A 60,948-nucleotide genomic window follows, 5' to 3' on the forward strand; every position below is an offset into this window, starting at 1 on the left:
CTTTTACAGATAAAAACAGTTGTTAAATTATAGGTATGAAATATATTCAAAAGGAGCCCAGAGACTCTCTTCATTTTCAGCCTGATACTGCAGTAATCTAGACTTGCATGTGCTGTATTGTATATATTTGTTTCAGGGTCTGTATGACAGACTACCTGTGAACATAAGATGGTACATAACAGAGAGGGTGAGCAAACAATGTAGGAAATGCTGTGAATGAATTAATGATACAATTTATTTAATCACAGATCTTAGTGTAAATAATATATATCATGGCAACAAAACCTTTTTTTCCATATTCATAAAAAAATATAAATTTAATACGTCAACGCATCAGAAGAACCAGTATCCATTAACCACGGAAATGGCGAAATTGCGAGGAAAAGTGTATGACAGGATCTCTGATGATACCGGTAGCATCCGACAGTCACACGATTTGTAAAAAGTGTTTGTCGCCCGACGCCGCACAGCAGTACCCTTGCCATGTAAAAAATAGTAATGCTGTAAGTTTATTCGACAGCCACAGAATCTTTATATCATCAGTCAACAACCGAATGTATACAATCAATTATAAGACAAAGATGTGTTTTTTAAACGACCTTCTGTTCCTTGGTTGGTTTGTTGTTAAACGCTACACTCCAGCGACATGACGGCGGTTTGTAAATAATCGAGTCTGGACCAGACAATCCAGTGAAATCATGAGCATCGATCTACGCAATCGGGTTGGTGGGTTGGTTGGTTTGTTGTTTTAGGCAACACTCAGGAATATTCCAGCTATACGACGGCGGTCTGTAAATTATCGAGTCTGGACCAGAACATCCAGTGATTGATATCATGAGCATCGATCCCCGCAATTGTAATCAATGACGTGCATCAACCAAGTCAGCGAGCCTGACCACCCGATCCCGTTACTCTACTCTTACGACAAGCATAGTCGCCATTTACGGCAAGCATGGGTTGCTGAAGACCTATTCTACTCCGGATCTTCACGTGTGTAACGACCTTATGCACCAGGAAGACAAATAATTTACTTATGAAGAATTTACCACCAAATATTCTTCAGTAACAAATTTCGTAACGAACGTGTTAAAAGAGCCGTAAAGGAATATGCGCTTCAATTAGATATACTGAACCGCAAAAGAAACGTCACCATGGATAGATATATTGTCCAAACACTGTAAACATACTTTGAGACATATTCAAAAGATGAAACTTGGCAAAAGTTATCATGAAGGTTGAACTAAAAGTGTCAAATGTTCTTAAAGTGAAAGACAACACTAGTCTCTAAGAAAATGGCATCACAAGTCAGTATCTCGTGTGTCCGCCATGTGAATTGATGACTGCCGTGCAACGTCGATACATGGAATGGATTAGGCGGTTGATGGAGGTCATAGGCACTTGAGCCCACACTCTGAGGAACGCTTGATGCACTTCAGCTGCAATTGGTCTGCAGCCTTGGTCAGACGTCATACAACCGTCTTTTTTAATCTCGTCCCACAGGTACTCAATGGGATTTAGATCGGGACTGAGGACAGGCCACTGCATGGTTCTGATGCCATTCTGCTGGAGGAAGTCTCTTGTTCCTCTCACAGTGTGGGCACGGGTGTTATCATGCTGAAACTCGTGGTTGCGACGACGTGCCAAATGAGGTATGGCGTGTGGTCTCAAGACTTGATCAATGTACCGAGCTGCTGTGACACGATTGCCTCTCCCTTGACTGATGTTCTGGAAGACCACAGGGGCGACCCTCTGCGCAAGACCAATTGCACCCCACACCATGATGCTCGGACCACCCAACGGGTCTCTCTCAACAATACAAGGATACGAATAACGTTCCCCACGGAGTCGTCAGTCTCTCTCTCTGCCATCTGCTGTTGAGATACAGTAACGGCTCTCGTCTGAGAAGAGGCCTCTTCTCCACTGCTGGTGGCGCCAATGCTGGTGCCGTGTTGCCCACTGAAGACGGTCCTGGCGATGACGTGGGGTCAGAATGGGTCCTCGGTTTGGCCTGTGACAGTGGAGGTGTCTGCTCGCCAATCGTCGACGCACGGTGTCCGCACTAATGTGTCGCTGGTGTGTCTCGATAGTCTGTCGAGCAGTTTCCGCAGAGGTAAAAAAGCGATCTTGAAGATGATGTCGCACAATCCGACGATCCTGATGTCGGGTGGTTACCTTTGGTCTTCCACTACGTGGTTGGTCATCGGTAGTGTTGGTGGTCTGGTTCCGTTGCTGGAGCCTGTATATGGTCCTTACGTGGACTTGAAATGCACTGGCTACTTGCCGGGCTGTTTGTCAAGCTTGCATTCGTCCAAGGGCATGGTGTCGCTAATTTCTTATCTATCTTGGCATGTGGTAGCAAATCAATAACGAGTGAATATTTTTCGATCTGGTTTGATTTTTATAGGGCAAGAAATGAAGGAACGCATGTGCATTTCAATTTGCAGGGAACTCACGTGCATCTGGTTACCATGGCCGTTGTCGTGATGCGCTCGGGCGCTCGGTTTTATTATCATCTGCTTTGTTTTGTTATAATCAAATTTCATTTTTCCGGACAAGGTAATGTTAATTTTAGAAACTTTGACAAAAATTACCCAGATATTTAAATGACTTTTCTTGCAATGTTACTTGGGGTGACGTTTCTTTTGTGGTTCAGTATATAATAAACTTTAAGTTTGTTTAATGCAACCATGTATATCCTTTCAATCTTAGACACATTAACACTATCATTTGGAAGCAAATATTTGTACAATCACCTTCTTAATTCCAATTTTGTAAAATTACCTTGCTATAATAAATGGGAACGAATACTTGGTTGTCACTATACTGAAAGCGATTGGAATATTTTTAATATCATTTCAAATAAGTGTACCCAAAGTATCGATCTGAAATGGCTACAGTATAGAATCATACATACTATATTCACAGTTAGAAATTATTTATTAGAAATAGGATATATTGATTCATCTTTATACGAATATATTATATGCGTCCTGTAACAATTATGTAACATACATTTTGTATTTTGCTTGCCGAGTCCAAAACATTCACAGAAGATCCTTTACAGTTGCTACAACTCAGTTTCTAGGATCATAACAAATGCTGGGCAAGGTGGAAAAAATGAAGCAGAAGGCACAGCAATTGTGAAGACGATTTTCTATCTGTGATACTCCCAGTATGTCAACACTTTCACACACAGTAACAGATCTATAACACAGGATTTACAGAATGTGGCCCACACGTATTGATCATCAGGCGTATTAGACAAACGCGTCAAATCTGGAGAATATCCATCTGAGAGTGTAGGGAAAAACAGGTGGAGAAACATTCTTCAACGTCAAGATATGCCTAGGTTTAGTGTTACCCACACCCGCCTTGCTCCACATCGTCTCTGGAATCTGTGTGTATGGTATGATATTGCTTCTCCCCCTGTATATGCCTTGACAGAGTTCAGCATATTACTTGTAACACCAGGACTGGGGCTGCTCTATAACTGTGAATGTGATAACAGCACGAATTGCTTCACTGTCACGGTCTCATGGACCAGAGATGTGCTTTGTGAGTATCCATTTGACAATGTTAGCCTTGCCACATCGTTCAGACACGAGGACACTTCTAGTGGCGACGTCAATGTTCTGACATGAAACTTGCCACTGACGAATAATGTAGTGTAATGGTATGTAAATGTATGTACTCCTCTCCAAATCATTTTGGGAAATTCATTCATTCGTCCATTCAATTCCAAGGTAAGCAGCGTAATACAACGTTTTGCAAATGATTTAATACCGATTGAACATAGAATACCCGACACACTGTAACTAATGCATTATCCGAGTTTGCATTCACACAAGATACATACTAGTTCAGCCATGATACATATAACAACGCGTGTGGTCTGACGTTGATGAATGAATAATTTGCATACTCGTATATGCAAGGGGCCGACGTATGGTTCTCAGTAGGAAGTGACAACTTGGAGACAATGGCTTGCGGTATATACAGTTTACTTTATACATGTAGATATGTACATACAAAAGGACCCGTGAAGATCCGGGGTAGAATAGGTCTTCAGCAACCCATGCTTGCCGTAAAAAGCGACTATGCTTGTCGTAAAAGGCGACTAACGGGATCGGGTGATCAGGCTCGCTGACTTTGTTGATGCATGTCATCGATCCCAATTGCATAGATCGATGCTCATGATATTAATCACTGGATGTTCTGGTCCAGACTCGAATATTTACAGACCGCCGTCATATAGCTGGAATATTGCTGAGTGCGGCGTAAAACAACAAACCAACCAACCAACATACAAAAGACACTATGTGCCAGGTAGTGGTAGTGGTCTCGTTCAGGATGGCAGACGGTCGATGTGCACAAAAATGGGAATTAACAATTAGGATACGTATCTTATCAATAACAGCAATTAAGTGTTTCAAGGCATATAGATGTCATGGCTTCAGGTTAATGAGCCTTTGCAATTAAATGTTCTGCTGACAATGCGTGTGGTATATCAGTCGCTATGACACATATTCCAAAGGTAAATAACGTTATAAACTACGTAACATAATTGGGATAATCTATTCACAACAGTATTACAATGGGAATGTTTTAGATATACAAACAAGTATGACATTTTCAATTCCCAAATAAACTAGCAGGTATTGCCAAAGGTAACAGCATATATATAAGAATTCACATCAACAAGATAGTAACGTTACTGACCTGGGTGAATAGACAGTCAGTTTGTTAGACAGCCACAGGGTGCTGCTTTTGTTGTGCTGTTTAACAAATATATACGTTGTTGCAACATAAGAAATATCTGGCAAACCCATTTTAATTATAATGTTAAAAATACAAAGGTTTACCTGAAACATTGACAATGACTGAAGTACAGTTTTGTATTTGTGATATGGTTTGTGCATGAACCGGTTTCATGGATGGTTGGCGGCTACAAATTAGCATGAATATTTCTCAATTATGATCAGTAGATGATACATGGTTCGCCTTTCACTGGTTTCTCTCAAGTTGCGTTGACAATTTGTTTGTACTTCATCTGGTCTGAATTTTCAAAATGTCATTATATTTCACTGGATGTATTTTTATATATATGCTGTTATTCATACTATTGAGCAGTCTCTTTCAGTATAATTAAAATTTCTTCTCAGAAGAAAAAAACGAAACAAACATTCACAACATATAGATCTATCTGCATGAAATGCTTTTGGTGATGAATGTTCATGTATGTCCTGATAAAAATATAAAAGAAACAGTTTCAGGTCTAGATCTATGCATAACGATATGACATGACTGATGACTTTAACTGTCCCTTAATGTTGAGCAATATTCAAGCAGCTCAACATGTGGTGTCAACATTTTAATTGATTACTATTTCGTCTGGTGAGTGAGTGAGTTGGGTTTTACATCGCTTTTAGCAATATCCCAGCAATATCACGGCGGGGGACACAAGAAATAGGCCCATGTGGGGAATCGAACCCGGGTCTTTGGTGTGATGAGCATACGCTTTAACCACAAGGCAACCCCACAAACCAGGCACCCCCACAAACAAAAAATATTATGTTATTTTAATTATTAAGTTTTAATATTTATTTATTTATTTCATTGACTATTGGTTTACGAAGTGAAAGTTCCAGCACGAGGACTTGGTGTATAATCGTTAAAATGGTAAGTTAAAACGCTAACCATATCAACGAATAGACACAAAAGTCCGAGTGTTCTAACCTATTTTAAGTACGGCGATGACAAATAAATAGTCAGTATTACGATATGATAATATATGTATGTGTAAATTCAACAAGGCAATCGGAACTATATTGTTTTACTTCATGTGGATTTTGATTGGTGAGCAAGCTTATTCATATGGCAACACAAATGGACTAGCTGTGTCATTGTATAAACGTGTTCGGTTGCATATAGAACACTGAACGAGGACTATCAAAACGTAAAACAAGGAATGTCCGTGCCGTTGCATGCATTCGATGTGAACATTTGGTGAGGTTCAGAAAACGGTCCTTGGTGAACACAGTGTCAGTCAAGTATGTTGGATACAGAGTCAAACGAACTAATACCTTCGTCATAAGGTGTTTTAGTTGCAAGAAAGACTTCAATTCGAGTGAAGATGAAGTTATCTGCAGCAGCCCTGATGTTATGGAACAGTAGCTAAACGTGTTCGGGGTAAATCAACATCCATATTACAGAGACATTAGTGACGAAGACGTTTCTTTGGCTTTGCTAGCTGTTTTGTACAAGCGACGATTACAGTGTTTCTGCAGTTCCTAGCAAGAAGCATGTTTCACAGTCTGGGCAGGTTTTCGGAACCGAAAACTCGTAGACGATTGTCTGAGACGGCTATACCTGAAAGGACAATCACATACAATACGTTGGGCATGTAATATTTTTTAAACGTGGCGGGTTACCAGAAACCAAAACATTCAACAAGGTAATACATTTGGACAGAAGTTAAGTCTTACTAACATTAAATTGGATGAGCTCAATGATGATGAACACAACTACTACTTTGCCGATTGGTGTCAGTGAATACTGGTTTTACTTTTACAGATGCAACTGTGTTATTCAGCCCTGTTAAGCTATCGTCAGATACGATTTTCATGGACCACACTTGACAGTATGATGAAAATGGGACCCCGGCAAGGCAAAGACTTTCGTACAAAACCAATGTGATTACTTTTTGACAAGAACACATCTTGTGGAAAAAGGGTATTTTAGTATTTACAGACCCCGCGAGATTGGTAAATACAATGCTCTATCATACCGGTGCAAGTTTTGCCCTCGGATGTGGGGATAAACATCCTAATTTAAGCGTTGACCGGCTTCAGATTGGGAGAATTGGGCAAGGGTAATGCCTGAGATATATTGAAAGAAACAGCAGATGTCTTCAGAGGGGATTCAAGGACTTCAACGAAGAGGCCAAGTCCGTTATTGCTTGTGCCAATATCAGTGATCCAAAAAAGTGCATTGTGGCATTGTTTTGAAAGTACATGTATTGTTGACCCTGAAAACGCTCGAGATGATATATATTTACTTGCGTCCCCTTGCAGAACAAAGAGATGGTCAATGGTACAGCGTACAAGCGATAGGAAAGTGCACGCTATAGAACGGATGTGCAAAAGTGCGGAGTTTGAAGGTTAGGATACTGGTCCCGGATTTTAGAAGCGATCGTAACACTACGATGTCCTAATTATATGTACTAGGGAACAGGATTGGATTGTCGTGGTTTAGGAATAAGTTTGGAAATAGCATCATGCTGTCACGTTTACTAAAACACAGCCTCGCACTATGACAGTCGTAAGACAAGTAAAACATAACGGCTCTCTTTGCCACTTAAGAAAATCGGCATCGTAACTTAACATAGCTTCTACCTTCGGACAAACAGTCTTTAATTTGTATGAGTTTAATATGATAATAATTGAGAGTACATTTGTACCTAGCCAAATTCTATTCCTATGGGTATGGTTATGCGCAACGAACTATTTATCGTCAGAATTCGGATAATATTTCCCCGAAAGGAAAGGTCACCTTTGTATTGGTTTAGAGATGGAGCTGTCCTTAACTGTTCAGAGAAGGGAGATGCTTTTGAACACTTGATAAAATAACTGGTCCGTTTGCATCTTTTCAGGGACGGAGGGGTAGCCAAACTGGTCCGGGTTACCCCTAAAATGAGCTGTAATAGATGATAATAGCTGTCATTGATGAAATGAGCTACTACAACAACATAAATCGTTCGGTCTAATGCAAGGGTGAATCGAGCAAAACAATGGAGTCTGCCTTTAATGCATATTTTCATAAAGCGGTTGTCAGGTTTGACTGGATTCAAACAAGTAAAGATTGCTGCAGAGCATCAAATGTTCCCGCAATATAAAGTTATGTGCAGAGGAAGGAAGTGTAAGCTATGGGAGGAGAGAATTGGTGTAAAGTACAAATTGGTTGTTAATAATGTAGTTATCTTTGGAAAGCACTATAAAGGAACAGTGTCTTTAAGTGGTCAGCATAAGGGAAACCTTGTAACACAACAAATGTCATTCTTAAACATGCTTTTGCAGGAAATATCAATATTTCTCGTCAAAAGGTTGGTTGGGTTAAATAAAACTTTTTAACTTTTTAAATAGTAACACAAAAAATGTAATGAATCCACTGTAAATAAACTTCAGTTCAAATGTCAAAATTTACTCAATTATTAAGGGATTCCTATTTATCTAACAGCAAGCTAAGAGTGAGTGAGTGAGTGAGTATGGTTTTACGCCGCTGTTAGCAATATTCCAGCAATATCACGGCGGGGGACACCAGAATGGGTTTCACACATTGTACCCAAGTCGGGAATCGAACCCGGGTCTTCGGCGTGACGAGCGAACGCTTTAACCACTAGGCTACCCGACCGCCCAGCAAGTTCAGAACACACAGTTTGGTCAAGTCATCTATAAATATTGAGAATTATCGTACATATTGTAAAAACAAAGGTCATGGGTCACTTTTCTCAAAACGTCGTTTAAGTAATCACAAACTGAAAATCGCACTTCAGGAAGCAAGAAGAAAATCGCTGTTCTCTGTTTGGGATTTAGAGTAATGGCCCGGTGGACGAGGACAAAGGTCCCTGGGCCGTCTGTGATGGTACCCAGTGCATTTATTGGGTGCATTACAGCTTACTGGACATTATATCAAGACAAGTTCCTAAAACAATTGAAATCAATTCCATGTTGTTTCATATTCCATTACGATTAAGTTTTAAGTACCTGGACGTCAGTTTTTGATCCTGTGTCATGATGAGACTATAGTAGAGGTCACTCATGCGGGTCTCATTCTCCCTAGCAAGTTCATGGTTTCCGCACCTGATTTCAGCTCGGCAGAGGTACACATACAGTGTGTATATGTCAAAATTGAATGAACCATGACAGTGAAATGATTATTTTTCACAGTGAGTAGCCATTTGTAGAATCCGTCTGCTGTTGGATTTTGTTGTTTGCATCTCTTGCATATAGTAACAACAGTTCTCTCATTCTCCCAATGAGCATGATCTCAAATGGTCTGTCACGCCTTGTGGTGGTCTGAGACGTTCTCACGTGTAGACAATGCCTTGGGTGATATATACCCTCGCATACGAGCAATACCTTAAATAACCATGGGCCACAATAACTTGAATATTCCACGAACCATGTTTATTTCTGTATGGCCGCGACCGGGGACAAGTAACAGGCGACCAAAAGCCAGATGCTCACTGATGTCACAATCGTGCATGTTCTGTGATGTCACCATGTGTTGTCAAAAGACATCTGACCCTCCTGACATATATGGCGCACTGATAGGTTGTGGAAATGATTCTAGATGCAAGGTTAAAGAGGAGCCCATCACATCCACCGTCGACATATAGCTGGAATATTGCTGAGTGTGGCATTAAACGACACACCAACCAACCATCACACCCAATTACTATCTACAACTCCCTACATTGATTTTTATCGTGCTGTAAGACCGGTGTGCGTGAAGTTCAGAGATTTACACGAACAGGATTGCCAATTACTGATTTTGCTTTGGGCATGCTCATTGCTTCTGTAACTGCATATTTGTTACAACATGTGTTTTTTAGTGATTTGTACGTCATCATCTACATTTTGGTCTGTGTAGTCTTACTTCACAAGTAGTTGATGTGTGAGGGGCATATAGGACGTCTGATACAATACTATCAAGTATTGTTGTTCAGACAGGACAATTATTATTTACTTATGTAGACAACGCGTCATATTTTCTCTGAATACACCATAAACATCCCTTGAAGGTACCATTGGGGATTTGCTTTCTGCAATAGCAGATGGTGTGTACAGGAACCAACTGTAAGGACAGTACTGGGTTTATTAATTTCGGGGGTCCATAGACCCGTGAAGATTCCGGGGTAGAACAGGTCTTCAGCAACCATGCTTCCCGTAAAAGGTGACTATGCTTGTCGTAAAAGGCGACTAACGGGATCGGGTGGTCAGGCTCGCTGACTTTGTTGATGAATGTCATCGATCCCGATTGCGTGGATCGATGCTCTTGATATTAATCACTGGATTGTTTGGTCAAGACTCGATTATTTACAGACCGCCGTCATATAGCTGAAATATTGCTGAGTGCGGCGTTAAACAACAGACCAACCAACCAACCAACGAGGGTCCATATATAAAAAGATGGTGCTGACACTGATGGGGACCTTACAATCGTACCAGAAGAGCTAATTCCTTGCAAGTCCCTGGTTATTGTACAAAAAATGTGACCATATTTCAAGATTTGGGACATTTAACGGTTTCATTGCCAAAAGTGTTTAGCCATTTTTGGATCGTACTGTAACGGCCACAAGGGCTTGAGGCTGCGTTAACGCCACACCTACCCTAACTACCATTAAAGATACAGAATGAGATTTTGCTCAAACCTCAGTGGGGCCACACGTCCATTTTTACATGTGAAAGAAAGGCTTCTCAACGCACTAGCCTGCCTACTTTTTGTTTTCCCGATGTATCTGTAATCCTATCGTTTCAGAAATAACAAGGATGATTAAATATTCGAACAAATTCGGACTTGCTCTAATATATTTGTATTGTGAATTTGGTATACACATATTGAATGGTCGTTTTGAATAGTGGTCGTAGTGCATTGACATGAATAAACCATACGGGGGCCAGAATTACAGATTCTATAATTGCTTCAACCAGTTTCTTTGAGTATTTAAATACCTTCTCTGTTGAGACGAGAAATGAATCTGACCACATGCCAATAATTTGTTAAAGGCTGATGATTACCCATTTGAACCATCAGTGAAATGTAAGTGGAATCCGAAAGAGCATAGAACATTTGTAAGCAGGTTATGAAAGATTTTGGGTACACTATAAAGAACTTTATGTTATATTAGAAAAAGATTTTAGTTTAGTAATATAAATGTTAAGTGATAGTGTGGTATCAGTTGCTGCGTAATCTGTCAGAGATGAATATAAGGAATACGTCAATACCAATGGACAAGTAGACTGGAAGTGGGAGATGACTTAATCCTCAGAATTGAAAAACAAAAGTACTTTCAGAAAATAGTAGAAAAATGTTTTGTTTAAATTTGAAATATTGACATCCGGTAGGTACACCCATTTTTCAAGAGTTTCTTATAGGATTAATCAAATGCAATTTCTATACTTACCAATGTTATATTTGATTGGCTTCGTGTGGGCCCAACAACATCCGAAATGAACTTTATCCGTTCATACCATGACCATCTTCTTGTGTACAGGGCATCTAAACCAGCACCACTTTTCCGCGATTTTTCTTTCTTAGCCCTCTCCTGGGACAACTGGGCCCTGAGAGTGTTCCATTTTGACTTGATTTCATCTTCTGGAAAAACTGTTGTATACATATGTAAACAATTATCTCAAATACAATTTATGGCAAATGTATTCCCATTATTGTAATCGCACTATGAAGGTGATTGTCTCTCAAATAAAATGTTTGTTGCATTGGTCCCCATCTCAGTTTTGTTTTCTGCATGCAGTTCCCTTACAGGATGCTGATAACTGTTTCCTAAAAATGAATCAGAGTTATGCCCCTTGCCTCTACCTGACTTCAGCTGTATCGTTGTTTTCAATACGATACTATTCGAACACAATTACGGGTACACAGTTGTGTTCTTATTATGAGTATTTGAAGGGAAGGAACATTCTTACTTCAAGGTATCAATTGGTGTCTAGCTATCATCATGACTTTGTCATATTCCTTATTTAGCAATATGTACAGGGGCGGTCGGATAGCCCAGTGGTTAAAGCGTGGTTAAGTTTTTGTCTAAGTTTTTGACGGCATGTTACACTCGTAAAAACTTGGTCAAAGTGGACTTTGGCCAAGTTTTTTATCAAAGTGTGTGATAGTGTAACGGGGGCTTTAGAAAACAACTATTGTCGAATGACATCAACAATCTTTAGATATGACGTGGGTTCTAGTGTGACGTCATTCCGACCTTATGGCAAATTTACGAATTGACCTTCAGTCTGGCCCTCACTCTATGAAGATTCATACCAAAATGAAGTCACAAACAGTGAACGTCAATTCTTATAAACACCATTTTTTACCTCAGATGATGTAGAGCTAGATCTATACAAATTATATTTTGTACTTGTGATTTCATGTCTACACTGAAAACCATACAACAACCAGCTGTATCGCGGAATGAAATAGTTCCTCAAAACGAGAGGTGACATGAGCGTATGTCGTTTCTGTAATCAAATGTATTCTAATAATATCCTCAGTAAGTGAGAAAGGTGAGTTAAGAACTACCCCAGTAAGTCAGTCACAAAGATAGCGCGTCGTAATACATTAAAATCAAGCACAAGACGAAAAAATGGCCGAAAATATTTCCGAAGTTGTTAGTGAACCTGTGGGTATTAAGAGTGTTAATCATACTGATCAATTGGTCTATCATTGAAAGGTGATAGTAAAGATGTCTCCAATAGATACTAAGGTAAATTCGTAGAATGCTGTGGGCAGCCACTGTTGACTAGACACGGATCGAGTCGATACTGCGGTAGTTTGGATGTTGGTGTTTTAAGTTTTGTTTTCTAGGATGCCTTGTAGCGAAAAAAATCCCTGCAAGGACATCCAATCCAACTCACTGACTTACCCTAATGTATGATAAAACGTGAAGTTCAAGACTAAAGGGCCGACATGATGGATGAGAAACAACGCTTCTGTATTAATTCGTGCTTTGGAATTCCAAGGAATGTTGAAGTAGTCCGTCAGTGTTTACAACATTTCAAGAATACAGTGTCATGCAAAACGAATGAACGTCAAAATGTGTCGTTCATACACTAATGAACTGCAGTTTCGCAGTCATGTGACCGATCTCAAACTTCCACATTAGGAAATGATTAATATTTGAATGCCTTCAAAAATGCCGTCTGAATGACGATCCCGAAAACTATAAACTGGTGCGGTGAAGTGATATTTGCTCCAGGGAACATACGATGTTTATGAACTCGTTTATGTCTAACCCAATGGGTAATAAAACGGAAATAGGGTCTAGGTGCCTTAAAGCATGAATAAAAGTGCCATGAGTTAAAAAGATCATTATAACGTTACACCGGTGGAATAGAAGTAGTTCCGCAATATAGGAAAAGTCAAAAGACTCTTTCTTACTCACTGCTATGCAATACCAACTGATCATGATAAGATAGGTATTATTTCGAAGTCTTCTAACTGCAATACATAGGTAAATATACATGAGGACAAACAAGGGACATAACTACGTTACATATGAACCGAAAATGTGAACCGATAACTCACCTGTGTCCTTTGCAACGTTGACCACATGCACAATCAGATCTGAAGAGAAACCCCAGGAGTTTTAGCTCACCTGGCCTGAACAGCATTTTAGGCTTGTGCCGTTGCAAATCGTCCGTCTTCGACCGTAAACGTTTTACGTTTTGACTTCTTCTACGAAATGGCATGATGGATTCGGCTAATGTTTGCACCAAATAACAAAATTATCTCATCTCCCCTGCAACTGCTGAACCTGAAACTTCATATGCTCGTTTCCACCAATGATGACAATCTATGTTTTTTCAAGAAGTAATGAAAATCTGATTAATGCACATTTGTTCAGAACGTAATGAAGTTTGGTGAATGTTTAGATAGAAGTGGGGCTGATCACATTCGTTTCGATTTTCGAATCTCGATTTTTCAATGATCAATAAATTCTTTCAAAAAGTATTTTTGGCCTACAAAACATCATCTCTGTATGTTTCTTCCTGTTATGACATCATATTGTTTTTTCAAATCATTATTAGGTTAGTGACTGTGTATTCCGTATTCATGCAGAAAATATTTCAGTGTTGACACTGACACTGATACATATATTGTAAGTGGCTATCTTTATTGACATTTTAAAATGTTCAATACATATCCAGGTAAGCCTTGTAACCTTTTTCATCTTTCCTGATGCCGGTCAAACGTGGAGACACGTCATATTAGTCATAAACTTACAGATTCATTATTTAAGCAGGAGCGGGGAGGAAATTGAAGTTTAACGGGTGACTGACGGACAACCCGTCATGCATGACACTCGCCCAGGTAAGCTAACAGCGGGGTCTTAAAATTGTAAATCCTCCAACCATTTAAATATTTCAGTGGCGGTATATTAGCAACTTATTTCATACCAAATAAGGATTTAAAATGTGAGTTCAATAAATCATCTAAATGTATCTGTCTGCCATGGTGGCGAAGATGATGTGTTCTTTGTCACGACTTGCTCAGTCGTTACAGACGCGTTCCACTCCAGTTACCAACGCGTTGTTAATGTCAGTGACCCTTAGTATAGAATGTGGTCGAAGGACGAGAGTATGGATTGACACAGTTAGCAATCGCTCTCACTGACATGCTTATAACTGAGATGATGCGTGAAGAAAACAAATTCGTTGACACAAAAACAGGTCGATATAAAACGTCAAAGACAGAGACAAACCGAAGTAATCGATTGTCCGTCGAAACAGATTCCATTGGGCGTAAAAGGCAGTGGTGACAATTTATCAACACCCTTAAAGAGACTGTTGATATCTCGTATAAGATATATACGAATTGTGGTCGTTGTTCATCGTACGATAAAACACGGCGTCATTCATGGTTTATTCTCCTTGCCATGTTTTATTGTACGATAGACATCTCCATCTCATCGTTTATTTCTTAATTCAAAACTGTTCCCATGAGTGAACAAACAGTGATGATAGTATCGTTCTGTGAAGAAGTCTTAGCATTCATAATTAATGTTGTATTTTCTTTTCTTTTCGAGACTGAGTATTGATCGAATGGTGACCTGATTCAGTATCGATTATAATGGATCACATGGACAAGAAGAACGTATTGGTAAGCAGGAGTATATTTATGCTAGATGTCCTAACTGGCGGAGAGACGTCAAACGTGTACGGGTCTTCTGTTGAGGGTAAGTATTGTGAGCAGAATAATACTTTGTGCTTCCATTTTGCATTCGTACATGTTGACAAAGCGTGAAACGATGCCCTATGATGTTAGCCCTGTGTGTTAATATTATAGATTTGATTCATTACCCATGACAAACGACCAGGCATCCCCGTCGGCTTGTCAATAAGGGGATATTCGGCTTGTGGTCGTGTTGAGGATGCTTTTTATCATATTTTTGGTTGTTGTTTTTTGTTTGGAGGTTGTTTTTTTGTTTTTCTGGGTTTTTTTGTGTTCTTTTTGTTTTTATGGGTGGGGTTTGAGGGAGGGTTTGTTTAGTGTTTTAGAGGGGGTGGGGGTTTGGTTTTGATGGTGGGAGGCAGTAGCGGTTTTGTTCAGTGGAGAAGAGAGGAGAGACAGCAATTTTGTACACACCAAACAAACTACCTACCACGTGTATTTGTGTTTTTAGAATTACTATTTCCCTCATTGTCAAAGCTGGTTGTTGCATCAACATCATCACAGTCATCATGGTTCTATTTCATCAGTCATCACAGCCCTAAGAAGTTTCTAGTTATCTCTGCCGTGAGCTGACGCTTGCTCTTCATGTACCCTATTTTCACATGCGAAATGTTTTTTAATCATGTTTATTTTTTCCTTCTTCAGTTTCTGTGTCTTTCGTAATATTGTGATAGTCTAGATATTTGTCCAAGTCTGACTGTAAATGTTTGTTTTTTCTCATTTTCATGAAACAAATAGTTCACTCAATTGATGACCCATATAGGTTTTGCTCCTCTGCTCCAGTCGCGCTTCACTGGATAATGTACATGGTCTACATATTTCTGTGAAGATCCGGGGAAGAATAGGTCTTCAGCAACCCATACAAGGCGACTATGCTTGTCGTAGGCGACTAATAGGATCAAGTGGTCAGGCTCGCTGACTTGGTTGATGCATGTCATCGATTCCAATTGCGTGGATCGATGATGATGATATCAATCACTGGATTGTCTGGTCCAGACTCGATCATTTACAGACCGTCGTGATATAGCTGAGTGCGGCGTTAAACAACCAGCCAACCAACCAGCCAACCATTTGGGGACATGTACCCGTGTTTCTTCAGTTCAAAAATAAGGAATGGCATCTGAACTTAATTTAGTCACTGATGCGTCAAATTTAGAAATGTGTTCCACATGTCTACAATAGAACTATGATGAGTAAATGGTATTCTGTACCATTTCAGATAGAAACATATATGTCTACCAGGTCACATAACTTACATAGTTCAGTTTTAGCGGGTATTGTAATACAACCCGTATCATTTGGACTTCTTCAACGGCACACCGTTATATACTGTAAAACAGGAATTTAACTGAAACACCGTTATATAACTGAAACACCGTTATATAACTGAAACACCGTTATATAGCTGAAACACCATTATATAACTGAAACACCGTAAATGGAGACATAAATCCACGAATGTATTGCCTTCTTTTCAAAACAAGACAATATATTGTAAAGTATGTATCATAGCATAATGGGTATTTCATTAATGAAAAATGCGGAATGTATAAGTCATATTGTTTAAGCAACATAAACAAACATCAGGAGTGCGTTGCAAAGCGCCAATCGCTTGCAAGCGATGGACAGCGATTCCCCTTACAACAGTGCGCTAACTTTCAGCCACTTGCAAGCGCAACAATCGCTGGCTGAGGTCGCTTCGTTCTCAAACCAAAATGGCGGCTGAGTTTGACTGCGAAATTCTTGCCTGGATCAACTTGGAAATTAGCAAAGGCAGCTATAGCTAACATCGCACCGTCCTCAGTCTGTTCCAACTCTACAAAGTAGTCATAAATGCATCGGCTAGTCGTCGAGCCTCTTCTATGCCGTTCTTCATTAGGACAAGGCAACCAAGCGATAATTGCGCCGCCATTTTGGAAGAGTGCGCAAGCGCGTCGATATGTCGCAGACCCCGGGGTAAGCCATTCACTTGCTTACTCTAAGCGATTCGTGGCTTGCAACGCGCCCAAGATCTTTTTAGCTCTTCTGTGTATTGTTCATAATGTAATTATCATTCTGTGAATCATGTCATCCAGAGAAACCTCTTGTCTTGGAGTAGATCAGCTAGCTCTTCAAGGTACGGTCTGTACAATTTGTCCAACAAAAGACGGGTTTTATTAAGCATTGGTCCAGCTTTTCTCTTCTTCTGAGTGACGTGTATGTGAGGTATTCGAGTCATCTTTTTCAGGAAATCTTCAGTGTAATCTGAAATTACATTAATTCATCCGTTAAATCCAGATTTATTAAAATCGTTAATAAGTTTTTTCTTGTCAATACTGCTTGTTACCTTAGTGATGAAAACATATCACATTTGTTCTGGGAATATATGCTAAAAATTTACTCAATTTCGACCCGTGAAGATTCCGTTTGTTTGTTTGTTTGTTTGTTTGTTTGTTTGTTTGTTTGATCCGGGGTAGAATAGATCTTCAGCAACCCATGCTTGCCGTAAAAGGTGATTATGCTTGTGGCAAAAGTCGACTAACGGGATCGGGTGGTAAGGCTCGCTGACTTGGTTGATGCATGTCATTGATCCCAATTGCGTGGATCGATGCTCATGATATTACTGGATTATTTACAGACCGCCGACATATTGCTGGAATATTGCTGAGTGGAGCGTTAAACAACAATCCATACCAATCCAAAAACTTACTTAATTTCAAATAATCATACACTTTTCGCAGTGTACCCTTCATGTCGTGGTGGTAGTCCTCTGTCCTTAGCGTAAGGAAATGTTCCCTCCTGAAAACGCCCAGCCATTCCTTCATATACACTGAGTAATATCCGATGAAGATGCGTGTCTGAAGGCGATAAGCATGTATAATACAGATGTACGACAATTGAAACAAGCAAATGGCAATGCACTGTGGACTTACAGCTGTACTTAAGATGGTACTATGATGTTGTGTAAAATTTCATGTAAAAGCTATTCAGCTGTCTGAATGGACCAGGTGTATCGGCCTTTAAGCCATGTGGAAATCTCACTTATGAAAGGAATCCGCACTTAAGGAGTGAATTCAGTTTAAACAGCTAATGGCCATATAACACCAGGTGAGATGAAATGGGATTTAACATGGCGTCCAAACTTTTTGCACTTATATAGCGACGTGCATGCACGTGTGTTCTTGTACTAGTCCGGACTGATGCCGATTTATAGTGCTAGCTCACTGAGATATCATACCGCAGTTTAAGACGGATACCTCACTCACACACAGTATACTGACTCCGAGCCGACCAGTTTTCGCCCGTTAATGCCGAGCGCCAGACAGGGTAACAACAAGTGCCATCTTTTAACGTCTTTGGTATGACGTGGCCCAGGATCAAACCCCAGACCTTCCGCTCTCCGGGCGGACGCTCTACCACGGAGGCGATCCCCATATAACACCATTTGTAGGAAGCTTCATTCACCTTTCCAGATTTAAATCGGATGGTGGACATTTCGCGGACTCCTTCATATGTACATATTAATTTATTACATCACAGTATCGTACATTTTTCTTGAGTGACACCATGCAATGACCTAATGTTATTCTGAATAAAACATTATCGTTTTAAAACATTTTGAGAATACATACGGTCTCCAGCAACCCATGCTGTCTTAGGAGGCGACTATCGGGATCGAGTGATCAGGCTCACTGATTTGGCTGACGCATGTCATCTTATCCCAGTTGCGTTATTGATGCTAACAATGTCAATCACCGGATTGTCTGGTCCACACTCGATTATTTTCATCGACAATCATTTTCGTCATATAGCTGGAATGATGCCGAGTGCGGGGTTAAACTAGAAAAATTATCTCTCGCTTTGGGAAAGCATTTGTTTCCACAACAGAGTAGTGAGTGAGTGAGTATGGTTTTACGCCGCTTGTAGCAATATTCCATCAATATCACGGCGTGGGACACCAGAAATGGGCTTCACACATTGTACCCATGTCGGGAATCGAACCTGGGTCTTCGGCGTGACGAGCGAACGCTTTAACCACTAGGCTACCCGACCGCCCCCCACAACAGGGTAAGTCGTTATACAGATGTACACATATGCCGCGTAACATAATATCACATGTATCACATGAAATGGTGTAAAAATCCTTCGCGATAGTGACAAATTTTGACAATCATACGAACTGCCAATCATGTTGTGTGAGTTCATTGGAGTTGAAACTTGACAGACCGAGGGCCAACAGTTAGCTTCTTACCGGCAATTAGTGATAAAGTTTGGCATAAAAATCATACGAACTGCCATTCACTTTGTGTGAGTTCATTGGAGTTGAACCTTGACAGACCGAGGGCCAACAGGTAGCTTCTTACCGGCAGTTGTTTGGAAACATCCAAGCTGTATAGACACTGCCTCACTGTGTTGTTCCTCATACATTCTTCCTCGATCTGAATAGCTTGTAGCACATGTTTATGAAAGGACTGAGGGGAATCCCCGTGGTTCAGGAATATGTAATCCGAGTATAATCTGTAATTATTATAATATTATTAGAGTCATAAGATAATAAACCGGAAAATGGCTATACTTGGTGTATTATGCAATAAGATGCATTTCAAACAAGACAACTTGACCTCACTTAGATCATCGTAAACATTGTTGATGAATTGACATATCAAATTATATTTCTTCATTCAACTCATGACTTACTTCTATCTTTACAATATAAGCGACAAAATCCTTTTCATTTTCATAAGACATATCTGCCAAAAGCCGAGAGTCGATCTGCCAAGAGTCGATTGAACATTTCCGACTATGGTTGGGTTTGGGTTTTCTTTGTTTAACGCCGCACTCAGCAATATTCCAGCTAGATGACGGCGGTCTGCAAATAATCGAGTCTGGACCAGACAATCCAGTGATTCATATCGTGAGCATCGATTCAGGCAATTCGGATCGATGACATGCATCAACCAAGTCAGCGAGCCTGACCACCCGATCCCATTAGTCGCCTTTTACGACAAGCATAGTCACCTTTTACGGCAAGCGTGGGTTGCTGAAGACCTATTCTAACCCGGAATCGCCATGGGTCATTCCGACTATGAGCATGTGTTTATGAATCACAATCAAACATGTAAAATCACTACCTTAATATATCAAGCACTGGTGTACATACGTTCCAAGACGAATTTGCACATCGACAGTTTCATGTGTTGAGAAATAACGTCAGTCTGCAGTTGTGGCAAGGTTACACTTGGTGAAACTAACCAAACTAGAGCTCATTATTTCAAGGAATACTAGGTCTCCTTGTTTGTACAAAATCAAGGAACTCTTTTTTAATTAAACGGTATTCGGAATGTGGGTCGTTTTTTTATGCTTATGTCAATGTGTGATCCGGAAAGGAGTATTGTTTATCATTTATTTTATTGGAGCCAGTTGTATTAATAATTTACCTACAAAAAAGTCCTGGCGTGCGCACATTCTTTTACGTTTAATTTATACTGGCTATAACATTAAACTTATGTTAATTCCTAAAAACAAATATATCAACAATAATAATTTCACAGACCTCTTCTGGTACAGAATTTAAACAACGATAGTATTATGAGCTCTATCAGCAACCAATCAAGAAACAGAAGTCCGCTAGTAGGCGTAGCCTAATTGTGTTTAGGTTTATAGAAACGTAAACGCAAAACAAATTGTTTGGATACCCTAACAAATTCTGTAGAATCACTTGCAATTTATTTATTATTGGATAACATATCACCATGTAAAGTAGTATCGGTTGCTCTGTTTCTTACCTGTCTGTAGGATTCCTGAAGATTATAATGAATTTTGGATCGTTATACATGTGCTTCATAAGGTGTGGTTTAAGAACCACAGGGTCGCTGAGGCCTGCATTTTGAGGGATCCTTTTCCATCTCCGGAAATTATAGAAATCTGTCGGAGTTCCGTCTCCTGTATCAAAGGATCAATGCTTTAGTATGTCTGTTTCATAATTTATATAATATATCACATAGAAAGAATTGCGTAACAGTGAAAGATTTTGTTGTGGACAGTATATCATGTCAAAGAGGTATATCCGTATATCCCCACAAACCTGAGTCAATTGAGAAAATAGTTTCGCTGTGACAGGTGGGTAAAATAAGCACAGGTCTGTGACCTTTACAATGGACAAAATGGAGGTACGTGCAGTCATCTAGTACTTACAGAAAAGAAACACCGAATACCTTCCATGAGGACCTCAGTACGACACAAGGGAAGGTTGCCACCTTAAAGGCAAAGGCCCTGAGATTATGATAAGCCTACCTAGCCTGACTGTGCCAGGATCACATATACGCTCTTTGCTGAATTTTGTATTTTAATCTGTAAATAATAATGATCATAATAATAATAGTGACTGACAAAGCACGTTTAAGAAAAATGTGTTTTTAATGTATCTGAACCGTGCAATGAAGGGCGAAATACACCACATGTCATGTGATTGAGTGAGTGAGTGAGTGAGTATGGTTTTACGCCGCTTTTAGCAATATTCCAGCAATATCACGACGGGGGACACCAGAAATGGGCTTCACACATTGTACCCATGTCGGGAATCGAACCCGGGTCTTCGGCGTGACGATCCAACGCTTTAACCACTAGGCTATCCGACCGCCCCTCATGTGATTGAAGGTAAAGAGATCTACAAAAGTCGATGTGGATGACTAATTTTCCCTTTACCTCTGCTGAAACCTTTGGCACTGATACAGGATACATCTTATTTTGGTATCAACAAATTTGTCCATGAACTGACATATACTTTATATATTTGATCCGTATATCGTTCATAACCCTTTGCAAGGGATCTGGCGGTATTCTATATATTTGTTACCACCAACCCTTTGGAGTTTTGGGTATCCTTAAAAGAAGTAAAAATACCCACTATTCATCAAACTGTTCATTAGAAGTGCAGATCGTATATGACTCCCATAATGGTACATATTCATGTTATTATCAAACCTGTTAAAATCCGGGGTAGAATGGGTCTTCAGCAACCCATGCTAGCTGTAAAAGGCGACTATGCTTGTCGTTAGAGGCGACTTTCGGGATAGGGTAGTCAGGCTCGCTGACTTGGTTGATGCATGTCATCGTATCCCAATTGGGTGGATCGATGCTCGTGGTATCAACCACTGGATCGTTTGGTCCAGACTCGACTATTTACAGACGGCCGTCATTTAGGTGGAATATTGCTGAGAGCGGCGTTAAACAATAAACAAACAAACAAACAAACAAACAAACCTGTTATCTTATTGTGAAAGTTTGTTGAAGTAACATTCCCTTCAATCCAGTGTGCAGGAAATCCTCGAATATAGCAGCTGAAGTTACATGGCCGGACACGCTTAAGTTGATACGTCAAACCTGCATTTCCAAAAACATCTTTATTATGGGTTTTTGCAAATGGGTGTATGAATACGCGTTTCCATAAACGAATATATGATTCTCTGTTGTTTTTTAAGAAAGATGTGTCTCAGCAATACGTCCTTCCCTGTGATTTTACACCGCTCTCAACAGTGTTCCAGTTATATCACGGAGTGTCCGCATACCGTTAGAGGAAATCTAGAAGTGATGCAAGTCTCAGACGTTTTCCACTTTGCTCAAACCCACGACAAACAAAGAAACATAATCGGGGCGAACCCTGATTCGACGACCCGTGAAGATTCCGGGATAGAATAGGTCTTCAGCAACCCATGCTTGCCGTAAAAAGCGACTATGCTTGTCGTAAAAGGCGACTAACGGGATCGGGTGGTCAGGCTCGCTGACTTGGTTGATGCATGTCATCTATCCCAATTACGCTGATCGATGCTCATGATATTAATCACTGGATTGTCTGATCCAGGTTCGATTATTTACAGACCGTCGTCATATAGCTGAAATATTGCTGAGTGCGGCGTTAAACAACAAACAAACTAACAAGCAAACCTGATTCGACACTACAATCATAGGTTTCTGGCATGCCCAAGGGACGCAACTCTGCACAGCGAATTGCGGCGCCATAGACGACTGGGCCACCCGTGCCCCCACCCACCCACCCCCGACCCATAAAGAAAGAGAAAAACTGGAACTGTAACATTCCGTATTAAGAGACAATTATTCATAAACGTATGCGTCTTGCATATAGCAACCAAGCTTTTCCGAAAGATAACATGAGTATTTGTTCCATTACAAGAAATTGATAATGCTATCGTCACAGCAACCCTCGGTGTACTGTTGAAAAGCTCCAGCATAGTTGTTCTGAAACAACTGGTACATTATCAGAACTGATGAAAATTGGTGACGGGTTGGGCCTACCATATCGAGTATTGCTCCAGTAGTACATGCTTTTGCCGAGCCTGTACCCACAGCCCAGTACGTCCTCGTGTGCCCTGATTCGAGCGGAAAGGTCTCCTGTTCCTGATTTGCTAACTCCCAGAATGTGATAGTACGGGAGACAGCGTAGTTCACGTTTTCCAGCCTCATCAGAATACCAGCATGGGTTCTTGTAGTTTTGAAGGAACGTAGGCCTTTCCTGTATTAAAACAGCAATACTTACTTTTTAATATTGCGGCTGCTATTTGTAATGAAATAGATACTTAATGTGTTCAAAAGCTTGTGTAGTTTTGAAGGAACGTAGGCCTTTCCTGTATTTAAACAGCAACAGCATCACTATATATTCACACTTTTAAAACAATGCTACGTATAAGGTTACTGATATGCCATATATGATCTCAGACACATTAATCCCGATCACAAAAATGAAGATGCTTAAGATATAATTTACTTTTAGTGTTTTTATCGTGAACAAAACGTATGCATACTTTTCCTTGGTATACTATGCACGTACAATACAAAGAATGTCTTCTGTCTGTTTTTTTTTTTCGCCAATGCATTGCATGTTTGGTGTGTGTCTTCCACCATGAAATATTGTTTCCTTCCACGCTGTCCAGGTCCTTTGATTGCCAATACAAACGTAATGCCACACACAAAAACAGAGTAGACACTGTGTCAGAATCACGATCAGCAGGATGCCTTCTCTCCCCATGGTCCACTGGAAATGAATATCATAATTCTTTTTCATGAACATTTGTTAAGGTTATTTGAGGATGTAAAGTACAACTATCAGGCTGATTGACTGACATTTCAAAATATCAATTACTTATGTACTATACATAGGCATATGACAAGCCGACTGTATATCCAACATGTTTATTCCACAATCGTTAAGTATTTGGCAACAGTAATTTTGCAAGTTTCCATATTATCCTAAACCATTATATGTTAGAGAATTTAGATGTCTGATTGGAGAGCGCCGTCTTGCAAATCCTAGCCATTTGGTTGACCGGCTTTTACGGGGAGCACAACGTACTTCGTACTTCGAGTTAATCTGCTGTCAGTCTGATGACAGTCACACAGATAGATTTAGTTTTTCCGAAAATATGTCTTCTAACCTGTGACCTCCTAATACAAAAAATCGTAACATTTGTCACTATTGGGGGTAGGGGATTTTAAGAACTGAACTTCCTGGACAATCCGAAAGTGACTCATGTTATCGCGTTGATAAATCAACACTGGCGGACAAAAGAAAATATACATTTGAAAGTTACAAACCTCATAGTAACGTAACCGAAACACAAACTTCAGATCCAAAACACAAATATGATACTAGTTTGTTACATGTTAGACACTATCAAACATTTGTGTATACTTTATTTTGCCTGGCAGTTTATGCACAATCAGTCGATAACCGCTTGGTTTGGGTTATATTATTTCAGCATTTATGTTACTGCAATTGTGGCAATGGGTATAACGACCTTACCTGTTTTCTCTTCATTTTCAGGTGCAAGTTGTTTCTGGGAGTATATTAATGACCCTTAATCACGATACGCACTTGTCATCTGCAACACATCACCATGACCAACAAAGTGCTGCTCAGACTGAAGGTAAGTATATTTCTCATATTGATCATGACAGATGTTATCGAACATAAAAATGTAGGATGAAGTTTGAGATCTAATTAGGAAACTATACAACCAACGTCCGAGTCGTATTTCATTAATTTTGTAGTCTCTCAACGTGTTACACATCACAAGGACAGCTGCTAGGCGTTCTGAGTGTAATTATTGGACTGGATTTTCACATGACACACGGAACACGGACAATATGGGCTACACCCCGTTCAGTTGATCCTGGTGACTGAAGTCAACATACCCCGATTCCCACCTGGCGACTGACAGAGAATGGGGGTCAAGCGTTGTCTCTAGCCGGATGTTCCCTTTTGTTGTAGAATAGAGGCCAGTTTGTATAGTATAGCCTGTGATAAGTAACTGCTAGAATCGGGGGAAATCTCACAGTTTGGTCGAATCTCTGTCATCATAATATATATAGAATGACTGCTTTAACTATATCATGATCTGTATGACAGGTCATAGTGGCGGTGTTATTCTCCAAATGGCCTTCATTATCTATATTTGTATTGTCGGCTTTTACAAAGCAGGTTTATACATGTATGATGTCTTTATCTGTAGTCTGTCTGTTTGCCATAAAGTTTTTCGTCATTGTCATCCTCTAACTTTAAATTAGTGTTTTGTTTTCACCTTCTGAAATTCTGCTCTTGTTTCATACTCACCAAGTAGCACCGAAATGTGGGCTGGGTTGTACCCTTTAGGACAAATGATGTACAAAATACATCGAGTGGTTTCACTCTTATTCTGTAAATGTATGTTGTTCTGTTAACAAACCATATTTCATAAAGTAGTGAAAGCTCAATCCAGCTTAAGCCCTTGTCAACTCTGCACTGTATTCATTACCACTGGAAATGACGTGAACACTGTATATTGATCCTTACCAATACATTCAGACTTCGACTTGCATCTTGGTCCAGTGAGCCCGGAGAGCAGAGGATCGGTCGGTAGATCCCCAACCGCGTCATACCAATAGATGTTTAAAATATGGTACTTGTTGTTACCCTTCCTGGCGCGTTGCTTTCAATGGGTAATACAGGGGCTGGTAGGCTGTGTCGGAGTGGGCTATCCATGTTAACCAGGCGCATGGTATCTCAGTGGTCCAGCTGTAAAAACCGGCATAAGTCACGACAAGTAGACACACACGTGCATGCACGTCGCTATGTGCAATAATCTTGAACGCGGCCTTAAACCCCATTTCAACTCACCTAAACGCACATTCAGACAGTCACGAGCTTTTTATAAACATTTTCCTTGGTTCAAATAAAAATATGTACATAAAGGTTTGTAAGTGAAACAAATTCACGTCATAATAACATTTGCCTTTAGGCATATGATATCCATTGATATATGATGATTCACAGGTTAGCTTGTTTGTTTCCAGCGAACCAATATCGTGACAAAGAGATTCCTACAGATCGTGATTTTCTCTACGTGTCTACTCTGTATTTTACTGTGGTATCTGCTATACCATGGCAGACAGATGATTTATGTATCGCCGAAGAAAATATCTATAAACGCTGGAAGTGCATCCCGAGACAGTCATATACCAAACACGAAGTGTATTGGCGCAAAGGCACACCAGCCAGAAGACCTTTTTTGTATGGTACGTGGTTAGTCACGGGTGCCTGAGCGCATACCTGTTTTACAACAAAACTTGTAGCGAATGAGCGAGCATGATTTTCGCCGCTTTTAACAATATTCCATCAATATAACGGCGGGGAACACCAGACATAGGCTTCGGACATTGTAATAATGTGGGACATCGAGCCTGGTACGTGCAAGCGAATGGTTTAACCACAAGGCTAACCAACCGCCCCAATTCTAAAAGTAAACTGAAAGTACATCGTGATTTGTAATTATACTTTTCATGTTCCTAAGCTTTTGAACACATTATATATTAATTTCATTACACATAGCAGCCGCAATATCAAAAAGTAAGTATTGCTGTTTTAATACAGGAAAGGCCTGCGTTCCTTCAAAACTACAAGAACCCATGCTGGTATTCTGATGAGGCTGGAAAACGTGAACTACGCTGTCTCCCGTACTATCACATTCTGGGAGTTAGCAAATCAGGAACAGGAGACCTTTCCGCTCGAATCAGGGCACACGAGGACGTACTAGACTGTGGGTACAGGCTTGGCAAAAGCATGTACTACTGGAGCAATGCTCGATATGGTAGGCCCAACCCGTCACCAATTTTCATCAGTTCTGATACTGTACCAGTTGTTTCAGAACAACTATGCTGGAGCTTTTCAACAGTATACCGAGGGTTGCTGTGACGATAGCATTATGAATTTCTTGTAATGGAACAAATACTCATGTTATCTTTCGGAAAAGCTTGGTTGCTATATGCAAGACGCGTACGTTTATGAATAATTGTCTCTTAATACGGGACGTTACAGTTCCAGTTTTTCTCTTTCTTTATGGGTCGGGGGTGGGTGGGTGGGGGCACGGGTGGCCCAGTCGTCTATGGCGCCGCAATTCGCTGTGGAGAGTTGCGTCCCTTGAGCATGGTCTCCCGTACTACCATATTCTGGGAGTTAGCAAATCAGGAACCGCTGACTTTTCCGCGCGAATCAGGGCACACGAGGACGTACTGGGCTGTGGGCAACGGCTCTGCAAAAAACATGTACTACTGGAGCAATGGTCGATATGGTAGGCTCAACCCGTCACCAATTTTGGGGATATTTTTGACAGTGGTCCATCTCTAGACCCTGGCTCATATCTGAACCATTTCTCTCAAACCAGTTCTACAGTTTAATTCGCTGATCCCATGGTCTATTTCAAGTAATTTTCTGACATGATTTGTTTTTGGCGCCGCAGTAGTAGAGACATCTTTCCTCTTTCGTCTCCTCATCCGCCACCGAGTGCCATCAAAGACTGTGCCTTATGCTTGCGGGTCTTTGATAAGTGGTGGCAAGGATACCTAACTGATATTCTCGAGCAGATAAGTTAAGGTCTATGCAAGTATTACTTTGATGTCTAACATTTCGTCCACAACATCTGTCAGTAGTGAGTGAGTAAGTGAATTTACTTTTACGCCGCTTTTAGCACTATTCCGGGGGACATTAAAAACGGCCTTCACACATTGTACCCATATCGGGACTCGAACCCTGGTCTTCGGCGTGAAGAGCCAATGCTTTAACCACTAGGCTCGCCTCTTACTAGCCATATCAATCAATCAATCAATCTTTATTGTATGAAAGGCCATTGGCCCATATACACATACAGATAAACAATATTATTTACAGCTGTACAGCGCATTTTATAATTATTTGATAACTAATATGATACTTGACATATAATAAAGGTATTGTAATAACATTGGTAATAACCACAGTGGCTGCAGTAGTAGAAGAAATACAAAAGGAATACCAAAGGAATGGAATGGAAATATGACGTTTTACGTCGCAAAGGCTTTCAGCCATAGCGCGACATTCAATACAGAAGGATCTATCAGAAATATACTCATCATGTCAGGACAATTAGACAATTAAAATGTATATGCATTTCTAGTAGAAACAAACAGACAAAAATGAAATGTAGATACTCCTGATCTAGATGCGAAAGTTTCAAAACAACTTATTATTTCTGGACATATCAGATTTACTAAGTAGTTTACTACGCACTCGTAGACTTTGATAGATGTATTGTAATATCTTAGTTAATTTTTTACTAGAGATACCATTAAAAGATAATATTTTGTTCATGGAATAGTGGTTCTTAGTTATATCAGGCATATATTTCAATCTTAGGTTGTCGTAAATTGGGCATATAAACAAAAAGTGTAATTCGTTTTCAATATGGTTTTCGCAGAATGGACAGAAACGCATATCCTTAGGAATAGAGGAGAAGCGACCCCTGTTGCACATCAAATCATTTAACCCTAGCCTAAGTTTAATAAATGTGTCTCTAATTTTTCTCTCTGTTATAGTATGCAGGTAAACCTCTGGTGTTAGACAATATTTAAAGGTTTTATAAACGTCGTAGCGTGTACTGTTATCTAGTGACGACCTCCAATTTTGAGTAAACATATCAATTGCTACCTGCTTAAAAGAGCTAAGAAAATACATTTTGTCTCCAACGCTTTGATTAAGCCAAACATATCCAAATCCGTGAGAGAAGAGTAAATGCTTAATGTTTGATGCCCAGGTTACGTAACCAACACTATCGCGATAGACAAGCATTTCGTAGCATTTTTTGGGGATTCGTTCCCGCGACATCTCTGTTATTTTGAGCCAGTATCTGAGTAAACGTAAATATGAACAAATATATAACGGGTATCTGCCACATTCGCCATAGACCATATGATTTGGAGCCGATTTAGAAACATTTAGAAATCTTTTACATGCAGTTAAGTGTACCTTTTCAATATTGTAATAGGTTTCAAAACCCCAGACCTCTGATCCATATAATAAGATTGGTTGAACTTGAGCATCAAACATTTTGAAGAAGATAGTAGGTGAGATAACACGCAATTTATCTAGAACGACAAATAGATTTATTAGGGCCTTTTTTGCTCGTAGGGCGAGATCGTTAACGAGATGTTTAAGATTAAGGTTAAACGGTAAAACAACACCGAGGTATTTATACATGTTTGTAACATTTATAGGTTGGTTATTAAAGAACCATTTATCTCTCGATGCAAGAGGACCTCCCCTCCTAAATACGATAATATTAGTTTTTTCCAAGTTAACAGATAGCTTCCATGTAACAGTGTAACTGTATAGTATATCAATTTGTTTCTGAAGTCCGATAATAGAGTCAGAGATTAGAATCACGTCATCGGCAAAAAGTAATATAAGTAATTCATAAAGGTCAGGGTATAATTGCACTCCGTGTTTACCGTTTTGTTGAACATCAAAGGAAAGCTCATTAATGAAGAATGAAAATAGGAGAGGACTCAAGATACAACCTTGTTTAACTCCCATGGGGCAGTCAAAATAATCGGTGACTCCACTATTATGTCGTATACAAGATTTTACATTTTCATACATTGATTTTAAAATGGTAAACATTTTCCCACCAACACCAGCTGCCCTAAGACAATCCCAAAGTTTACATCGGTCAACAGTGTCGAAAGCTTTTTTAAAATCTACAAAGGCAATATAAAGTTTTCGTTTTCGGCATCCGAGATATCTCTGAACAATAGCATAAAGTGAGAAAATATTATCAGCTGGTGAATATGATTTTCTAAAGCCAGCTTGAGTTGGTGGGATTTTGTCAAAAACATTAGCCCAGGTAGAAAGACGACTGTTTAGAATTATAGCAAACAGTTTACCTAAGATGCTTGTTAGAGAAATTGCTCTATAGTTATCGGGGTTAGTCACGTCTCCCTTTTTGAATACAGGCACAATGACAGATCTAGACCATGCATTTGGGAATATACCCTTTCTGAATATTTCGTTAAAACATTTGTGCAAAAAAGGAGTAATGATATGTTTTGAACTTTTTAACATTTCAGCTAGGACATCATCGGGGCCTGGAGATTTACCTGATTAAAGTGTATTAATGGCATCGTGTATTTCAGCGACTTCAATTTCCGATTCTAAAATATCTCGCTCAACATCAGATAAATTTACATCATTAGCAACATGATGGATGTTATCGTCGAAAATATACTACCAGGGCCCACTTCCACAGAGCGATCTTAGCCCTAAGATGATCGTAACTCCCATACTTTGACATAAGCTTACAATAGTCGTAGCACTAAGATCGTTTTGTGCAAGTGGGCCCAGCAATATAAAATCTTAATAAGCGCAGAATATCAATGTTTATGAAAACACAGGTTTCAGCTATGATATGCTGCATGTGACGAAATGGAACTTCAGCAAATATGTTCAAAGACTTCCTGCATACCTGATTGAAGAGAGCGTTTCCCCAGACAACTTTCACAATAAGATAACAGGTGAGTTGATCAAATTAATATGTTTCTTTAAATAGTGAATCTCACCCGCGTGTCTTTTGATATGAAATATATCAACACGAGTTGATAAATGTGGAAAAATTCCGAGGCTTTCCGAGGATTTTTTCCACTTTTATCAACGAGTGTTGATATATTTTATACCAAAAGACATGAGGGTGAGATTTTATTTATCATCCAACATCATTCTTTCAACTTTTTCAATTTGTAGACAGTAATTAGCAGTGTCTTCAGTGTAAAAAGTACTGCAAACAGCTTCAGTAGCAGAGCCATAAGTGATGTCATTTGATTGTGACTTCATGGTAACCAGTGACGTCACAATGGTCTGCAAAGCATTGTGATGTAATTTCATTGCAGCGATATCTACAGTGTCTTATATGTCAGTATTTCATGATATTTATGGAATAAATTGTACGTATCCTGTTTCAGTTGTCTCTAAATGGCAACCGTCGGCACAGTCCACTTATATATGTATAAGTATCACCAGAGCAAAGTTAACAACTCCGTCATCCACAAAGACTCTTCTTATAAGTCAGTTGGGTTTAATGCCGCTTTTAAGAGTATTCCAGTTATATCGGGGTGTGTCAGCTTAATGTGGGAGAAAAGCCCGAAGTGATGCAGGTCTCAGACGTTTACCACTTCGATGAAACCCACGAGCACAGGTATGGTACCGACCAACCTAGAAACATAATTTGGGCGAACCGGGATTCGAACCAACAATCATAGGTTTCTGGCGTGCCCAAGTGACGCAACTCGGCACAACGATTTGCGGCGCCTTAGACGACTGGGCCACCCGTGCCCATTCTTCTTATAAGACTCACAAAATTGCCAGGTTGAACAATTGGTTTAAATTGCTCTGTACATTCACATCGACGTTAAATGTGTGGAAAAAATACAAGATATACTTGCGCTACTCAAAACTGTCAATGTGACAATGCCAACTTCGAGTTGAAAGCATTAAGAGTTAATTCTACCAGGATTAAAATCATTATTTTTCGTAAGGCAGGTAGGCTTAAAAGCTATGAAAAGTGTTTTCTTAATGGCAGCTCTCTTGAGATTGTCCCCAGTTATAAATATCTTAGAGAACATTTTTCTAGCTCGGGTTCCTGGTATAAAACTCAAAAGATATTATCCCATCAAGCATGGAAGGTACTAATTATTGTTACAATCACATATGTACAATTTTCACAAACTTCCCCTGAAAAAGTTACTTCGTATTTTTTATGTTAAAGTACTGCCCATATTATTATATGTCTCAGAGATAAGTGGATTTCATCCCTCTAAAGATATTGTAAATGTTCATGATAAATTCTGCAAGCTTATTTTGAAACTGAGAAGAACTGTTCCTAATATTGTAGCAAGAGCTGAACGTGGGAGATACTCGTTAAAAGTAAACCAACATCTGAAAATTATTAAGTACCGGCTGCGTTTATTAACTCAGAACGAAAACAGTATATTATATCACACGTATGTGTACCAGTATGACCGGGCAGAAAAGGGTCTAGATGGCTGGGCACTGAAAGTTAAAAATCTGTTATTTTCCTTTGGATATGGTGAAATTTGGAATAGACAATCAGTTTCTTGTATTCATTCATTTATATCCGCATTTAGAACAAGATGTATTGATATTGATAAACAGTGTCTCTTTGAACCTTTTGACAAATTATCTTCATTATATTTGGATAAAACAATTAAGCTATCAAATGAATATGAAAATGATTTAAGTGTTGTGAATAATGCTGCATTTAGGATTACTCTCTCTCAGTTTCGCACGTCGAGCAGTGATCTTATGGTATTACAGGGTAGAAAGTTAGGTATTCCAAAATGTGAAAGACTTTGTCCATTTTGTATCATTCCAAATGTAGAAACAGAAAACCATGTTTGTTTAGTTTGTCCGTTTTATGACGATCTTAGAAGAAAATTTCTGCCAAGTTATTATTATACATCTCCATCAGAGCATAAATGTTGAGTTTTATTTACCACCAGTAATGCTTTTACAATAAATAATCTTGCCAAGTTTACATTCTTCGCTCTTAAAATGAGGAGCAAGCAGTTGTCCAATATATAAACTATTCATTCTACCATCATATGTATATGGTCTCAGATACACTTGTACATGCACTATTATGATAAAAGTATGTCCGTTGCATGATGAACTCAGAAAACAGTTCATTGATAAATATTACATCTGTTATCCTAGTTTACAGAAGTTTGTTTCGTTAGTGTCTGGTAACAATGTTGTAATAACGACAACAACTGTCAATGCACATGTTGCATGCTATGAACCTAAAAAGTCCAGAATATATTACCTTTTAAAAACTGTCATACACCTATTACTGTATGACATGTACCAGAGGTCTATGGCCTCTCAGTATCATGAATAAACACTACTTGGCGTTGGTCAAATCTTCTAATTATGTATACATCTTCTAATAACTTGATCACAGTGTCACTCAAGTGACGAAGAGATCTCGGTTCACTCAGCTCACAGAGTCACTGCGACTGAGAGTGAGGATCTGTCACAGCAGCAAGGCCATGTTTAAGAAGGCACTGACTTAGAACAAATTGACGAATGTGAAGACTGATCATCATTAGATGAGAAGAAATCTCGCCTCGGGACTTGATCTTCTCAATGTGTTGTGAACAATGTTGTGCTTAGGTTGTGCTTTACTGTGCTCCAACTGGCTGACAATTGGAACATGAATGGCACGTGAATCAATGACAAACGAAGCAACGTTACCACCTCTATCGAACGATAACTCCGGCAGACTGCGGCCGGCTACTATAGGAGATATCTCGTGTTGTATCCGAAATGACTTGTGAATGGCTTATAATTGTATTTGACATCATGATTAAGGATTAACTTGATCATGCATGACTTTTGATGTATAGTTTTCTATTTTACATTGAATAATTTACTTGCTTTATTTACGCTGAAAGCCTTCGAGTGTTGAGATTATGTTATTCATTTTGTCATTACTTCTGCGGAAGTTATTATTTTGAGATGTATTCGTCACCTGTATCGAAACCTTCCAATTACATCTTCTTTGATTGTCTTTAGTCATTTTTGTCTCTCTGGTCGACACACCGAAAGATTGACGTTGTACATATCGCAAACTGGAGTTTTCTTTCAATTATGTTTTCAATGATTGTGTTGTGTTGTTTCCCCGGTCAAAATTTAAATGTGAACACGTGTCGGATTTTGATTATGTAGAAATTGTTGGAAGGTTATTTCTGATAGCTTTGCCAACCAATAATGGCAATAATGATTAATTTTTAATTTTTTTTTCTTATTTTAGTTTACATTATTTTTCCCGGTCGACAGACTTACCTTAAAAGTAGATATTTTTTTCTTGGAAATAATAGTTCAGTTCATATATTAATAAAATTATGTTACAGTATGTTCCCAGTCTCTTTCACCTCTTTCTCTCGCTATGATACTGACTTTTGTTTTGTTTATTTGTATTGAACATTGTGTTTTGTGCAATACAACAACATTTCTGAGATATGGTTCGGATAATAGTGTGCAGAATATAACGTTAATCTCCTCTTCTGGCGGGAACACCCCGTGACTCTGTATTAGTTGAATATTTGATTATCTTTGATGGGTATCGACAGAGTTTCGAGATGTTCAACAGCAAAAAAAAAATTAATGATATGAAGGGTAAACTAGACTTAAATACAATCTATCATATTATATTATGCTTCATGTTCAACGTGTTTCAGGAGACGGAACTCCGACAGATTTCTATAGGTTCCACCGATGGGAAGACATCCCTCAAAATGCAGGCTTGACCGAACCTGTGGTTGTCACACCACATTTAATGAAGCATGTGTATAAAGATCCCAAGTTCATAATCATATTTAGGAATCCAACAGACAGGTAAACAACCTTACCATCCGTACTACTGAACCTGGTGTTTTGTTGTTGTGTTATTTGTTTCCACATGGCCTTTGCATACTGTTTCTTTTTCAAAAAGTTCTGACTTACAACATTCATTATGCTTCCCATTGTTTTATGGTATAAATTTGGAGGAAACTTCCACCCGTGACCAAAGAAATATATATGCACTTCCTTATTTTCACTTGTACCATATACTTGAGTTTATACCTACAAGGCTACCTAAATGGTCGTTATTATACCGAAATATGTGATTAGTGTTGCAATGTACGCTACTTTACAACATTGTCGCAGCAACGGATGGCATTGTGGTTTGTTTGTTTGTTGTTTAAAGCCACACTCAGCAATATTCCAGCTATATGAGGGCGCTGGATGGCTTTGTAAGACATAATATAACGGGAGTGATTTCACATAAGTGTACCGTTGAATGGCATGGGCTACAGTTAAATGACAGATGACGTCAAATTTGATATTGCAAGTTGTCTCAAAGTGGACATCAAATTAATTAATCGGGGTTTTTTTTAATATTAATGACGTCGAATACTTCCTGATCCTAAAATTCACCATTGTATCTTTTCATGTTCAGTATATCAACACTCATCGCTCAATATGTGTTGATATAATGGATGTGAAAAGAATGTGAGAAAAATTGTTTCTTGGGTTTCGATCTCTGAAATGTTAATCTGTTTTTATTTCCATTTTCTGTGGTATCTATAACTTGTCAGAATTAAGTCACTAAAAGTCAATTAGATGTCCGACATTGCAAATTAGGAATCATAGCATTTGATAACTCAATGACACGTTCGATATGAGTATGATACAGAATACACATATAGTCGAACCCCATTGTGTCAACCTGAGATGTGTAGACATTTCTCGAACTCAATAAGTTCCAAGAGACAAATATTAGTTAAAACGTTAAACTCAATCTATTCTTAAACACAATATAGCACAAACTATTATAATTAAAATGCATATAAATGCATTAATGTAAATAATGACAAACGCTTCTGGTTTTATTTCTTATTATATGAATGTATGATCAAATTACAGATTATACTCGGATTACATATTCCTGAACCACGGCGATTCCCCTCAGTCCTTTCATAAACATGTGCTCCAAGCTATTCAGATCGAGGAAGAATGTATGAGGAACAACACAGTCAGGCAGTGTCTATACAGCTTGGATGTTTCCAAACAACTGCCGGTAAGAAGCTACCTGTTGGCCCTCGGTCTGTCAAGGTTCAACTCCAATGAACTCACACAAAGTGATTGGCAGTTCGTATGATTTTTATGCCAAATTTTATCACTAATTGCCGGTAAGGAGCTAACTGTCAAGCAACTGTTATAAATATTCCATTCAAAGATGTTTCCATTTTATTCATACATAAATGGGGGCACAGGTGGCTCAGTGGTGTAAGGGGCATTTCCCTTGGGCACACCGGAAACCTATGATTGAGGCTTCGCATCCTCTCGATTATCTTTCTAAGCTTGTAGGCCCCATGTCAGTGCTCATTGGTTGGTTGGTTTGTTGTTTAACGCCGCACTCAGCAATATTCCAGCTATATGACGGCGGTCTGTAAATAATCGAGTCTGGACCAGACAACCCAGTGATTGATATCATGAGCATCGATCCACACAATTGGGATCGATGACATGCTTCAACCAAGTCAGCGAGCCTGACCTTCCGATCCCGTTAGACGCCTTTTACGACAAGCATAGTCACCTTTTACGGCAAGCATGGGTTGCTGAAGACCTATTCTAACCCGGAAGAAGTGTATGATTGAACTTGTTTATTGTATGGTATCCTTCGTCTTCATGTTGGATTGGTGCTAAAAGCGGCGAAAAAGCAGTTTCGGTCATTGATGAATTCAATTCTCCAAACCCAACCCTCAATTCATGATTGATTTAATGCTCCGATACCCTCATTGTGTATACGGACAAGCCTGTGGAAAGCGGAAGGTCGGTGGTTCGATTCCCGGTCGCTTCATACCAATAGACGTTACCCCGCCTGGCCCTCACCATAAAGGGGAAGAAATATGGACTGGTCGGTTCCGAGTTCATTAATATTCTTCTGAGTGAGGGATTCATGTTAACCTGCAGCATGGTATCTCAGTTGGTTGGCACAAAAGACGGCATTAGTATGACTAAAATCAGCAGCCACATACACGTGCATGCACGTTGCTATATAAGTGTAATATTATTGAACGTGACGTTTGAAACGCCATTTCACCTCAACTCACCACCTCCGTGTGTGTGTGTGTGTGTGTGTGTGTGTGTGTGTGTGTGTGTGTGTGTGTGTGCTGTATAAACATAATCACATTTTATTGGGAGTGAGACAGTTCCCTATTGACACTTTTACCTGGCATTTGAAGATCACCGACTTCTGTCATCCAAACCCGCCCTCAATAAAACCATATACAGTAAACTACGGTTATAACGAACTAATTAATTATTGTAATTATTATTTATCTATTCTATTATAATATCAGTACGTTATAACCGTAGTTCGTTGTAGGCACATATACAGCCTATATACAGCAAATGGACGGGACCCAGGAAACAGTTCGTTACATCCGTAACTTTGGTATAAACGTGTTCGTTATAAACGTAGTTTACTGTATAAACAAATAGTAATTCCAGAATCCAAGTCTTGTCTGGCTTCCAGATTTATTTTGCAACATCATATACACTGTTTCCAGCAGCTAACTGTTCATATGTATGTCTGTGCAAATTTGCATTGAAATACGTGTTTACACTATATCGAGTCAATATAAGCTCAGTAGAAAGGTATATTTCAATATTGCTGTAAATCACATATTTGAAATATTTAACATGTGTTTTAGTAGTTTAGTAACAATCTAGATCTCCCATGGATCATGTCTGAACTTTCAGATGTCATTTGTCAGATGGGGTACATGTATGTGATTAGGTTTAACGAAGTCACGATCCACAAGAACCTTGGGTCATCGCATGACACTTTCGTGCCATCGTATCACCTCCTCGCAGGATCTGTTCATGGCTACGTATAACAGCACCCCGCGTCCGTGTCTTCCTACTGTCGCCATCTTGCAGGCAATGGTTATTTGTGGGGAAGAGGCAGGGAGCAGCTGAATGGGATTGTCACACCGCTGTTCTTGTAATAGCACCGTGGTGTTACTTTTGTATCATCACATCGTACACTTATACCGTGCTTCTGTGTGTGTACACACACCACTACATGTTTGTCACAATGTTAGGAAATGGCAGCAATTGGCCAGCTCAGAGAAGACGCAAATTGGCAATCATATGTAAAGGTGAAGGAAGCGCACCACAAATATGCTTAATATCCATCCATTCACATGCGTGATCGTATTCAATGGAATGAGAATTACAAACACCAAGTGAATGAATATGAATATTTAAACGAAAGAAGGTACGTATGGATGTCTGACTGACCATTCCAAATATTCCGTCATCAGTCGCAGATTATACATTCAGCAACAAAAAGCAATATGGTGGAGACCCGTCTTCAGCAACCCATGCTTGCCGTAAAAGGTGACTATGCTTGTCGTGAGGGGCGACTAACGGGATCGGGTGGTCAGCTTCGCTGACTTGGTTGAAGCATGTCATCGATCCCAATTGCGTGGATCGATGCTCATGATATCATTCACAGGATTAGCTGGTCCATACTCGATTATTTACTGACCGCCGTCATATAGCTGGAATATTGCTGAGTGCGGTGTAAAACAACAAACCAACAACAATATGATGGATTGCGCGACCTTGATAGTGTTAATCAATGCCATTTGCAAAGTCTTCAAATCCACTTCTTAGTGGCACACAAGGAAAGTCTCAACGCAACTATATCACTGAAAATGCCCAAAGCATGAAGAAACAATCACGTGTTTAACTGATAATCATGAAATTACATGCACGAACTTTTTATGCACTGGAATATGGATACAAATTATATATAAACCTACATTGGATATAGATTTGTGATTAAACGTTTTTTAGACATCTTTGGTTTCTATAGTGCATTATTGTTATGTTTCAATTGTCGTACATCTGTCTTATAATGCTTATCTTCTTCAGACACGCATCTTCATCGGATATTACTCAGTGTATATGAAGGAATGGCTGAATGTTTTTAGGAGAGAAAATTTTCTGATACTAAGGACGGAGGACTACAATCACGACATGAAGGGAACACTGCGAAAAGTGTATGATTATTTGAAATTAAGTAAGTTGTCATATATATATTTACTAAATATGTATTGTCACTCATTTCCTGTGATCTATTCTTATGATTTACATATTTATTTTTCCTTTTGCTCCCAATAGAATGGTTTTCTGTAATTAATCCAGACAGATTATTCTCTGCCGTTGAGGTTTTATGTTTCATATGTTCTTATAAATTTTTTTAATAATAACAACACATTATTGAGGACAGAGGACTGCCACAATTGCTTGAAAGGTCAACTACGAACAGTGTATGATTATTTACCAGATGTTTATGAATATCATGAAAACAAAGCAGAATTGAAACAATGAAAATATAACAAAGATTTATGCAATAAATATTTTTTTCAATGATCGGTGAAACTTATTTCAGATTACAATGAAGAATTCTTGACTAGTGTTGTAAACATACCTCATATGCACGTCACTGAGAGGAAGAGGAAGGCTGGACCGATGCTAAAAGAAACTCGTCTTTTGCTGGACAAATTATACCGACCATACCTCGAAGAGTTAGCTGTTCTACTCCAAGACAAGAGGTTTCTGTGGTTGACATGACTCTGGCATAGGTACAGCATATACATCATACAGAAGAAACTTTAAGACTGCTTTGTTGAAAATATGCTATGGTGGTATAGTCCTATAAATGTTGCACCGTAATATATATCAAAACCGTTTTGGTACTTGTGATACCTCTCAAACAACACTGTCGGGAAAAGTAAGTTACACTTTGACCAAAAATTATAAACATTATGAAACAGTTACAAGGCTGACAACAGCCATCCAAAAACTGCCAACTGATGTCCAAAATACAACTATGGTACCCGTATCAAATACATCAACATCAAATAACCATTTCTTGGTCCTTTTATTTTAGCCACCATCACATATGAGTGTATTCTTCCTTTTGCCCGGCAGTATAGCTTTTTGTCATGGTGATGTGAACCTTTATTTAGTTATTTCATATGGAAGTCGTGCAGGCATCCGACTAGATGACAAACCTAGGGCCACTCATGTCAATGACTATAATCAATGGTTTCTTGTACCCGATTTCCTCAGACGGTGGTTCAGGGTTCTGATCTAGAATTCCTGTTGCTTGAACTGATGAAGTCCTGGCATAACTGTACCAAGTTAGTGTAAATTTGTTTGTTTGTTTGTTTGATTTTTAACGCCGCATTCAGCTATGTGACGGTGGTATGGACCAGACAGTTCAGTGATTGATATCATGTGCATCGATCTACGCAATTGGGATTAGATGACATGCATCAACCAAGTCAGCGAGTCTGACAACCCGATCCCGATCCCTTAACCATAGGTTAAGACTTTATCTAACCTGTTTCTTCACGGGTATTCATTTGGTAAAGGTTCCTATGGCTTACAACGTGACATTAAAGACACTGGTTCCTGATGTTATAACTGAATAATTCCTTTTGGACTTTGTTTCATTTTGCAGCACATGTTTTTTGTTATTTTATTAAGTGAAAATCACTGGGAGGCACGACGTCGTCACGGTCAAGGCATGCATTCGTAATGAAAACATGCGCAGGTTAATCTCGAGCTTGAACTACATTGCGTTTTGTGACTTGTCTTCACGTAAGAATGTACAGCTTAATCTTCACACTTAATAAATGGTGCGTGTCTCTTCGTGAATTTTGTGCTCATGTTTTACAGATTTTTGTTTTTTTACAACAATATTAGGGAATGTTACTTGTCCCACATTATGCGAGGTGGCGAAAAGGGGCTTAACGTGCATTCACGTGCGTGTGTGGTTAGGTGGTAAAATGCGGTTTAACATCGTGTTTAAGATTTGTTGCACTTATATAGGGAAGTACACTGAGATGCCATGACGCAGTTTAACATGGATGCTCGCATTCAAAGAACAGCTTCTTTTCTATGCGTCCGATCCTCAACATGCAGATTTCGAACAGACTGGACCTTCGAAACTCCGGGACCGCACTAACAATTTCCCCTAGGCTACTGTAGTTTTGGGTGAGTGAGTTGGGTTTAACGCCGCTTTTATCAGTATTCCAGTTATATCGCGGCGTGTCGGCTTAATGTGGGAGGGAAGCACAAAGTGATGCAGGTCTCAGGCGTTTACAACTTCGGTGAAACCCACGAGCAAGGGTATAGTGCTGACAAACCTAGTAACATAATTGGGGCGAACCGGGATTCGAACCCACAACCATAGGTTTCTGGTATGCCCAAGTGATGCAACTCGGCACAGCGACGACAGTTTTGAACTGGGGCCGAGTGTTAACGTTCATCACAAGCAAACTAACACTGCAAATTGTGTAAGTGGCGGTTGCTGTCGGTGGGGCCCGACCTGGTGTCATCACATATTTTCAGTGATCCATTCATCTTAGTTTCCAAACGAATCTGTCTCGGCGGATAACCGAGACTACTTATACTATGGTGTTGACGAATTTATACTAAATGTCACGTCGTCTTCTCATGTCCATTGTTAAGGTCACTGGGCCCGTGAAGATTCCGGGGTCTTCAGCAACCCATACTTGCCGTAAAAGGCGACTATGCGACACGTGCAGTAATAACCATATTGCAACCCATGAAGATCCGGGTTAGAATAGGTCTTTTAGCAATCCATGTTTGCGCTAAGAGGCGACTATGCTTGTCGTAAGAAGCGACTAACGGGATCGGGTGGTCAGACTCGCTGACTTGGTTGATGCATGTCATCGTTCCCAAATGGGTGGATCGATGCTCATGTTGTCAATCACTGGATTGTCTGGTCAAGATTCGATTATTTGCAGACCGCCGTCATAAAGCTGGAATATTGATGCGTACGGCGTTAAAGAGCAAACAAAGAGCCAACAAATGTTAAGGTCATTGACCCTTCACAAACGTTTTCTTTGAAATTACAAGCATTCTCGCCAAAGCGGCATGGTGTCAGCCTTTGAAGATATGCGTTATATCACAGGGGATTTATCGTTTAACTGATCTACACCGAGAATGATTATGACATACAATCATTTAGTTGCGCGAGACAAACAACAATGTCGCGAAAGACTAAACGCATACGTAATCATGTATTTCCACTATACCTTGATCTACGTTCAAACTACCCGTGGAGATTCCTGGATAGAGTAGGTATTCAGTAACCCAACGTAAAAGGTGACTATGCTTGCCGTAAAAGGTGACTATGCTTGCCGTAAAAGGTGACTATGCTTGCCGTAAAAGGTGACTATGCTTGTCGTAAAAGGTGACTAACGTTATCGAGTAGTGAGGCTCGCTGACTTGGTTGATGCATGTCAACGATCCCAATAGCGTGGATCGATGATCATGACATAAATCACTGGATTGTCTGGTCCGGACTCGATTATCTAAGGACGGCCGTCATATAGCTGGAATATTGCTGAGCGCGGCGTTCAACAACAAACCAACCAGATAAATCAAACTGTTCATTACAGAGAGTCCATTTATCATTTTTTGTGACCAAATCTTTTTGTGCCGATGTTCAGAATATCGGCGCCTTATACAACAAGGGAAGCAACTCTGCAAAATAAGTTGCAATTTTCCATTAACGATTTCTTTTAATATGAAAGACACAATGAGATAAATGAAAGCGACAAACCCCTTTCCATGTGTATTAACGATCACTTGATCTCCCTACAACGTTTAGTTGTCCTCATGTTGTCGTCTTCATCCAAATATACAGTCTAGAAAACTGCACTCTGGTTTGGGTGTTGGCGGAGATCCATCTCTTATCGATACATATATCTGCTGACAAGACAGTTCGTCATCCGTACCAGAGTCCTCTAGCTTCAGAGTCAGTCGATAATCGCCCTGGGGAAAACATTAGGTATGTTGAAATATCAAATGATAGCTATTTCAACACTGGAATCAGCTGATGTGTTGTGGGGGTAAAAGAAAACAAACTAAACTCCTCCTTTAAACATACTACTTTTAACAATGAGTGAGTGAGTGAATATGGTTTTACTCCGCTTTTAGCAATATTCCAGCAATATCACGGCGGGGGACACCAGAAATGGGGAAGCGAACCCGAGTCTTCGGCGTGACGAGCGAACGCTTTAACCACTAGGCTACCCGACCGCCCCCTTTTAACAATGATTCATTGAGTATGATTTATATGGTACATAGCATTTCTTATACCTGCCCATAGACGTGGCTGATGACACGTGCAGTAATAACCATATTGCAACCCATGAAGATCCGGGTTAGAATAGGTCTTCAGCAATCCATGTTTGCGCTAAGAGGCGACTATGCTTGTCGTAGGAAGCGACGAACGGGATCGGGTGGTCAGGCTCGGTGACTTGGTTAATACATGTCATCGTATCACAACTGCGTAGATCGATGCTCATTGTATCAATCACTAGTTTGTCTGGTCTAGATTATTTCTAGACAGCCATCATATAGCTGCAATAAATCTGAAAGTGGTGTTAAACAACAAACAAACAAAAAACAGAGTGCCGATATGTTCTGAGCCATCCTACTGATGGCACCACAGACACTAAAAGTGTTGCCTCACGTGATTGACTCGTGATGAACCTGCGCTGACTCACATAATGAACACGTGGTGGAACCGCGCTGCCTTACATGATGGACACGTGATGGAACCGCGCTGCCTTACATGATGGACACGTGATGGACCCGCGCTGCCTCACATGATGAACACGTGATGGAACCGCCATGCCTCACATGATGGACACGTGATGGAACCGCGCTGCCTCACATGATGAACACGTGATGGACTCGCGCTGGATTACATGAAGGACACGTGATGGACACGCGCTGCCTCACATGATGGACACATGGTGGGCCCGCGCTGCCTCACGTAATGGACACATAATGGGCCCGCGCTGCCTCACATGATGGACACTTGATGGACCCGCGCTGCCTCATATAATGGACACATGATGGTCCCGCGCTGCCTCACACAATGGACACATGATGGGCCTGCGCTGCCTCACATGATGGACACTTGACGGACCCGCGCTGCCTCATATAATGGACACGTGATAGGCCCGTGCTGCCTCACATAATGGACACATGATGGGCCCGCGCTGCCTCACATGAAGGACACGTGATTGACCCGCGCTTCCTTACATGATGGACACATGATTGGCCCGCGCTGCCTCACATGATGGACACATGATGGGCCCGCGCTGCCTCACATGATGGACACTTGACGGACCCGCGCTGCCTCATATAATGGACACGTGATAGGCCCGCGCTACCTCACACAATGGACACATGATGGGCCTGCGCTGACTCACATGATGGACACTTGACGGACCCGCGCTGCCTCACATGATGGACACGTGATTGACCCGCGCTGCCTCACATAATGGACACATGATGGGGCAGCGTTGCTTCACATGATGGACACATGATGGGCCCGCGCTGCCTCACATGATGGACACGTGATGGACCCGCGCTGCCTCACATGATGAACACGTGATGGAACCGCCATGCCTCACATGATGGACACGTGATGGAACCGCGCTGCCTCACATGATGAACACGTGATGGACTCGCGCTGGATTACATGAAGGACACGTGATGGACACGCGCTGCCTCACATGATGGACACATGGTGGGCCCGCGCTGCCTCACGTAATGGACACATAATGGGCCCGCGCTGCCTCACATGATGGACACTTGATGGACCCGCGCTGCCTCATATAATGGACACATGATGGTCCCGCGCTGCCTCACACAATGGACACATGATGGGCCTGCGCTGCCTCACATGATGGACACTTGACGGACCCGCGCTGCCTCATATAATGGACACGTGATAGGCCCGTGCTGCCTCACATAATGGACACATGATGGGCCCGCGCTGCCTCACATGAAGGACACGTGATTGACCCGCGCTTCCTTACATGATGGACACATGATTGGCCCGCGCTGCCTCACATGATGGACACATGATGGGCCCGCGCTGCCTCACATGATGGACACTTGACGGACCCGCGCTGCCTCATATAATGGACACGTGATAGGCCCGCGCTACCTCACACAATGGACACATGATGGGCCTGCGCTGACTCACATGATGGACACTTGACGGACCCGCGCTGCCTCACATGATGGACACGTGATTGACCCGCGCTGCCTCACATAATGGACACATGATGGGGCAGCGTTGCTTCACATGATGGACACATGATGGGCCCGCGCTGCCTCACATGATGGACACGTGATTGACCCGCGCTGCCTCACATGATGGACACCTGGTGGACCCGCGCTGCCTCACATGATTGACACCTGGTGGACCCGCGCTGCCTCACATGATGGACACGTGATGGACCCGTGCTGCCTCACATGAAGGACACGTGATGGGCCCGCGTTGCCTCACATGATGGACACGTGATGGGCCCGCGCTACCTCATATGATGGACAAGTGATTGATCCGCGCTGCCTCACGTGATGGACACGTGATGGACCCGCGCTGCCTCACATGATGGACACATGATGGGCCCGCGTTGCCTCACATGATGGACACGTGATTGACCCGCGTTGCCTCACATGATGGACACGTGATTGACCCGCGCTGACTCACATGATGGACACGTGATGGACCCGTGCTACCCCACATGATGTGCAGTGCACGTGCATGGGCTCCATAACAATGGTGAGACTTCCTGTAGTATGTTGTTCTACAATGACATGTCAGATTGCCACGTTCTATATTGATACGCCATGCAGCCACGTTGGATCATTTCATTACTGAACAGGACACGTGTTTACTCACCTTCACTAACCACTGGAGACTTTTGCTGATCTTCTTTATGGTGAACAGTTCGTGATGCTTCAGTGCATATGTACCCGGTGGGAAGGGACACTCACAAGGGATGTCATTCTCCGCTAACTGTTTCGGACATTTCACGGTCTTGTTGACATCAGGGCCAATCAGGTCGCAAAAGTCATACTTGCTGGAAACACATTAAATTATTTATTATATTTTCACGAGATTCCCTTTACTTTTCATTGACCAAATATTTCAAATGTGTGATTACAGCATTGTCTTGTCAGAAACATCGGGCTGATGAGCAGCTTGAAAGAAACTTTCTCTCATAAAGAACTGACGCGTAATTTACGAAGTAAATATACATACTCTGACGACCACACTGATTTTATGTCTCTGTTCAATCATGTCCAATCTGATATTTGAAGTCTTAACCACAGTAAGTACGAGTTAATCGCAAATCCTCCAGTTCAGTGCCCCCGTGAAGACCGGCGGACAAAATTGGCCTTTAGCAACCCATGGGACTAACGGTAACAGAGGATCGGTCTCGCTGTCTGGATTGATGCATGTTATCGTATGCCTGTTGCGTATATCGATGATTATGATGTTCAATCACCCAATTGTCTGGTCCATACACGATTATTTACATACTGCCGTCATACAGCTGGAATATTGCTGGGTGCGGCGTTAAACTACGACTACCAACCAACATCTTAGTGCTACGATTGTCGTAAATTGATGATAACGCAACGATGGCTTTGTGAAGCATTAATTTAGGGTTGTCCGGTACAGGCTAGAGTGGGTGAGTGAGTATGATTTTACGCCGCTTTTAGTAATATTCCACAATATCACGGCGGGGGAACGCTTTAACCCCCAGGCTGCGCCACCGCCCCTATACAGACTCGAACAGGCACACGACTGGTCTGATAATACATGATGTATTGTTACAGTAATCCCCAAACAAGGTGCACGTGAATAAAATACCTCTCTAAATTCTTAATTGCGTTAAATGTTTGGCATTTGGGTAATAGTCCTTGTTCACAACGATTACAATAAGGATTTCTATGTGGAATAGCACGATGACGCTATGTTTGAATATAGAACGGGATTTGTAAGAATTTAGTTTAACGACCATCGTAGCAACGCCAGAAACCTATAATCGTGTGTTCGAATCCCTGTTCGACCTTAATAAGTTTCTAGGTTTGTCAGTACCATACTCGTTCCTGCGGGTTTCATTAAAGTGGTAACATCTAAGACCTGCATCACTTCAGGCTTTCCTCCCACATTAAGATGACACGCAGTGATATAACTGTTCAAAGTGGCGTTACAACCAACTCACTTACTCTCTCCGCCGAGCAACCCCATCGCCCCTTCATGAGTGAATGTGCCAAGACTTACTCGCTTTCTATCTCCAGCCAAAAGAACCCCAGCTTTCTCTCGATCATCAGGTCCAACGTAATGTTGCCCTCGATGGGTTCCGAGACGTTGACCGATCCCCATACCGTCAAGTTGCCTGGGATGGCTACCGACTTCGGATCCAGATGGGCATCTGTGATGGAGAACAGCTCGCGCGTCTTGTTTTGACCTGCATGAATGAAATTATTCAACTGAAAAAGGTCACCGTGTCTTTCGGTTGATATTATTCACTAGTTATAATCATTCAATGTTCAACAGTTAATGATTCGTCTGTATCATAATTAATATAGATATATACATATATATATACAGTTATGAATAACTGGTAAGCAATAAAAGTGTGTCCAATTATCCGCCACACTATATTTGTCTTTGTGCTACACCCGTGATCCCTGACACCAGCATTTCATTCACAGGGAGGCGCAGAATGGTTACATGCTTCGAGTATAAGGTAGAAAAAACTCACTGCAGTCTACCACTTTGAAAGGTGATTTGGCAGATGTGTGGCTGACGAGAATAAGCGAGATGATGCCGAGAATTGCGTGTGTCGCCATGACAGGGAGAGCAATAGGGTTACGTGTGTCGCCAGCTGGAAGGGAGTGTAGGTACATGTACGTGTATGGAATGAGGTCAGCTATCAGTCATGTAGACTTGCACAAGTCCCTAAGGCAATAATTAATAGTTCAAATAATAATTTCTAGATTATGTAAACAATAAGAACAATTTGTCACGAAAGAGACCTGTCTACATATCTAGACTTGCCTATTAAGAGCATTACTACAAATCCATGAACTTGTACAGTTCAGTTCAGCCTTTCAGTACAGCCTTGGAGCAAGGCTGTCAGTCTTGTAACTGAGCGTGATAAAACAGTTTAGGTCTGTCAGTAACCTTTGCACACCAAAGGTGCGGTCCACACGTCGATGAAGACCATCCACAGACGTTGAACCTGTGTCAGTGAGTGAGTTTATCACTTCGGTGAAACCCACGAGTATGGTTCTGACAAACCTAGAAACATAATCGGGGCGAACCGGGATTCGATTGAACCTGAGACACCTTGGTATGAAAAGTATTGTTATTCTACCATGGCACTTTTTAAACATCTATTCTAATTGTGAGTGAGTGAGTCAGTGGGTATGGTTTTACGCCGCCTTTAGCAATATTCCAGCAATATCACGGCGGGGAAAAACCAGAAATGGGCTTGACACATTGTACCCATGTTGGGAAACGAAACCGGGTCTTCGACGTTACGAGCGAGCGCTTTAACCACTAGGCTACCCGACCGCCCCTTGTTGTTCACACCATGATTGTGTTGATACCGAGAAAGAAAATCATATATAATAGCAGTTCTATCACTGATCCGAACGGTGATCCATTTTAGGTAACGATGTTTCGTAATGCACCTGTCACAGTACAGTGTTGTGGATACTATACTATTTATTATTAATTTTGGCAACGCTCACGCCGAAGACCCGGGTTCGATTCCCGACATGGGTACAATGTGTGAAGCACATTTCTGGTGTCCCGTGCCGTGATATTGCTGGAATATTGCTAAAAGCGATACTCACTCACTGACTTGATGATTTTATTGTCTCATGTTGGAGACAGTATTACGGACGGAAGAAATGATGTTTTCAGTATTGAAGAGTAAACATTAAACCCGCAATTGATACCTAAAATGCTCATTCCAGCCCATTTCTCCATTTTACAAATAAATAATCTACATGCATAAACAAACAACCAATTATGGCAGCATTGCCATAATTTATAAATCAGATATTCTAAAACGGGTTCTACAAGAAATATCCAGAAATATGAAGTTAAATTTTTCATGATACCAAGAGTCGGGTGTTGATGTTAAGCTGCGACATGGTTTTACAACGGGTTAGCACTATAACACCGGTATTAGTCACGACAAAAGACCCACAATTCCCCTTTGACGTACACCAATATTATTTAATACCATTTGACCTTCATTTGACCTTCTTTGATTATCATTTCCCACTTTTGTTTTGTGTAAAACTTGTAAGTGATTTCTGCTGGATAAACATGCTGATCATGCTAAAGTCCTACTTGAGATAATATTTGTATACTATTATATTACTATTCCTAATATTTGTCTACTATATCGGATAGAAATAAGAATCGTGCGTTCATTATTGAGGTGGATCGTTGACTGATTATACTCAAGACAGCGAAGTCACGATAGGTACTATGGCCTCGTTTCTTGCACCTTGTTTAAGAGTGATTGAGTATGGTTTTACGCCGCTTTTAGCAATATTCCAGCAATATCACGGCGGGGGACACCAGAAATGGGCTTCACACATTGTACCCATGTCGGGAATCGAACCCGGGTCTTCAGTGTCACGGGCGAGAACTTTACCCACTAGGCTACCCGCCCGCCCCTCCTTGTTTAAGGGGGATGACAAGTTGATAAGAGGGATGACAAGAGGGATGACATCAACTTTCCAATAGTCAAATGTCCCTTCATGTGGAGCACTATTTCTGCAACTTTTGAGGAACAATCGACCATGCTCTTGCTACTTAGATTTCAAAGAGCATCACAGGACTTTTGCTCAGAAGTTGGATCAAGATTGCAACATTCAAGGCCTCAGTAAAACTTATATAAGTTTAATGGTAGACACGTGGAGGAAATTTCCAAATGTGACGCATCGGAGACAAAATGATGTCGAATATTTTGACGTGTTCCATATGTTCCCTGGTTTTTCAGGGTGAACAATTGACTTTGACTTCGCATGTGTTTGTGACGGGTGTCACCCCCGTTAGGGCAGGATAAGCTCACCTTTCGCGAAGACCTGGTATCATCACTATTTGATAGTGATTCATCAACACAAGATCATGATATATTCTGAGTCGTATAATCGGAAGCCCAAAGTAATGTTGCTGCTGCTGCTGCTGCTGCTGCTGCTGCTTCCGCTGCTGCTAAATTAAATGATGATGATGATCCGGTATTAGATTTTTTCCCTCTGTGAGATATGATCCGTTTTATACAATGTATCTGTTATACTTACAATGAGTTCATGTCTTGTTAAATGGGAATCCAGAATATCACATGTTCAATCGAGATATTCATCTTGTATGTCTTGTTGTGTGAACCATAGATATGTCGTCGTCTTCGGGATGTCTGAGCCGCAAAAGATTTTTTAAAGTACATCGTAGTTGAACCACTCCTCTGTTTTCTTCACCTTGATTTGGATTTTTAACTTGAGGGGAAAAGCCGAATTCCTTTAATGCGTTAGTCCTGTTGCCTCTTTTTGTCTCGTTGTGTTGTAATTATGTCACAAACACAACCCGTAGGGATAATTCCATGGCGGAAATGAACTGATTTCAAATCTATAACGACATTGCAGTGATAGATAATATGCTTCTCTTTCGACTGACAGTGTACGCGATCTTTATAGGTATAGTTCATGTGATCGTTAAAGGCAGATGTTTTGTCATGAGTCTTCCTTAAATTACTCGAAAGTCAAGTATCAAATTGGTGACTGTGTAATTTTGGATTTTCGATGTGTTATGACCGTGGATGGCGTGGCCAGACAGACGGTTCAATTGCCTACGTGCCGAGTCCTGGTGATAATCTGGTCAACGCCTTGAATGTTGCTTGATGCGACGTTTAACCATACTCAGTAAAACTGTAGTCAGTCACAGCGGTGAAGCGGTCGTTAAATACCCACCAGACTGCAGTAGAGAATAAGCGCCAATAAACACATATTCCTGTAATTTGGCGAAAGCTACAGTTATTGACCGTGAAGATCCAGGGTAGAATAGGTCTCCAGCCACCCATGCTTGCCGCAAAAGGCGACTATACTTGTCAAAAGAGGCAACTAAAGGATCGGGTGATCAGGCTCGCTGACTCGGTTAATGCATGTCATCGTATCCAAATTGTGTGGATCGATGCTTATATCAATCACTGGATTGTCTGGTCCAGACTCGATTATTTACAGACCTCCGTCATATAGCTGGAATAAAGTTAAGTGTGGTGCTAAACAACAAACAAACAAACAAATCGTATTGGTCTGTAAATAGTAGTGAGTGAGTGAGGTTTAACGCCCCTTTTTGCAATATTCCAGCAATATCACGGCGGCGGACACCAGAAATGGGCTTCACACATTGTACCCATATCGGGAATCGAACCCGGGTCTTCAGCGTGATGGGCGAACGCTTTAACCTCAAGGCTACCCGACCGCCTTGTCAATAGTAGAGTTGGGTGAGGCAGAACCAGTGGTTTATAGCATGAGCAATTATTCACAAAGTTGGAATACGATCCTGGAACATCCAGCAAGGTCGGACTTTGCACCATTCCAAACCCATCTTCCAGAGGCAAGGGCGTTAACCGACTGTAAATGTCAAGTTTGTGGACCAACATATGAGGTTTCCAAACCTATGAGGGGAACCTATTACGTCGCGTTCAAGATTATTGAGTGTGTGTGTCCCTTTGTGTCTGTTTGTGTCTGTGTCTGTGTCTGTGTCTGTTAAGCCCACTGAGATACCATGCCCCATGGATACCCGACTCAGACACAGAATACTGACACAGGGCCGATCAGGCCTTGTTTTAACCCCTTGATGCCGAGCGCCAGGCAGAGAAACGACAAGTATCATCTTTTTAAGAATACTCATCAAAAAGAGAAGGCATAGGACATATGAATATTGATTTTATTTAAGAAACATTCAATACAACTATCAATAAATACAATCAAATATTTTTGACTGAACGATGTTAGTCACATGTTCGTTGACTGGTGTAGAACACAAACGCAACCGTGTTAAACTTTTGTAGCTTTATACGGCAAGTTGTATGAGATTGCACGAAACGCATGGAAAGGAAATTAACAGCAGAATGCACGTGCAAGTTGTGACAGTTATGGGCAGCGACAATGACTATAAGAAGTCAAACATCAATCAACATTTTGTCATACGTTTGTCTATTTATTGGAAGTGCCAAGACTGAATGCTTCCATACACAACATCTACATAGGAAACGGGAAACTGGAGAGTCCCAATCTGCAGTTGCACGTCATTTCAACGAACACCAGAACACCATATCTCGTTTAAGGGGTAGGTATACCCGCCTCAATTCAACCCCAGATCGTCCGAAAACATCGCAGACCAAAAGCAGCCACCCCTACACAAGATTGCTACATCCGGGTCTTTCACCTATACTTATCGATATGTTACTGCCTCTGACATTGCATGGCAAACGCTTGGTGTGAGGTGGGTATCGGACCAAACAATTAGGAATCGTCTTTGAGAGTATCTGTAAGCATCAACGAGAGCAATGCGATGGAGCAACATCGTCCATGCATGGACTCTGAGCAACTGACGGCGAGTCTGGTTCATGTCTTGTCCACAGCGTGTCTACCAACGTCGAAATGAACGTTTTGCACCGAACTGCGTTCGTCAGGTCGACGGAGTCGTTGGCGGAAGTGTGAAGGTGTGGGGAGCCATATCCTAAACACGGAGGTCTGACTTGGTGGTGGTCCAGAGGAGAGTCTGTCTTATCTAAACCAATACACGGAGACACTCTCCTCCATCCGCTTCATCCGAAACACACAACATCTGCCCAATCGCAGCACACCACATAGGCTCCATTGAGACACGCCCCATCTGCCCCATCGAGGCACACCACATAGGCTCAATTTAGACACAACAAATCTGCCCCATCGAGGCACACAACATAGGCTCCATTGAGACACACCACATCTGCCCCATCGAGGCACACCACATAGGCTCCATTGAAACATACCACATCCGCCCCATCGAGGCACACCACATAGGCTCAATTTAGACACACCACATCTGCCCCATCGAGGCACATCACATATGCTGCCTGTACACCACATAGGCTCCATTGAGACACACCACATCTGCCCCATCGAGGCACACCACATAGGCTCCATTGAAACATACCACATCCGCCCCATCGAGGCACACCACATAGGCTCAATTTAGACACACCACATCTGCCCCATCGAGGCACATCACATATGCTGCCTGTACACCACATAGGCTCCATTGAGACACACCACATCTGCCCCATCGAGGCACACCACATAGGCTCCATTGAAACATACCACATCCGCCCCATCGAGGCACACCACATAGGCTCAATTTAGACACACCACATCTGCCCCATCGAGGCACATCACATATGCTGCCTGTACACCACATAGGCTCCATTGAGACACACCACATCTGCCCCATCGAGGCACACAACATAGGCTCCATCGAGACACAGCACATCTGCCCCATCGAGGCACACCACATAGGCTCAATTTAGACACGCCACATCCGCCCAATCGAGGCACACCACACAGGCTCCATTTAGACACACAACATCCGCTCCATTGAGACACACCACATCTGCCCCATCGAGACACACCACATCAGCTCCATTGAGACACACTACATCAGCCCCATTGAGACACACCACATCCGCCCCATCGAGACACACCACATCAGCTCCATCGAGGCACACCACATAGGCTCCATTGAAACACACCCCATCCGTCCAATTTAGACACACCACATCTGTCCCATCGAGACACACCACATAGGCTCCATTGAAACACACCATATCCGTCCCATTCAGACACACCACATCTGCCCCATCGAGGCAGACCACATCCGCCCCATCGAGGCAAACCACATCCGCTCCATTTAGACAAACCACATCCGCCCCATTTAGACACACCACATCCGCCCCATTTAGACACACCACATCCGCCCCATCGAGGCAAACGACCTCCGCTCCATTTAGACACACCACATCCGCCCCATCGAGGCGAACGACCTCCGCTCCATTTAGACACACCACGTCCGCCCCATCGAGGCACACCACGTCCGCCCCATCGAGGCACACCACACCCATAGTGTTATGTAGGACTGGAGGTATAGTGGGGGGGAAAGTTGCTGGTGGATAAATTGCAGGATTTTTACTATTTGTACAGTAAAATATGAATTTACTTTTACCATTAACGTGTTGGCAGTGACTTAATATGGTTCATTTAATCGATTACTATCTAATATTGATCAGCTATTTATACATTGTTTTTGTTTAGCTTTTTTAACGTCTCACTCAGCAATGTACCAACTAAGTGGATGCTGCCTGTAAATAATTGAACGTGGGCCAGAAAAACCAGTGGTTGATATTATAAGCAGCCCCAGGGCGTCGGGGTATGATGACACGCAATCAACCAAATCACCGACCCTGTGCACCTGATCTATGAAGACGCCTCTTTGATCTTGTATTAATGCTGGGGACGTATTCTTAAACAGAACCGTCACCAAGAATGTAGTTTTAGTCGTATCCTGTTGTTTCCAAACCCATCAATAACAGACCGTTTATATACAATAAACTATTCATACCTTTTGTCTGATTGCTGCTTTTATCTCGAAAGTGTCAAATCTGTAAACTGAAATTAAAACATTAAAAATGTATCATCTGACTTTTTTCTCCTCTTTCGGAATACAAAGGACAGGGGTTCCATACTAACATGTTTACTGTGAATGTGTCCACATTTGTACCGAGAGTTGCATATCATATTATTCGCCAGGAATCACGACAGCAGGAAAACAATCATGAAACACAAGGCATTTAATTTCATGGTTGTTGATCTCGTTCTTTCAAATGCCGTTCTGCAAATCAGTGGCCCATGTTCAAACCGTTTCTTCAATAGAAACCGTTTCGGGTCCAACAAACATATCTCTATTGTTTAAGAGAAACAGCCTTATCTTCATAATTATTTCAAAATATTTACATTTTTATTCAGTTCATCGACCACAAATGAAATAGATTCTAGTGGACGACACAGATGAACTGTGGGCTTGTCTTAAAGTTACCGTCAGTTTCTGTCCAAGAGGATGTGTCGATAAGTCCTACCTCCTCAACACTGATTACATTAATGTATAATGTCCTAGACCAGAGACCAGTCTGCAACTGAATCCATTTTATTTGTTTATAATTACATCTTTGATGAGGATGCTCCTCACACTGTCTGGGTGGTTGACGATGGCGTGAATAACGCAGGAGGCGGGATTGTAATCAGAAAAGCAAATATTGTTCTAATTGTATTTGAAAGTTAACACTGGGATGTATTTAACTGAGGCATTGTCCGACACTTACTTAGAAGTCAGTAAGTTCGGCAGAAAGTCGATCTGCGTGATATTTGTGGTAACTTTGAATGACCTTGTTATTAATACGAGACATGACGTTGATACAAACCGATGTTTATGGCTCGGTGAGGATATATACTAAACCGCAAAAGAAACGTCACCATGGATAGATATAGGAGGACACCTTATTTGTCCAAACACTGTAAACATACTTTGAGGTATATTAAAAAGATGAAACTTGGCAAAACTGATCATCAAGGTTGAAATTAAAATGTCAAATGTTCTTAAAGTGAAACACAACACTAGTCTCTAAGAAAATGGCATCACAAGTCAGTATATCGTATGTCCGCCATATGCATTGATGACTGCCGTGTAACGTCGATGCATGGAATGGATGAGGCGGTTGATGAAGGCCATAAGCACTTGAGCCCACACTCTGAGGAACGCCTGATGCAGTTCAGCTGCAGTTGTTGGCCTTGGTCGGACGTTATTCAGCCGTCTTTGAATCTCGTCCCACAGGTGCTCAGTGGGATTTCAATCGGGACTGAGGGCAGGCCACTACATGGTTATGATGCCATTCTGCTGGAGGAAGTCTCTTGTAGCTGTCGCATCGGGACAGGGGCGTTATCATGCCGAAACTCGTGGTTGCGGCGACATGCCAAATGAGGTATGGCGTGTGGTCTCATGACTTGATCAATGTACCGAGCTGCTGTGACACCATTGCCTCTCCCTGGACCGATGTTCTGGAAGACCACAGGGCCGCCCCCTGTGCAAGAACAATTCCACCCCATACCATGATGCTCGCATCCGAATAACATTCCTCACGGCGTTGCCAGTGTCGCCGGTGTGCCCGGACGACCCTGACGTCGGGTGGTGACGCTTGGTCTTCGACTACGTGGACGGTCATCTGTAGTGTTGGTGGTCTGGTACCGTTGCTTGAGCCTGGATATGGTCCTTACGTGGACTTGAAATGCATTAGCTACTTGCCGGGCGGTTTTCCAGCTTGCAATCGTCCAAGGGCTTGGTGTCGCTGATTTCTGGTCAATCTTGGCATGTGGTAGCAATTCAATAACGAATGAATGTTATCCGATCTGGGTGGATTTTTATGGGGCAAGAAATGGGGGAACGCATTTGCAATTCATGTTGCACGGAACTCACGTGCATCGGGTTACCATGGTCGTTCCCGTGATGCGTTTGGCCGATCGGTTTATTGTCATCTGTTTGGGGGGGTCATCAAATTTCATTTTTCCGGACAAGGTAATGTTAAATGTTAGCAACTTTGACAAAAATTACCCAGATATTTAAATGACAACTTTTCGTGCAATGTTATTTGGAGTGGCGTTTCTTTTGAGGTTCAGTATATGATCACGTGAGCACAAAGTTAGTATACTGTACTGTCACATAATTGGTAGGTACATAGATAAATGGGTGCACACATATATATTTCGTTTAAGACTTTCAAAGTTTCGTTTTTACGGTAAAATGGTGACGCACGAAACCTAGGGAAATACCGTTCCTGAATGCCAATACTTGTCCATTCCATATCGTAAAACATTTGGTAAGAAGACCTTTTTTGCATAACATGACGTTTGTAATCTAATATATCCTTGCAAAGGACAAACGAAAGAATAGCAGACACACCATTTCTTAGACGAGGATGGTAAACAGGAAACCTTTTTCACTGTTCACTCTTGAACATGTGTCATACTACTCAACAGAAATTAAGAACATTCGATTTTATTTCCTATAGTTAATCTGTCATACCATGGGATGGGCGTTGCTTTGATTTTGTATAGAGACTAGATATGTTTTCAGCTTCGGCAATGTTTTCTTCGGTATCGGACAACGAAGATGTACATGACGTAGCAATGGTGTTTCCGCGATGTTTGTGTAGGAGGGAAATCACTGTCATCCTTTCTAAATGACAGATATCAAAGTCCATCACTGACTACCTCCATAATTACCTCTGCTTATTATTTTACAGATCATACAAGGATTGAGTGGCACATTTCTTCCTTTGTGTAATTGGGAGGAGTCGCTATTTCAGTCGGCAGACAGTTCAGACAGCGCCACAAAATGCTTCTGTTATATAAGATAAGCCCAACTTCTAGCAATTTGATAAGATGAAGTTTATTTCCAGTAATTACACCCCCTACACAACAGGTCTATTTTCGTAAAGTTATTTCTTTGTGCAATGATACCTATAAGCTGTAGGGATTTGGCAATTCCTTCCTCGCAGACATGAATGCAACAATGGCAATGCATATGGAATTTTCTACTGTGCTTATTCGCAGCAACATCGGCTCCATTCTGTCAGGTCATATGACCAGATGTTTGATTTATTCCATGGAGTTGTCTGTACACACGTCTCAGTGCAGTGCCGTCAGCTACGTGTAATTGAGGAATACATTTAATGGTTACATATCGGCAAAACCTATTAAAAATGAGGTGTATAGGCTTAATGAAAAGATTTAATCCTTGATCCATGGGGCTTACGTGCCAACATTTCGATATTGTCCTGCTTATCATTGCCATAACAAAAGGGCAGTGTTTGAACGAAGACGTTCTATATGTTTCAAATTCATATACATTTGAAGAGGAAAATCACGAACGTATATTTTTGGGTTAATATCATTTTCGATTTACTGATATAGATTTTGCAGATTTTGCAATAATCTTGGATGGGACGTTAAACCCCATTTCACCTCACCTCACCTCTAGTCTTGGAAACACAACGTTGGTCGCGGAGATAACTGGATGGGTATTAAACAGCTTGACTCCTGATAGTCCTAGGATTTCGAATCATGTCCAATTGTCAGACGACCCAGTCGTCATCCAGACCAGGTGAGGTGAGATTGGGTTTAACGTCGCGTCCAAGATTATTGCACTTATATAGCGACTGCATGCACGTGTGTGTGTGTGTGTGTGTGTGTGTGTGTGGCTGCTTGTACTAGTCCGGACTGATGCCGATTTATAGTGCTAGCTCACTGAGATACCATGCCGCAGTTTAACATGAATACCCAACTCAGACACAGTATACTGACTCCGAGCCGACCAGTCCTTGTTTTAGCCCCTTAATGCCGAGCGCCAGACAGCGTAACAACAAGTACAATCTTTTAACGTCTTTTGGTTTGACGCGGCCGGGGATCGAACCCCGGACCTTCCGCTCTCCGGGCGGACGCTCTACCACTAGACCACGGAGGCGGTCAATCCAGACCAGACAAGTGTGACCAGTGTAGCTGCCCGGTCTTGCCTACTAATTAATGAGCTACTCCCAACTGTGGGCAGAGTATGCTACTCCACTTTAATGAGAGGTAAACAGGTAACTATTGTTTGACTAACCAACTTTGACTAATCCTGGTATAAGCTGTCTGACAATTGGGAGGTTATCAAACACCAAGCACATATCGCACCTTGGCCATGGGTAAATGACTTTTTTCGAAATATGCCTCAGTTCACCTAACAGTGAGTGGGTACCCGGTATGATAAGATGGTAGTGTGACTTTTAACCTTCACAGGCAGCTTGGATTGTATACTCCCCGGGGAGCTGAGAATGAAAACCGAGTGATCACTGATCCATTAACCGGTGTAATACTAATGTGGCGCTTTTAGCATGCTCCTGTGTGGTGTGAAAAAAATAGCCTTATTGGTATTGATGGGTTTGATTTATCAAAAAAACAAATGGTCACGCCACGTTAAACTAACTGGTGCAGAGTTTTGTTTATACAAGAGTTGACGCACAGCGTGCTGAATCAAGATACCCCTCAAGATGAAAGTTACCACTGTTTTCTCAATTGATGTCCCAGGGCGGGTGACCTCCCCGGCACTTACCCTGCAATAGACATATAATTACAGTCGCTATTTCTGCCCAGTGTGTGGCTAAACCGACATGCACCTTGCGTTTGGGCCTCGCTTCATTTGTCACCCACCTACTACCGAACATTGGTTTAAGAAATACCCCTTCTTATCGTCCAGACACTGAAAATAGATATATTTTCTTGGCCATTTGACCAACAGTCAATGTTTATGTACTTATGCCTAATGGTAGCCTTAACTTAATCGTTGTCCCTTTTCGTCGATTAACCATTATGTGTGTGTTTTAAATTGTTTGTTCAGTTATTTATTTTTGACATATTTAATTGACGTGCCTTTTCCTGAATCTTTCGCTTGAAGTATAAGCTTGTAAGAGCGGGTCGATTTCGTGAGGACTTGAAGCTACGGGCAATAAATTTGAGCGAGTATTGATTACCGTCGGAACAGCATTTAGTTAGCTAATAATGAAGTAAGCGTTTCCTGGAATGTGTTTCCTGGTGGCTGGTGGCAGCATGACCAGTTCCGCGAACACCTGGTCTAAATGTAAGTACACATGTCTCTATGAATCGTTCCCCCTCATGTTGTCTCTATTTTGGACCGCCTCCGTGGTCTAGTGGATAGAGCGTCTGCGCGGAGAGTAAAGGACGGTGGTTCGATCCCCGGCCTCACCCTACCTATAGTTGTTAAACGTATCCTCCTTAAGGTAATATAACAAGGACTAGTCGGTTCGTAGTCAGCAGTAAGATATCCATATTAAATTGCGACATGGTATCTCATTGGCCACACATACACACACACACACACACACACACACAAATAAAAATAAATAAATAAATAAATAAATCATTTGACAATATTTGGCCTGTTAGATCGACCGATAATATAATATGAATGCTTCGGCTTACAACACAATGAATGTGCTGCAGGAATGGCTTCGCTTCGCCTCCATCTCACCCATCATCTCACCCTCCATCTCACCCTTCATCTCATCCATCAGCTCACACTTCATCTCACCCTCCATCTCACCTTTCATCTCACCCATTATCTCACCCATTATTACACCCTCCATCTCCCCATCATCTCACCCATCATTTCACCCACCATCTCACCCTTCGTCTCACCCTCCATCTCACCTTTCATCTCACCCATCATCTCACCCATCATTGCGGACAATTCACGCTGGAACTATATTTACAATTTTCAGTAAACGGCTGGGCAAAAGAAAGCATATACTTGAAAATGGATAGTGCAAGTGTAAGACCCAAAACGCAACTACAGAACAGAAAACAACCTGGCGGTCCCCACACATATAAAGATTTTGTGCGGTATCATATTGTTAACCTATTTTCTATTAAATAAACCATTCACACAATGTATACGGGGCCTTCATATTTGCGGAAATCAGACAATATCACCACAATGTTGCCAGAGATCCGTTGGAGATACCGGAAAAAGCTTAAGCCGAGTGTCTCCGAAAGCAATGATACCGGCATTTTGAATTAACATTGACGTTGATATCGACGGGCGAACACTCCATATACTTGACTACCCAACCCTACTTTGTCGAAGAGCTGCTATAAACTTCTATCAGTCTTGAAACCATGGTCTAAGTGCCCCAGCCGTGATCATTAAGTGTCGATTTTGTCTCATAAGCGTATACATCTAAGATCAATCACCTGCATCTAACAAAGATGCCACTAATCCAGATGGGGGCGACCCAGCCGTGTAAACAACGTTATACAGATGTGTCCGGCTCGCTGTCCACCCATTGCTTATTGGATATCCATACTCTACTTCCAGGTTTTATCCACCCACGTACGCATTAAGCACGTGTTCAGCTGTGAGACCTGAGTGTGTCGAGGTGAAACTCATGGATAACAAATACAAAGATTGTTCCTGTCCTTTTGGATAG

At 41.2% G+C, this 60,948-nt stretch overlaps 3 protein-coding genes and 1 pseudogene across 3 annotated transcripts; 1 reads left to right on the forward strand and 3 right to left on the reverse strand.

Moving 5' to 3' along the window:
* Nucleotides 1-17,023: 17,023 nt before the first annotated feature.
* Nucleotides 17,024-21,162, reverse strand: LOC139475611 (carbohydrate sulfotransferase 15-like). The gene is made up of 5 exons (XM_071258800.1): nt 21,156-21,162; nt 20,727-20,883; nt 19,305-19,458; nt 17,651-17,798; nt 17,024-17,205 (listed from the first exon to the last, which is right to left on the reverse strand). Exons 1-5 carry the CDS (start codon nt 21,160-21,162, stop codon nt 17,024-17,026), a joined length of 648 nt encoding a protein of 215 aa, XP_071114901.1.
* Nucleotides 21,163-24,851: 3,689 nt separating this feature from the next.
* Nucleotides 24,852-39,508, forward strand: LOC139475612 (carbohydrate sulfotransferase 15-like). The gene is made up of 6 exons (XM_071258801.1): nt 24,852-24,881; nt 26,864-27,080; nt 34,555-34,711; nt 35,783-35,936; nt 38,807-38,954; nt 39,327-39,508. The coding sequence occupies exons 1-6, from the start codon at nt 24,852-24,854 to the stop codon at nt 39,506-39,508; spliced, it is 888 nt and encodes a 295-aa protein (XP_071114902.1).
* A 3,027-nt stretch (nt 39,509-42,535) lies between these two features.
* Nucleotides 42,536-47,701, reverse strand: LOC139474255 (ganglioside GM2 activator-like). The gene is made up of 4 exons (XM_071257183.1): nt 47,560-47,701; nt 47,076-47,262; nt 45,684-45,864; nt 42,536-42,748 (listed from the first exon to the last, which is right to left on the reverse strand). The coding sequence occupies exons 1-4, from the start codon at nt 47,645-47,647 to the stop codon at nt 42,605-42,607; spliced, it is 600 nt and encodes a 199-aa protein (XP_071113284.1). The 5' UTR covers nt 47,648-47,701; the 3' UTR covers nt 42,536-42,604.
* LOC139474038 (uncharacterized) lies at nt 42,755-45,605 on the reverse strand (annotated as a pseudogene).
* Nucleotides 47,702-60,948: the final 13,247 nt, after the last annotated feature.

Source organism: Haliotis cracherodii, unplaced genomic scaffold (assembly GCF_022045235.1).
Source record: "Haliotis cracherodii isolate W230 unplaced genomic scaffold, xgHalCrac1.p SCAF_3, whole genome shotgun sequence".
Taxonomy (NCBI): Eukaryota; Metazoa; Mollusca; class Gastropoda; order Lepetellida; family Haliotidae; genus Haliotis; species Haliotis cracherodii.

Excerpts from the sequence above, each read along its gene's own strand:
- LOC139475611 (XM_071258800.1), bottom strand. Across the intron at positions 17,799-19,304 it reads ATGTTTCCAAACAACTGCCG|ACACGCATCTTCATCGGATA; the intron begins GTAAGAAGCTAC and ends TATCGCCTTCAG. Across the intron at positions 17,206-17,650 it reads GTATGATTATTTGAAATTAA|ATTACACTGAAGATTTCCTG; the intron begins GTAAGTTTTTGG and ends ATGTAATTTCAG.
- LOC139475612 (XM_071258801.1), top strand. The coding sequence starts at position 24,852 with ATGACCAACAAAGTGCTGCTCAGACTGAAG. Across the intron at positions 34,712-35,782 it reads TTTAGGAATCCAACAGACAG|ATTATACTCGGATTACATAT; the intron begins GTAAACAACCTT and ends ATCAAATTACAG. Across the intron at positions 35,937-38,806 it reads ATGTTTCCAAACAACTGCCG|ACACGCATCTTCATCGGATA; the intron begins GTAAGAAGCTAC and ends TATCTTCTTCAG.
- LOC139474255 (XM_071257183.1), bottom strand. The coding sequence starts at position 47,647 with ATGGCGACACACGCAATTCTCGGCATCATCTCGCTTATTCTCGTCAGC. Across the intron at positions 47,263-47,559 it reads TTTCAAAGTGGTAGACTGCA|GTCAAAACAAGACGCGCGAG; the intron begins GTGAGTTTTTTC and ends TCATTCATGCAG. Across the intron at positions 45,865-47,075 it reads TGGCTGGAGATAGAAAGCGA|CAAGTATGACTTTTGCGACC; the intron begins GTAAGTCTTGGC and ends ATGTGTTTCCAG.